Consider the following 72,089-nt stretch of genomic DNA (forward strand, 5'->3'; position numbering starts at 1 on the left):
TTGAAAAAAAATCATATGGTTTTGTTCATAGTTCTGTTAATGTGAAGCATCATGTTTATTGACTTGTGTATGTTGAACCATCCTTGCATCTGTGGGATGAATCCTACTTGAGCGTGGTGAATAATCTTTTTTTGTTGTTGAATTTGGTATACTAGTATTTTGTTGAGAATTTTTGCTTCTGTGTTCATCAGATACATTAGCCCATAGTTTTCTTTTTTCATCGTGTCCTTGTCTGATTTTAGTATCGGGATAATGCTTGCCTCATAGAATAAGTTTGGAAGTATTCCCTCCTCTTCAATTTTTTTTGAGGGGTTTGAGTAGAATTGTTATTAGTTCTTCTTTAAATGTTTAGTAGAATTCAGCAGTGAAGCCATCAGGTTCTGAGCTGCTTTTTGATAGGACTTTTTATTGAAAATTCAACTTTATTACTTGTTATTGTTTTATTAAAGTTTTCCATTACTTCATGATTCAATCTTGGTAGGTTGTATGTGTCCAGGAATTTATCCATTTCTTTTAGGCGTTCCAATTTGTTGGTGTATAGTTGTTATAGTTGTTCATAATACTCTCTAATGAGTCACTGTATTTCTGTGGTCTCAGTTCTTATGTTTCCTTTTTCACTTGTGATGTTATTTATTTAGGTCTTCTCTTTTTTTTTTTTCCTTAGTCTAGCCAACTAGACTTCTTGTCAATTTTGTTTACTTTTTCAAAAACCAACTTTTCATTTCCTTGATCTTCTGTATTATTAGTCACAATTTCATTTATTTTTGTTCTGATCTGTATTGCCTTCTACTAATTTTGAGTTTGGCTCATTCTTGCTCTCCTACTTCCTTGAATTGCATCACTAGGTTGTTGATTTGAAGTCTCTACTTTTTTGATTTAAGCATTTATTGCTATAAACCATTCTTTTTCCTAGTGTATATTATTGTCTACTGTGTCAAAAATCAGTTGACTGTATGTGGATGGTTTTATATCTGGACTTTTTTGTTTTGTTCCTTTGGTCTATGTCGCTATTTTTCTGCCAATACCATGCTGATTTAGTTGTTATAGCCTTGTAGTATAGTTTGAAGTCTGGTAATATGATGCCTCTCAATTTGTTCCTTTTGCTTAAGATTGCTTCGGCTATTCAGGCTCTTTTCTGGTTCCACATGAAGTGTAGAACTATTTTTTCTAGATCTGTGAAATATAACCTTGGTATTTTGATGGGGATTGCACTGAATCCGTAAATCACTTTGGGTAGTGTGGACATTTTAACAATTTTGATTCTGTTGATCCATGAGCATGATATGTTTTTTTCATTAGTCTGTGTCATCTGTGATTTTTTTCCTCAGAGTTTCATAATTCTTCTTGTAGAGATCTTTCACCTCCTTGGTTAAGTATATTCCTAGGTATTTTATTTTCTTTGTAGCAATTGTGAATGGTATTGAGTCTTTGATTTAACTCTCAGCTTGACTATTACTGGTGTATAGGAATGCTAATAATTCATACACATTGATTTTGTAACCTGAGACTTTGCTGAATTTATTTATCAATTCCAGGTGTCTCTTTGTTGAATCTTTGGGGTTTTCTAGATATAAGATCACACCATCAGTGAAAAGTGATAGGTGATCTCCTCTTTCCTGATTTGAATACCCTTAATTTCTTTCACTTGCCTGATTGCTCTAGCTAGGACTTTCAGCACTACATTGAATAGAAGTGGTGACAGTGGGCATTCTTGTCTTATTCTAGTTCTTAGTGGGAATGCTTTCAACTTTTCCCCATTCAGTATGATGCTGGCTGTGGGTTTGGCATATATGGCTTTTATAATTTTGAGATATGCTATGCTTAGTTTTTTGAGTTTTTATTATGAAAGGGTGCTGAATTTTGTCGAATGCTTTTTCTGCAACTATGGAAATGATCACGTGATCTTTGTTTTTGCTTCTGTTTACATGGTGAATCACATTTATTGATTTACATATGTTGAACCATCCTTGTATCCCTGGGATGAAGTACACTTAGTGATGGTGGATTATTTTATTTGATAATCTGTTGAATTTGGTTTGCTAGTATTTTATTGAGGATTTTTGCGTCTATATTCATAAGGGATATTGATCTGTAGTTTTGTTTTTTGTTGTGTCCTTTCCTGGCTTTGGTATCAAGCTAGGATACCAAACTACTGATTTTGTAGAATGTGTTGGGGAGGATTCCCTCTTTCTCTATGTTATGGAATAATTTCTGCAGAATGGGTACCACCTCTTCTTTGTAGGTCTGGTAAAATTCAGATGTGAATTCATTTGGTCTGGAGCTTTTCATTTTATTTTTTTGACATACAACAAATTTTGATATAGTTTTCTCATTTTCATTCAGTTCAAAATATTTCTAAATTTCCATTGTGATTTCTTCTTTGATTCATTGTTAATCAGAAAAGTGCTATTTAATTTCCAAATATTTGGGAATTTTCTAAATATTCTGAGATTGACTTCTAATTGAATTCTGTTAGGAATAGAACATACTCTGCATTAATTCAATCCCTTTAAATTTATTAAAAATGGTAATAATCTAGTGGATGTTCCATACTCACTTGTCAAGAAGGTACATTCTGCTATTCTTGGGTGGAGTGGTCTGTAAAAGTCATTTGGTTAAAGTTGACTGGTAGTCTTGCTCGAATCTTCTACATCATTACTGATTTTTCCCACCTGTTTTTTTCTTTTTTTGAGCCTTTTATTGGGTTGAGCTTTTAAAATCTATTTTATCTTGAATATTGACTTAGTAGTTACACTTTTTTTAAAATGGTTGCTCTAGGCTATACAATATACATCTTTGACTCAACACAAATCTTCAAATACAACAGTATACCTCCATTTCTCCTGCTTTTGTGCTACTGTTATCATACATTTTCCTTCTACATGTTGTAAACTCTATAATATGTTATTATTTTTTGGCTTTCAATGATTAATTTTCCTTAAAAGAAATTAAACAATGAGGGAAAAATCTAGTGTTCTGAATTCCTTTCCATAGATCAAATGGCCATCTGGTATAATTTTCCTTCCACCTGAAAAATTTAACTTAATTCCAGTGAAATATCAAAACTATACTACTATATGGCTCTATTCCCTCCCCATCCTATTACTGTTATACATAATATGCTTATATGTTATAAACCCAACAATAAATCATAATTATTATATTATATAATTTTATGTCTTTTAAAGGCGATAAGAAAAGGAGAGTAAGTATATATTTATAGAGCTTGTCATATCAAACTTCTTATTTACCATTCTGATTCTCTTCATTTCTTCCCGTGGATTTGGGATACCATTTGGTGTCTCTTCCTTACTGCAATATAGCTTTGTTCCCATCTACTTCCCTCATACTGTTATTGTTACATATATAACATTTCTATATTACTGACCCCAAAATACAATTTTATGCATATTGTTTTACACAATTAATTTTTAAATCAGTTAAGAGGAAAAAGAAAGACATAATTATACTCTCTTTTATACTTACCTACATAATTACCTTCATGTAATTTCTTTCTTTTTTCCTGTGGATTCAAATTACTGTTTGGTGTCATTTGCTTTCAGTCTGAGGAACTTTCTTTAGTATTTCTTGAAAGGCATGTTTGTAAGTAATGAATTTTTTTTTTGGATTCAAAATTTTAATAATAAATTGGGACAGCAGAAGCTTTACAAAGGCAATGATATATCAATAAATAATAGTTAAATTCAGTTCCTAATGAATTCTCATATCTTGTTTATCTGAAATGTCTATTTTGCCTTCAGATTTGGAAGATAGTTTTGCTTGAAATAAGATTCTTGATTAATTGTATTTTTTTCTTTCAGAACATTATATTATCCACTTCCCTTTAGCTTCCTTGTTTCTGCTGAGAAGCCACCTGTTAATTTTATTGGGTGTTCCATTGTATGTTATGATGATTTCAAGATTTTCTCTTTCTTTGTCCTTCAACATTTTGACTATGACATGTCTGCTTATGGATCTCTTTGTATTTATCCTATTTGGAGTTTTGGAGCTTCTTGTAAATACAGATTAATATTTTTCATCAAATTTGGGAAGTTTTTAGTCATTATTTCTTTGAATACTTTTGTATAGCCTCACATATATGGTGCACTTAATGGTGTCCCACATTATACATATACATGTATTTATTTACCAAGATATCATTCTCATACCATATAATTCACATACATAAAGTGTATAACTCAATGATTTCTAGTACATTCAGTTACATACCCATGACCCCAATTTTAGAACATTTTTGTCACCACAAAAGAAATACCTTGTCCATTATCAATCCTTCTGTACTTCCTCTGAACACGCTCAGCTCTAGGCAACCACTACTAACCTAATTTCATTCTGTATAGACACACCTATTTTTGACATTTCATATGAATAGACTTATATGGTCTTTTGCAACTGGCTTTTTTCACTTAACCTAAAGTTTTCAATGTTCATGCATATTGTAGCATAAATTAATACCTCATTTTTATGGTTGAATAACATTCAGTTGTATGGATATATCACATTAATTTATACATTCATCAGTTGAAAGATTTTGGGTTGTTTCCACTTTGGGGCTACCATGAATAATGCTGCTATGAACATCCTTGTACAAATTTTCATGTGAATACCTGTTTTCAATTATTTGGGGCATATACATAGGAATGGAATCTCTAGGTCATATGATAACACCATTTTTAACTTATTGAGAAAGTTCCATATTGTTTTCCAAAGTGGCTATACCATTTTACATTGCCATTAACAGTGTATGAATGTTCCAAATTCTTCCTGGCCTCACCAGCACTTGTTATTATTTGTCTTTGCTATTATAACTATCTAAGAGTGTATAACATGTTATCTCATGTGGCTTGGACTTACATTTCCCTAACAAATGATGATGTCAAGCATCTCTTCATGTGCTTTTTTGTCATTTGCATATCTTCTTTGAAGAAATGCTATTCAGATCTTTTGCCCACTTTTAAATTGGATTATATGTCTGTAACTATTAAGTTGTAAAAGTTCATTATTCTAGATAAAAATGCATTATCAGATATATGATATACAACATTTCTTCCCATTCTGTGGATTGTCTTTTCATATTGGTGACATCTATTGAAGCAAAAATTTTTAAATTTTGGTGAAGTTAAATTAATCTATATTATGATGTCTGTGAAAATAGCAGAGTAAGGACTCTGAAATTCTGCTTCAACATAAAAACAATAACAAGTCTGGCAAAACTATCAGAATCAACTTTTCTAGAAATTAATCAAAGGCTTGCAGCATCTTAGGAAGTGCTTATTTAAGAAAAATGGTTGAATCTCAAGACAGCAGCTTTGTGGTATTTTAAGTCACTTTAGCCCCATTCCCTATTCCTCACCTCAGCTGTAGCCCTGAAAATAAAAACCCCCATTCCCAGTACCAGAGAGAGCAGAGCAGACCTCATTCACCAAAAAAAGAAAGAAACAAACAAACAAAAAGAAAAGAGAGAGAAAAGAGAAAAGAAGACTGTTATCATTTGTTTAAACCTGTCTGGTTCCTCCCTGAAAAGATGGCTCAGAATATTTGTCTTCATTTTCCCTAACTTGGAGTTAGATCAGAGCTAAAGTTGCTACGTAGGGGCAATGTTTAAAACATTAATAGGCAAATGTTTTATTTGCTGCTACCTCAGGTGATACATAACATTTGGGACAAGCAACAGACTAAATAAAAAGCTTGAGAAGTAAGGCTGGGAAATGAGATATTCATTAAGGGCTTTGTAAAGTTTGAACATATTTCTTGGAATATAGGCCACATTCATGCACAGGGCTCTAAAGGCTCTAAGCTCTCACATATGGCTGACCTGGAGGCTCTGCCAAAGCAGGAAGTGAAGGCTAAGGCAGAGTTGTAAACTACTCGGCTGAATGTTGAAAGTGCACCACAAAAACACACAAGTCTCTTAGCAAACACTGGGAGATTTCTTCATTCCAAGTGTTTAAGACTATCTGTGTCTGTTTATGAGCTGGCCATTAAACTTACAGAATAGAGACTTTAGTGGCCACAAATGACAAAGTGTACAGACATTATAAATTTAGTTCAGAAACATCACTAGACATAAAAAAAAAAATTTAATTTTTTTAAAAATTCAAAAAAAACTTCTAACACCAACAAAATGAGATATGCAAAGAAAAAGGAAAGTATGAACCATACATAGAAAAAAAGCAATCAGTAGAAACTATCCCTAAGGAAGCCTAGGCATTGGGCTTTCTAAATAAAGATTTTAATTCCACTATTTTAAGTATGTTTATAGAGCTAAAGGAAGCAATGTTTAAAGAACTATGTCTTAACCAAATAGAGAATATCAGTAAGGAAATAGAAATTATAAAAAGAAACAAATTAAAATTCTAGAGTTGAAAAGTACAATAACTGAAATAAAAAATTCACTAGAGGGGCTCAGCAACAGATTTATAAGGCAAAATAAAGAATCTGTGAACTTTAAGATAGGTGAATTGACATTATGCAATTTGAGGAAGAGAAAGCAAGTCCAAAAATGAAAAGAAATGAACACAGCCTCAAAAAAATGTGTGGGACACCATCAAGAATACCAGCATATACATAATGTGAGCCTCAGAAGGAGAGGAAAAAAGAGAGAAAGCATCAGAAAGAATATTTGAAGAAATAATAACTGAAACCTTTTCACATTTGATGCAAAACACTAAACTACCATTCTATAAAGCTCTAAAACATTCAAGTAGGATAAACTCAAAGATATGCATACTTAGACACATCATAAACTGATGAAGGACATGGACAAAAAGAGAATCTTGAAAGCAACAAAAGAGAAGCAAGTCATCACATACAAGGGGTCCTCAATAGGATTAACAGATAATTTCTCATCAGAAACCATGGAGGCCAGAAGACAGGGGGCTGATATATTCCAAATGCTGAATGGGAAACAAACAAAAAACACCTGTCAACCAAAAATTCTATATCCAGCAAAACTATTTCTCTAAAAAAGAAAGAAAAATTAAGACGTTCAGAGGTAAACAAAAACTGAATTTTTTGCTAACTGTTCTATCAAAAAAATGCTAAATGGAGTCCTTCAGGCTGAAATGAAAGAACACTAGACAGTAACTCAAGTCCACATGAAGGAATAAAAAACACTAGTAAGGTAAATATAAACACCAACACAAGTAAATATAAAAGACAATATAAATATATTTTTTAATTCTTTTTTTAACCTCCTATCTGATTTAAAAGACAACTGCATAAAGCAATAAAATATAAATCGATGTTTATGAGCATACAATTTATAAGAATGTAATTTGTGACAATAACAGCATGGGGGGGATGAAGCTATGCAGAACAAACTTTTCATTATTGAAAATAAATCAAGATTAATATGAACTAGATGAAACAGATCAGCTCTACAATCTCTTCTAATAAAAATTCTATGTCTCTTTGAAAAAGTTTGTCTATTGCTTTTTTCATTTTTGTTGGTGGTGTCAGTTATCTAAGAAGTCTTTGCCTAAACAAAGGTCACAGTATTTACTTCTATATTTTCCAAGAGTTTTATAGGTTTTGCTTGCATTTAGGTCTACGACTTACTTAAAGTTTTGTGTCTATAGTGTATGGAAAACTTTTCTTCACTCTTTTTTTCCTGTTTGTTTCAGATTGCATAACATCTATCTTCAGGTTTGCTGATTCTTTCTTCTAAAAGATCAATTATGTCTATTGAGCCTCCCTAGTACTAATAAACTTTTAACTTTGGTTATTGTATTTTTCAACTCCAGAATTTTCAGTTTGGTATTTTTTTTATAATTTCTGTCTCTTTATGTTCTATTTTCATCATATTTTCCTTAATTCTTTAAATCTGGTTTCCTTTAGTTCTTTGAATATATTTATAGTGGCTGTTCAGCATTTATCCTTCACTTGGTACCTCTCAAAGGAAGTTTCTATTAACTACTTTTCCTCCTATCTATGGGTCACACTTTTCTTTTTCTTTGCATGTCTCAAATTTTATGCTTAAACTGGATATTTTAGGTAATAAAAGATCTCTGCATATTTATCCTTCCCCACCTCAGATTTGTTTTTATTTAGTTACTTGGCCAAACCAATTCATGAAGTCTATTTCCTCCACAGTGTGCAGCCTCTGGTGCTACTGTTCAACTTTTTTCCTCTGCATTTTTACCTTTATGCCTGATTTTCTAGGGGTTACTCCTGAGTCAACACCATTTAGTGGTCAGCCACTGATTGGTCAAAGGCTATGATTAAGCTCCCTGAATCAGTGAGATTTATACCTTTTACCATTGGACTGTGTGTGGCTTGAAGGCTGCTTTTACTATTTAGAGATTTTACAAGTTTGTCTTACCTTCCGCCAGGGACTTGTAGCTCCAAAGTTCCCTCTCTGGTCACTCCTCTGAGATTGCAGTCTTGAGCATGCACACATTCTTCCTGATCACAAGGGATGTCTGTAGTTTCATCTAGGCTCTTGTCTTTTCCCCTGATCCTGTCTTTAAGCTTCTGGTTGGTTATCTATTGGAATGACCTGGCAACAGTTAGACTCCACTAATCTCTAGTTGATTGCTCTATTGTTTTCAACAATACTTGTGTATAAATTGTTCCAGACTGTTCCAAATAAAGTCAGGCCCTGTAATAATTTTAGTGTCAGCTTGATTGGATTAAGGAATATCTAGAGCTACTAAAGCATTATTTCTGGGTATGTCTGCGAGGGTGTTTCCAGAAGATGTTGGCATGTGAATTGGTGGACTAAGTGGGGAAGAGCGGCCCTCAACGCAATTGAGGCACAATCCTGGATAGAACAAAAAGGAGGGGAAAAGACAAATTCTGCCACCCTCCTTCTCTCCTCCTTTCCCTCCTAAAGCTAAGACTCTCTTCTCCCGCTCCAGGCTTTTGGGCCTTTGGACTCTGACACTTGTACTAGTGGCCCCCTAAGCTCTCAGGCCTTCTACCTAAAACTGAGTTACACCATCAGCATCTCTAGTTATAAGGCTTTTAGAGTTGGACTGAGCTATGTTACCAGCACCCCTGGACCTGTAGTTTGCAGATAGCCTCTCATGGGACTTCTCAGCCTCCATATAATGACACAAGCCACTTCTCTTAATACACCACCCCACATCTATCTATATCTCTATATCTATCCCTAATACATCCCCTCACATATATCTATATGTTTATCTATTGTATTTGTCCTTTCTCTCTGGAAAATCCTAATCCAAGCCCCTTGTAATGGACAGTGTGTTGTCAAGTTTTTGAAGCCTACTCCCACATTCTCTTGAAGAGAACCTCTATGCCTTTTGTTATGGGACAGGGGAGATTGATGGGAAATCAGCTTTTCACTGAATGCCCTACCCGCATTCTCCCTGCTAAGCAGCTCTGTTGGGAGAGGAGTGCAGGCAGGGGAACAAGGCTGTAAAAATGCAACCTGCCAAATGGGTATATCTTCCACCCAGAAATACTGTGTATCTCCCAGTTAGGCTTTATGGTTTTTCTTTTGGCAGCTTCATACAACTCTTAAGATTATTATTTTGTGCCTCTTATTATAAATTGGTCTTCTTTCATTATTTCTGAGTAAGGTTATTATTTTGTGCCTTTTTTATAAATGGGTCTTCTTTGATTATTTCCCAGTTGATTACTGGTAATTGTTCAGGAAGTTGACTAATTTTCAGTGTATTCCTTTAAATTTACAAGATATTGAAAGCAAGTCATCTGCAAATAGTATTATGGTCTCTTCCCCAAATTCTACTTTCCTGTTCTTTTACATTAGCAATAACTTAATAATTGATGACATCAGGCAACATTGTTTCACTCCTTAATTGAAAGAAGCATTTCAAGTGTTGCAACATGAACATAACCTTCACTTTAAGCACTTTACTTCTTTTAATACGTTAAAAATTTCTTTACAAGGACTAAATGTTTAAGTACATTCTTGGCATCTCCTAAAATGACTTTTTTAAATGGATGTATATTATATTAATATTTTTCCTACACTACTTACTCAAAAGTTTACACTGTTGTAATAATTATATTCTCTTGGCCAGGTGCAGTGGCTTATGCCTGTAATGCCAGCACTTTGGGAATCTGAGGTAGGAGGATGGCTTGAGTCCAGGAGTCTGAGACCAGTTTGGACAACACAGTGAGACCCCTGTCTCCACAAAATATAAAGTTGCCAGGCATGGGTGTGCATGCCTGAAGTCCCAACTACATGGGAGGCTGAGGAAGATTGCTTGAGCCCTGGAATTCAAGGTTGAAGTGAGCTATAATTGTGCCACTGCATTCAGAACAAGACCATGAGACTTTGTCTCTTAAAATATATACATATATATATGCATATATATATATATTCTTTTTAAAGAAAGATTCTTAAATTTGGGGGCATCGATTAACAGAAGCCCTGTTAGAGAATTAGTCACAAAGTGACTCAAAGACTTCATGAAACACCTCTAAGACACTGATTATTTCTCAATTGTCCAGTTATTAAAGGAAGCATACATAAATCAATGAACATCAAAATCAATCATTTTGACTCTGTTATAGGGAAAAATTTTCTACCAATGCCACACCCTTAACCAGCAACAAAAGAAGGCCTGAAAAATTCCCCCAGTAAGTTTTGCTGGATGAGATCCCCAATGGAGTCAAGGTACTTTGCTGAGAACAAGGATCCTAACAAGTTATTAAGGCAAGGAACAGAGCCAATGCCCCAAAAGGGTATATCCCAAGTTAGATAAGCAGATGCCAACAGTGAAAAGGACTCTTACTATTTTTTAAAAAATCAGGGTTAGCAGTATGGATTTAATACATAATATTCTGTTGTCACCACACCTCCATTCTCCCCCATCCGAAGAACATCTATTACTTTTCTTAACAGATATTTCAAGTCATTGAAGGAATTAGTACCTAAGTCTATTCCCCATTTAACCTGGACATAAATTCTAACAGCATTTCTGCTCTATCTCATTTTTAATCTCTTCATAAATTGCATTTCTCAGCACGCGAATGACCAACTTTACCCACTTACCATTTTCATTAATCTCTTCATTTTGACACACACACACAGGCACTTAAACTGGCAACTTTGTATATATATCTTAGTTATACTTTGTAACAGTTTTATAGATATTATATATCACAAAATGTATGAAACTTGTGTTTTTAAATGAAAAACTCTAAGAGCAGACCCTCGAGGGAACTCAAGCAATGGCTGGCAAACTATGACCAGTGGGGCAAATTTGGCCCACTGCCTGTTTGTAGATTTTATTAAAACACAGCCACACCAATTCATTTACATATTGTCTTCAGCTGTTTCTGCATTGAGAGTAGTTATGACAGAAACCATATGGCCTATAGGCCTGTTATTTACCATCTGCCCCTTTATTGAAAAAATTTACTGACCCCTCAATGAAAACATAACATTTTTCATAAGAAACTATATTTCAATCTGTGTTACTGAATACTTAAGATAAACTCTTTTAAAAGTGAACTTTTTTTTTTTTTTTTTAAGTAAAAGCCAAATAGTAAGAGACCCATTTCAATGGAGAAGGGTAAATGAGGGGCAGGGAATCCTGACTCTGAGGTGTGATTGCATAAATAAAACTAATTCTTCAATTGTAATAAGACCCTCAAACTACTGAGTGTCATATTTTGGAGAGCCATTTTTAGTTCAGTTTCAACCACACAAAAAAAGAAAGGACAGAGAGTTTTGTTTTATTTTCTGCAATGGCAATAAAGAAGCAGGTTTGCTTTCTTCAGAATAACCTAACAACATCAGAAAAGGTTCCAACTAGAATATCTGGGGCATGACGCTTATTTTAAATGGCTTTTAAAACTTCAAGGCAAGAAATATGTATCTCAACATTAGATTTATTTTACTGACAGCTATTCTGAAATGTATTTTTACACTGCTGCAAATATTGGCAGGATGGTTCCTTCCTTCTCCTCTATTCACAGCAGGAGATGCTTCATAACAGACTAACTGTAAGAACAGTTGTATTGCTCTTAGGGCACTGAAGCAGCGGTCCCCAACTTTCTTGGCAACAGGGGCTGCTTCTGTGGAAGACCATTTTTTCACAGAACTGGGTGGGGCAGGGGGCTGCCGGGGGGTAAGGGGGCCCCTGGGAGTGGGGGGAGCAGAGCTCTGGCATGATGCCAGCTGTAAATACACATGAAGCTTTGCTCACTGGCCCACTGCTCACCTTCTGCTGTGCAGCCCGGTTCCTAAGTGGTTTCATAGAAGACAATTTTTCAACAAATGTGGGGCGGGGAAGCTCAGGTGGTAATCTGTTCCTAATCGGGTAAGGCCACAGGTACTGGGCCATGGCCCAGGGACTGGGGACCACAGCTGAAGAGCACAAGCCTCTCTATGGCTTACCTGGCCAGTATACCCATAGTAAAATTATGGTAAATGTTACCTTTCTCAAAATTTTATCTTTGATTTTTGGGGGAAAAATTCCCACATTTCACTTTGTATACCTCACTAGCATTAAAATAACACACACGTTAAAATCTAAATATTTCCCATTAAAATCAAGTTCCCGTTAGATTTTACCACAGTAGAGAAATTCTTGTGTAAACACAAACTTAAGATAAATTTAATTGAAGATACGTTCATTACAGAAATTAACAATGCTTACCAGTCTTTAAACACCATATACATTATTAATATATATTGTATACCTCCAATTAACTCCATTCTTAGGCTCAATTTAAGAAACACAATTGTAACAGGTTTTATACAAAAAATACTTCACTAAGAAAGTAGACAAACTGCACAAAAACAGTACAAGTATAATGTGCATAGCAAGATAGCTTGAAGCATCTATGTATGGCTTTCTTTAAAATAAAACTATTAGGGGAATGGACCCATTTGGGACCCACTGTTACAGTTGACATATGTAAACTGTTTCACATCTTTTTTTAGGCACTTGCTAACAATAGTGTTCAATCCCTGAAAAATGAATTTACCTCAAAAAAAAAAAATCTACATCTGAAATAAAAACCAAGAAAATAACATGGGTAAAGTCTTACATATTCCTTTTAAATTAAACAATCAGTTTTATTAGTGCATGCACAGAACTAAAAACTGAAAGAAAATAAATTTTTTGTCAAAAAACTTTCTGTGCAAAATTTACATAAAGGTACAAAAATATGTACAGATTTGTTATATACATACAGAAAATAAGCCCTGAAGTTTTCATCCAATCAATGAAAATGTCATTAATACTTAATAGTAACAATGTAAGAAAATCATATCGTTTGCAATTTTGTAATACAAGAACTCCATTATCCAACAATCCAACAAATTTGATCCAAACTTACAAGGTGAAAAGTTTAAATCTATGATTCTGCTGTCATGAAAACATCCACTTTGAAACTCTTTTGGGCATGTTCCTTAGGAATCTGTACTAAAGTCTTATGCACTGCCACTGGGTCCCCACTGTTAATGCTTCCCTATTTTCAAATGCCAGTAAGCAGTATACATCTCCTTTGGGTTGTCAGTTATACTGAAATTTGCAAATAAAAATGATTTGTACTAATTTGGACATGTTCAAATAATAATAGTGAACACAGAGAAAAATGTGGTTTGCTTCAAAATATTGTTTCAGTAGAAAAATTTTTGATTTTCAAGAAAAGCCATTCCCTTGGAAGTGCTTCTATGTTCCATTCTTTTTAAAGGGATGGCAACCAAGAAAAAAAACGGCTATTTGGTTTATGACAGACAATTTAAATCAGATAAACATAGTTCTGTGCAAGGGGATCACTGGAGAATATATAATTAAATTCAGAAATATGTTCAAGTTCTTCAACTGAACTTTAAATGAGATAAAGTTTAAATTCTTCTCTTGAGGTTGTCATCTACTACAATGCTTGACATAGCCACTTAGAAAGAAAAAAATCACCTTGGGAGGGAATTCCAATCTCTGACATGTGACAGAGCTTGACAGGTAAAACAATTTACTTGCCAAAAACTCTTCAAGCATTATATGAGGTGTAACAGTAGTGAGTTATATGTACTTTCAAAGGAGCGTAATACCCTCCAAAAGAACTGAATTTAGCAGATGCACAGTAACTTCTTTATCCAAGCTCTCTCAATTTATCTTCACAAATGATGAGAAACTCCTTCAGTTCCATTGTGAAAGAGCTCTCCATCTTCAGAGGAGCTATACTCATCAGATTCCTAAGGCTGGTGGAAGACGGGGGGGGGGGCGGGAGGGTGTCAGCCATTACCCTCGCCTCAGAGTCACTATAAAGAACTAAAGTGGGAAAATTGTTTTATCAAAATTTTCTTTAGCCCTAACTTCCCAAGAGCACATTTTAAAAAAATTAAATCCAGGTAATCTGTGTTGTGATTAGTTCCTTTCCAAACTTACGTGTGCAGTGACAGCACTTTCAAATAGCAAACATAAAACTTTTGCTCTTCCACAGAAATATAACCAACTTTCAAAATATTTAATTCCAAGTACTATATTGAAGTAGAAAATGTCTGCATTATGGTAATTAAACCCATTGTTTTCTTCTAAGGTAATTTTACTTTTCTTTTCCTTGGTAATTACAGTGAATTATTCTAACGTATTCCAATCCCGAGTAGCTTCCATTAAATGTCTCTGCCCATGACCAGCCCAAATATCTTGATTGTCAAATATTCTACCACAAAACCAACAGTTAAATCTAGCCTTCAAAATATTTTCAGAGGTAGTCTTCACAATCTGATAATTGTTTTTGCTTGTTTTCTTGAGTGTTAATTTTAGCACAAATCTTTCTTTCACAGAACTAACAGGTTTAAATGTTTTGTGCCTCTTGGGAAAATCATCACAAGTTGCTTTAGAAGGGTTATAGCAAACTGGATTCAGTAAAGCATTGATAGTTCTTTTTGACAATGAAACCTTAAGTATGCGTCCATTAAATTTAGCAATAGTTTTCATTACATTTACTACTTCTGGTGCATCTGCATCAGGATGATTCAAAACTACAACTGGTTGGTTTCTCCTAGGACATTTCACAAGCTGTTTGGAACTGAAAGGGAAAAGTCGCAAAGTTCTGACTGAATCTTTTGAAAGTCTAGGTCTGCTAAATCCAAATGTTTCATGGCCATCTTCAGGTTTAGCCTTTTCTTTACACTTTCTATGCAATCTGGCTTTTTTCCTTGGAGGTTCTTGGTAACTATTCCTACACTTACGTTTACAGTTTCTATTTCTAGATACAAAGGCAGTTTCAGAATCTTTACTTCTTATATGAGTTTTTATTTTTGAAAAATTTTTTTTGGAAGTCTTTTTTCTATTAAAGTTTCTCTCAATTGTACAATTTGTTTTACACCTTAAAACTCTGGCCTCTGAACAGTCACGGACACATACTTGTTCCCCAGACGATTCTGGGCACGTTGCAGTAGAAGTTACCACAATTTCATTTGCTGGCATCCAGTCATCTTGTAAGAAGGGTAAGGCATCTCTAGAAGATTCAGGCTCTTTCTGCTCTCCTCCTCTAGTCTGACTAGGTGGGACATTGTCTTTCTGCAATGAGGATGCAGAGTTGCTTACTGACAGATTATTAGCAGCAGTCACATTTAAAACGGGGTTAAAAATTTTCAGCAATATTCTTTGTGGTGTTCCTTCAGGTTTCTTTGGCTGTATATTTTGATAATAAGTACTATTTTGGACTAATTTAGGCTTAAGAAGCTCAGTTTTATTTGGCATCACACACTTTAAAAAAACAGCTTGTTTGCCATCAGGCAAGAGTGTATAAAGAGGTGGTTTTGGAAAAATCTCATTCTGCTGTCTTACTGAATCCAAGATATTCAACTTAGTGCCCTGATGCTCAGATAGCATATTAGGAGTAGGAACAGCTTTCACGGCAGAACCTGCTGACGTTTTAATAATGTAAGGGCCTTTTAATGGCACAGTGTTTTCTGAGTTACTTTTCATACTCAAACAACTGCCAATGCTGGAACAAAGTGCAGGTGTAAGACAATTATTGTTTGGCTCTACCTTTAAAAAGGGCATTTTGCAAGGCTCCTTAGTCACAGTTCCACAAGCTTGAGCACTCTCAGTTTTGACAGTGGAAACACCTTCAGGTTTCCTATTATTAAATGTTAAAATCATCCCAGGTTTCTTGTTTAAAAGAAGAGGAGCAGGTACAGCTTGTGCATTAACCAATGGAAGTGGTCTTCCTGAAACGATGTGGAACCCAGGCTTGTTAGAAACATGCATTGGTACAAACAATGCTTTTGGTGTCTGAACAAATACAGCTTTTTTTTGTTCTGGATTTAGAAGGGGGCTCTGCATATATAAAGGGCCTAGATTTTGTGTAGTGGCTCGTAGTTTGTCTTTTACAAGCTGCTGTGTTATTATGGCATCTGACTGAGTCTTAAGTAATGTGCCAAAACCTGAAATTCTAGGGGTCTTCTCTGAATCTTTCACATCTTGTGACACCGCTAGCACTTGTTTTTCTTTTCCATTATATTTTAAATTCAGATCGTATGTAGGCACATGAATACCTACACTGCCAGATGGAACCTGGAAGATGCCTTGCACTTTGAAGTCTTTTGAAGATTCAACTATTTTGCCTTCTCCCTCATGTTTTTGAAATGACTGGTGACAATTAAGTGGCAGACCTTTATTTGGACTATTACTAGAGTCTTGTTTTACATCAGAGTTTGTTTTCAATACCTCTTGAAGCAATTGTTTTACTTCGGGTGGCAAAAATTCTGATGCCTGTTGGCTATGGAGAGAGAAAACAGATGTGATTCTAGGCATCAAAGGTGAATCAACATTAGAAATGTCATCCCATTTAGATTTTTCAGTCACACTTTCTAAATTTTGATTTTCATTACTGAACAAGTTTTGTTCAACCATGTTTTGCTCTTTTCCTAAAACACACTGTTCTTCGGTTTCAACTTTTGTTTTTAAAGTTTCATCTTTATCATTTAAAAGGCTAATAGACGATAACAGGCTATCTGGTTTTGAGCTCTCCTTCCTCACTAGTGATAAAACTGATTCACTAATTGGTTGCTGAACAACTGTTTTGCTTGATGGAGATTCTCTTTGAGGGCTGTCACACATTGCTGTTCCTGAAAACCTACGACGTTTATTAGAATTATTCACTTTTGAGTAATTATGAAAAGGTAATGATCCTTGGCTGGAGGATTCAACAGGTAACTCAGAATTGACATAATTAATGCAATAGTTATGCATATCTCCACTGTTGTATGCATTTGGTTTGGTAGTATGGTTGACTTTATCTGGGCTTTTAATGGTGGTATTTAATACCTCAGGGTGACTCTGAGTGTTATGATTTCCCCATAAGTCAACGTTACCTCTTGTTTCAACTTTTGTGGTCAAATTCACTGATGTAATCAATTCTGATGCTGGCAAAGAAGAGACATTTTTTTCATATTCCAATGTCTGAAGCATATTATTCCTTTGAGATATCAAAGCCATTTCTTTTTCTGAAGTTACTTTCTCTGGAAGTACAGGAGATGAACATGAAAATGGAGTAGTTGTTTTCATGTAAACTGTGTCACTTAACTCAGTTGTTACTCCAGTTAAAAATCCAGTGGTGTCCAAAGTCTGGGGCTGCAAATTGGCAGTACTCTCCTTTGCAGCATCTGACTGTGAGCCTGGTGAATATAAGTTTTGTTTATTGGTAGGCAACAGTTTTATTACAATGTGCTGTTTTCCATCCACCACCTTAAAGCCCATAAACTTAGCGCTGTAGTTGGCAGGAATTGTTATTTTATTATTTTTCACCATTAACACTGTAGGTCCTTGTACAGTAGTCTTCAAGAAACCTGAAGTAGCATTTGATCCCTCATCAGCTCTATTACATTGCCCAGTGGGCAGAGGAGTTGGCTTCTCTGACTCTGACGCAGAGGGTTTATCACTATCCTCACAGTGTAGTCTTTCATCCTTTTCTTCACTCGAATGCTTTTGAACAGGATGGCTCCGGTCTTCAGATCGAGTCTGTGTTTTGTTCATTTTTTTAAGCCCTTGAGTGCTTTTTTCTATACTTCTGTCACTTCCATTGTTAATTTTCTTACGTTTCCAGAATATCTTCCTTGAAGCACCTATTTTATATCTTTTCAGTATTAGTTTAAGTCCTGCTGAAGTCTTTGTCATCCTTTTTTCATATTTGTCTTTCTCCAGTTTTTCTTTCGCATATAAATGTTCTTTGTGCAAAGTTATAACATGTCTTACGAGGTGTTCTCTCTTGGTGGCACCATAGCTACAATATTGACAAGTGAAGAGAAAAGTACCAGAATGAACATGAAGGTGCTTCTGAAGCTCTCCTTTGGTATAACATACATGATGGCATTTACCACACTGATAATGAATTTCATTATGTCTATGAATGTGCTGAACAAACGTGCCAACATCCTGGGTGGAGAATTTACACTTTTCACATTGAAAATTACCATTAACACAATGTGTGGATGCGAAATGTTTCGTCAAGTCCAATAAAGTATATACATTCTCATTGTTACAAATGTCACATTTTACTAAAGTGCTTCTATGGGTTCGTCTGTGTTGTTTAAATACCTGGAAGTCATTTGCTGAAAAACTGCACATTTCACAAGGATATGAAGGTAATTCACCATGGTGCCACATTTGAAAGTGTTTATGCAAATCATTTGGGCTATATCGAGTGTTGTCTCGGCATTTTAAACAGCTGAAATTGAGTATTTTTGCAGACATTTTTATACCCTCTTCTTCAGCTCTCTCAGATTTATGAAGCAACATACATTCCTCTACACAGCTTACAGTCTTTATACTGATTGATTTTCTTGCTGTCTGTGATTTACCCTTAAATAATTTTCTGTATTTGTCAACTTCACGTTTCGATAGGACTGTATTTGGAATATTTATCTTCGGCAAAACAATTTTCACATTTTTTAAATCATAATGAAAACTACTTTCTGAAATGTTTCGTTTAGGTATTGATCTGACCGGATCAATTATCTCATTTTTCACATCATATTCTTTTTTTATAGTAGTTTGGTTTTCATCACAAAATAACTGTTTCTGTTCAGATGGCATGATTTAACCAAAAGTTGCAATTTCTTTTTTCTGAAAACTCTTGAAGTTATCTGTAATTTAAACAGGAAATGATACTGTGCCGAGACATCTTCAAAATACAGGATTTTTCCCACATTAACTCACCTAAAATTAAACGAAGAATTGAAATTTTTATCACAAAAGAGCAAATTTCATATTTTTAAGTTCATTTTGGCACAAAGCATCTTAATCAAACATATAAATTAAAAATACAAAACACCTGTTAAGTATTTTAAGAACAGCTTACCAAAAGTAATGGTTTGAAGTAAAAATAACACTAATCTGGAAGTCAGGAAATGCAAGCTCTAGTTCCAGCTCTGTTATGTGACACTGGGAAAGCTTCAACTTCTCTGCACCTCAGTTTCCTCATCTAAAGAAAACCACAGCTGGATAAGTACTTTCAAGCTCTAAGATTTTTATATTAAGTTGATACTACAGGTTTTAAATAGGATTTAAAAAATCTTAACAAGAGAGTTCTAAAAATTAACGTTACAATTACACACATGTGGTTTATCCATGTACCATTAACAAACTTTCTCACTTGCTTAGCTGATCCTATAGCTGTTACCTTGTGAGAATCCCAACAGACATCTGTCCAGATTTGCTAGTTCCTCAGGGATAATCTATGTTTAAAATAAAAGCTTCCTTCATCTAACAAAAATAACAACAAAATAAAGACATTATCTGCTCTCTCAAGTTATCATTACTAACTAGTTAAAAAAGAACAAAAAGGAAGAAATTAAAAGGAATAGCACATTTCCCTGGCATAGTCCCAACGTCCATCTACTTATTGTACTACCTTTCTGATTCTCTACCATTTTGGCTCTTTAGGGTTTTTTTCCCCCTAGAACTCAGAGAGATAACAGCAAGAAAAGTCCTTGGCAGATTAGAATCCACCCATCACTATCCACCTCCATTAAATTCAAGCACTAATTATGTTACTTTAGAGAAGTCTCAATCTCTGTCTTAGTTACTTCATCTGTAAAATGGCGGGAAAAATTAGGACTTCCCCTACATTCATAGGATTGTTGTGAATATTAAAAGAGAAAACATACATAAAGGTATCTTGTAAAGTGCTATATAAATTGTAGCTACCATTATTACTGTATGTGATTAGAAAAATTATATTTTTTTACTTTCATGCTTATATAAAATTAGATAAGCTAAAGAAAGCAAAGTGTAAACAACATTAAGCTCCATCCATATGTCCATCCAAAAGTCTCAGCTTTAAATTTCAATTAATTTAAATATTGAGGAACTTCACTGTTTTAGAAATCCTTTACCAAGGAAATATAATTAAAAGTTAAATTACATATATTAAAAGGTCCTTTTAACATTTCTCAAACAATACTTTTGGCTGGATCTAAAAAAACACATTCATATACGTACTAAACTGATACATAATCAGAAGGGTACCAACTTATTGAATATTTTTACATACCATGCCTAGTATGGTAAAATGTTAAAATTTTTACTTTAAATTTTTTACTATATTACTAAACATAAAAACTTTTTCACTCACAAAAATCAACTCACAATGGATAATAGACTTAAACCTAAGGCATGAAACCGTTAAGAATTCTAGAAGAAAATGTTGAAAAAACTCTTAAAGACATTGGTCTAGAGAAAGAATTTATGAAAAAGACCCCCAAAGTAATCACAGCATCAACAAAAATAAATAAATAGGACCTGATTAAATTAAAAAGCTTCTGCACAGCCAAGGAAACAATCATTAGAGCAAATAGACAACCTACAGAATGGGAGAAAATATTTGCATGGTATATATCTGATAAAGGACTGATAAATGGAATCTATAGAACTCAAACAAATCAACAAGAAAAAAAATCAAACAACCCCATTAAAAAGTGGGCAAAAGACATGAACAGAAACTTCAAAAGAAGATATACTAATAGCCAATAAACATACAAAAAAATGCTCAACATCTCTAATCATCAGGGAAATGCAAATCAAAACCACAATGAGATATCACTTAACTCCAGGGAGAATGGCTTTTATCAAAAAGTCCCAAAACAACAAATGTTGGCATGGATGGAGAGAGATAGGAACACTCATACACTGCTGGTGGGACTGCAAACTAGTACAACCTCTATGGAAAGTAGTATGGAGATACCTCAAAGAACTAAAAGTACAACTACCATTTGATCCAGCAATCTCACTACCGGGTATGTACCCAAAGGAAAAAAAGACATTCTATAAAAAAGACACCTGCACCCAAATGTTTAAAGCAGCACAATTTGCAACTGCAAAGATGTGGAAAGAACCCAAGTGTCCATCAATATGTGAGTGCATTAATAAATGTGGTGTATGTATACCATGGAGTACCACTCAGCCATAAAATAAAATGGTGAACTAATACCTCTCATATTAACCTGGATAGAACTGGAGACCATTCTTTTAAGTGAAGTATCACACGAATGGAAAAACAAACACCACATGTACTCACCATTAAATTGGAACTAATCAATCAACACTTATGTGCACATATGGAAATAACATTCATCAGAAATCAAGCAGGTGTGAGGGAGAAGGAGGGGATGGGTAAATTCACACCTAACAGGTACAATGCACACTATCTGGGGGATAAGCATACTTGGACTCAAACAGTACAAAAGCAATTTATGTAACCAAAACATTTGTACTCCCATAATAGTCTGAAATTTAAAAAGTAAAAAAGTAAAAAAAATAAAAAATGGCTAGAAAAAAGCTCAATGATACCTAGTGGATATGCCACACCAATTGAGAATATTCAAGACAAAGTGATTTCTCAACTGTGCCAAGTATCATAACCACCTATGGAACTTTCACCATACCAGAATCTGAGGATGGGGTTCAAACGTGAAACTTTTGAAGCACAGCTAGTAATAGTTCCTCCTCTCCATTTGTCAGAATACCATATTGTGGTCATTCTGGATTATCCACACCCAAGCTTTCCTATTACTACATATAACCAAGAGAAGACTATCATGGGTTTCATTACAAAAGACAAACTGCTTGTTACAGTAATATCACATGACCAAAATTATACTTGTGCAATGCTAAAAAAATTACAGACTTTGATATTCCTAAATACCATCAATTCCACTTCAAAATATCTACACAATTTAAAATTTTTCTTATAAAAACATATTCCAAAGTCTGATAACTAGTGTAAAGGTAAGATGTTAAATAATTCAATCAACTAACACTTATTAATATCTATTATGTATGTGAGGCATTTTGATGGGAGCTGTATAGAGATTCAAAAACATGGTCCCTCCTCTACCACAGCTTACAAACTAAAGGAGGAGGTAGGACATATACATTAATACACTGCTTATTCAGAGTTGACTATCCAGCAACCTCACCCTTCCAGTACACAGCCAAGGAATAGAAATAATTACGTAGGATGCATGGCAGTCAAAACAGATGCCACAAAGTTCACCCATTAAAGTGCATGCCCTTTCCTCATAGGCATGCCCAGTACATTCTCATGCAAAGTTTACTCTTATTCCAAACAATTTAAATGAATTTGCTTTGGTTTCAGAGTCCTTAGCAAATGAAGATTAATAGACCCTTGAGCAAGGGATGCTACAGTTTGAATGTTTGTCCCCTCTGAAAGTCATGTTGAAACTTAATCCCCAATGTGACAGTATTAAGAGGTGGGAGTCTTTAAGAGGTGATTGGGTCATGAGGGCCCCACCCTCATGAACAGATGAATCCATTCATGGATTAACAGGTTAATAGACTAATGGTTAAAGGAGTAATGGGTTATTGCTAGAGTGGGTTAAGTTATCACTAGTGGCTCTGTTGTAAAAGGCAGTTTGGCATACCCTAGCCCCTCTGTCATGTACTGCCTTGGGACTTTAGAGTCACCACCAGGAAGAAGGCCCTCACCAGATGCAGCCCCTCAACCATGGACTTCCTAGCCTCCTCCAGAACTGTAAGAAATATTCTTTTCTTTATAAATTACTCAGACTCAGGTATTCTGTTGCAGCAACAGAAAGTCAACTAAGACAGGGGAGAGCAAAAATATCTTTAAAAGGAGGGGAGGGGATTCCATTTATACGAGCTATCTAGAATAGTGAAAGCCATAGAGAGAGAAAGTAGATTAGGTGTTGCCAAGGGCTAAGAGGAGGAGGGGAATGAAATGACTGCTTCATGGGTATGGGGGGTGGATCAAAATGTTTTAGAACTAGATAGAGGTGATGGGTATACAACACGGCGAATATACTAAATGCCACTAAAGTATACACTTTAAAATGACTGATTTTATATTATGTGAATTCCACCTCAATAAAAAGGGGGACACAAAACCCCAAAAGCATTGCTGGTCAAAATAATCTAGTTTAGGAACAAAATATTAATAGTCATCTGTGCATGGACAGTCTTCAAGCGCATTTCTACAATGTTACAGAACAACTGATAATCATAATGGCACCAAATCATGTCAACAAAGTTAAATCATACTGAGAATACCCTACTTAAGAAGGCATGAAATTATGTAATGTATTTAGCATATTGAGAAATTATATCAAAAATAAATGATGTGGAAAGTTCACTTAAATGGAGTTCTCATTTCTCTGATAACACCAAATGAGTATTTTTAAATTAAGATTACACAGCATAAATGTCCACATACGTAATCATAAGCCCTGATTTTGTGAGACAGTGTCAACTTTAAACATTCTCTTGACCTTCCATATAAACCACCCAAATGTTCTAAAAAGTCTCACATTTCAAGAGTCTAAACTACATTTCCCGTGTTGCTTTTCATATCAGAAGCAGCAAAAACTCCCTTGCCAGACTGTGTATCCCTATTGTTTTGGAAAATATGGCTGGCTTAGATAACTGTGAATTTAAATAAAGCAGAGGTCACTCTATGTGAGATACTACTGAAAGCTTTCTTTGACCACCTATGTGTGATAAAAACTATGAAAAAAGCCGTAAGGAATGATACTGAGGCATTCAGAGGACAATGAGTACATTAGCATGACCACAAGGAAGAGTCCACATAAGAGGGTAATGTACTTTCAAAAACATCTTTGGTCCTGTATTAATAAGTACTTAAAATGTAACACTGTAGTAAATTTTATAATTAAAAATAATGAAGAAAAAGAAGAGTGAAGAAAAAGTTATTTATACCTGGTTGGCTCTAGAATGTACTATTTTTTTATTGTGCTTTCCCAATTTTTTTCACTTATTTTTAGATTCATGTAACCACGTTCAAAAAAATATAATTTTAGAATAAAAAGGGGAAAGTCCCCTTGATATCCTCTCTTTCAACCCCTTTCTTCTCCCACAAAGTACTGTTAACATTTTTATGTGTAACATCTCTCTATACATTTACAAACATACACCTACACACACACTGGATGAGTTAGGACTCTTAGTTGCAGGTGTGCAAAAATCCAACTCAAACTGATTTAAACAAAATACAGAATTTACTACATTGGGAAAGCCGGACAGCATGCTAGCCTTAGGTGAGGCTTCATCTAGAACACAAACAATGTATTAATAGTTAGTCTCTGGTATCTCTCCTCTTGGCCTCATCGCTGGGCTCCAGGTGATGCCAAGATGACTGCTGGAAGTTCTAAGCTTACATCTTTCCAGGTGCAAGCCTAATAAAGCAGTATATCACTCCCTCAACAGTGGAACACAAGTCTTGGCCCAAATTTTCTGAAGTGTCAATCCCTGTACCCATCACCGAGGCCAGTGAGATACCCTTCTCTGAATGACCAGGCCTGATTTACAGGCCCTTCGATGGATCCAGAGGTACGTCAACACCATCAAAAAACATGAATGGAGGAGGAAGACAGAGAATGACTCCCCAAAAGAAGATCAGAGCACTATTACCAGATGGGGGAATGCACAAATAAACACAAAAGCCATACATATATACGGAGTTTTCCCTGTTTATTCTTATACAAATAAAATACTGTACACATCAACTTTTTTAACTTGACTTTTCTCACTTTCATACCATGGACCTCTTTCCACACCAGTGCAAATAGAACTAGCTCACTCATTTCAATGGCTGCAGAATATTTCATCGTATGAATGTATTATGGCTTATTTAGCCATGTAGTAACTGGTAGAACTTTAAATCTTTTCCAATTGTTTGCTATTACAAAGACTGATACGGTCAATATCCTTGCAAATAAAACTGTGCACATAAGCATTTCTGAAGGGCAACTAGATGTAGATTTGTTTTCCTATCCAATGTGGACTTCTGAAGTCCTGAAGATTCATTAGAGTTCTGAAAAAATAACAAATCCACATTGAAAATATAATTCAAGAGCTTCTGGAAGCCTGGTTTGTTTCCCCATCTGTTGTGTAGCCCTTACCTATTTTTCACATCTCTGACACAAAGATAATATGTTTTATAATTACAAATGACATTATAGCTGGATGCGGGTTTATTCGTTCCTTGTATATTAAAAATTATTCTAGATTTAAATATACTTTGAATCACAAACTATACTGAGAATTCAGAGCAAGATGAATTACAGAACTATGTAAGCAAATATTCTATCAACTATTCTGCTTCATTATCTTAATTACATTTCAAAACAAGGATAGTTGTTCTCACCAAAGAAGTCACTATCTGATCTGATAAGCTCATTTAAGGAGAGTTAACTAAGCCATTGACTCATGTCTACCTTTTTAATGAGGCCATCTTTGAAACAGTGAGCCCAAAATGGGATGTTTGTCATAAAACTTTGGTATTACAGAGAAAAGGCAGTATGATGAATGAAGGTCTTGTGAAGGGTTTTCCGTACCGTGAAAGAAGAGCTGAAAAATCAACTGGAGTTGTTAGGAAGCCAGGATAGAAGACTGAGAAGGATCTCCAACTGTCATCCCTAAACCAAGATGGAGCTTAATGAGGATTCCAGAATGACTAGCAGAGCAGAGAGCACTTTTCTTTTTAGTAGAATGGACGAGACCCTAATTACCAGTAAGGAAAGCTTCTACAATGCAGGAATCAAATAATAATTACCTACTTTATTGAGACTGTTTTGTGTAAGAATTGCATAAGTTGATTAAAAAGAAAATACATTACTAAATCATCTGCCCAGGTTCCCTTCAGTGACTAGGGCAAGAATAGGGGGACAGAGTATCTGAAGAGGTAAGAAACTTAACTGTCCAATCTCTGAAATTACTCTCTATGTAACTCAGGAGTCAAAATGGTTGAGAAATAAAACACAATAGACAGCTTTTGGCTTCCTTCCCTAACAATGGCTCATTTGGAGCTGAAAATATAATTATAAAAGCATCATTAAATAGTTTTTTGTTTCTGAGTATCAAAAGGCTTTAGATGCCTAGCAGACAGTAATTCTTTTAGTCTTAGCATTGCTTGTGTCCTGTTTCACACGTGATACCTCTTCTGCACTACTCTTGGGTTTTCATGTCAGTTCTCACTAATTTCAACTTCAAATACAAGAGCTTCCAAAGCTTCATTGGGAACATTTCTGCTGGACAAAGAAATAAAAATTGCAAAACAATGCAGATAAAAGAGACTATGTTATTAAGAAATCCACTTAGCTTTTACTTAAGTTTGATAAGTACTGAACAATTAATGCTGAATGTCAATATTTTTCATACTTAATGTATGGCATATACAATACAGCATTAGGATAGCTGTGTATTTTAGGTAGTTTTAGGTTTGTTATTTGTCCTCAAATTTTAAGTTTCTCTTGAAAGCCTATTTTGTCTTCAACTATGTTCAACTTGTAGCATAAAGAAGCAATCTGTGATGCTTAATTTTAGGTGTCAACTTGACTGGATTAAGGAATACCTAGAAAACCAGTAAAACATTACTTCTGGGTATGTCTATGATGGTATTTCCAGAGGAGATTGGGATGTCAGTAGACTGAGGAAGATCCACTGTAAATGAAGGTGGTAGGTGGGCACCATCCAATCAGCTGGGGACCTCCAAATAGAACAAAAAAGGAGAGAAAAGGATTTCCTCTCTCTCTTTCTTGAAGCTGAGACACTCTCCTCTTTCTGTTCTTGGACATCAGAATTTCAGGGTCTCTGGCCTTGGAACTCTAGTACTTACAACCAGCGGCCTTCTGGGTTCTCACGCCTTCAGCCATGGACTTAGAATTATGCTATCAGCTTCCTTGGTTCTGAGGCCTTTGGACTTGGACTGAGCCATGCTACTGCCATTCGAGGGTCTCCAGCTTGCAGACAGCCTGTCTTGGGAGTTCTCAGCCTCCATAATCTGTGAGCCAATTCCCCTAATAAATCCTCTCCCATCTATCTATCCAGTCATGTGCTGTATAATCTTTCAGTTAACAACAAACTGCATAAGCAACAGTGGTCCCATAAAATTTTAATACTGTAATTTTACTCTACCTTTTCTATGTTTAGTTATCTTTAGATACACAAATACTTACCATTATGTTACAACTGCCTACAGTATTCAGTACAGTAATGTGTTGTGCAGATTTGTAGCCTAGGAGCAACAGGCTATACTATACAGCATAGATACATATAAGGCTATACCACCTAGGTTTGTGTGAGTATACTCTACGATGTTTACACAATGATAAAACTGCCCAGCCACACATTTCTCAGAATGTGCCCCCATTATTAAGCAACACATGACTGTGTGTGTGTGTGTGTGTATTCCTTTGGTTCTGTCTCTCTGGGAGAACCTTGACCAATATACGATCAAAGATAATACCTGATAGCAACTTATACTAAGGTTACCACCTATGGACAAAAAATGTATTGCATGTTGTGAAACAACTCAGAAAACATAAAAAAAGGAAAGAAAAATTTTATTACAATTCCTATCCTCCAACATATTAGCTAATGCTCTTTTTACTGTAGTCTAATCTCTACCCCACCAACAAGGATTACTAATTTTAAATATGCTATTTAAACAACTGTGTTCTACATATGCATTATTACCTCATAAGACCTGACCAACATCTCATCAAATCTTGAACTAATACAATTTTGTAGAAGTATTAAAATAATCTGGAGAGTTTCCTGCATTAAGATGGCAATTTAAGACACCCAATTTCCTACCTCGCCCAATAGCCCACTGAAACAACCAGAAAATACCATAAAGAAAATCCTACAAAATGGCTAGGAACTAGAAAAACATTCCATACACATATGGCAAAGTGTTTGGTAGGAACTGGTCTGGTGAGAGAAGAGTGAAAACAACTGCTAATCCACTGCCAACCACCATTTTTAAAGAGGAAGTCTACTGGGGACATTCGTCCAACCAATATTTAATGAGTATCTATTATGCTTCAAGTAAGGAAGTGAGAGACATAATTCTGGCTACTCCCTCTCCCCTACACATACCTTGGGAGAGAAAGTGAGGCTTCAGTGGAAGATCAGGTGAAACCCTTTGGGTGACAGAAGACTCAGGCTGAGGTATGAGGAGGAAGGAAATGAATCCAGAGCTTCGAGCTTGGTCCAGAGACCAGACAGAGTAGGGGATTGCTAGCACCACCTGTCAGGAGAGATGTAAAGAGGAAATTATTTCCAAACAAAGATGAATCTTCCTACACCCATGCTATTTTCCTCCAAATAAGAGTTCTGTCCTTTCTCCACATAAGTAAATTATCTCTACACCGTCAGAAAAACAATTAGGTTAACTCTCAACTTTCCCATCTCCTAACCAAAAAAACGAGAAAATCTTGATTTATTCTCTAAGAATGCACCTCAACTACCAATGCCAACAAAAAAGGTAAGTAGGCAGAAACATCACTGGATGCAGTAGCTCAAAAAAGGGAAAATAATCTGAACCCTCACAGAAACCTTTCCCCAACTCTCATTAGGTAAAAAACAGTACCTAGAGTGAAAGTTATTGCAATAAAAAATAGAAAAAAATTTTTTAAAAAATCGAGTAATAATTAGCAATCTCAGTAAGACCGGAGAGATTATATTGGAAAAAAAAAAAACAAAACTAAAAGCATACTGTCATGAAAGAGAGAACAAAGTAGATGGCAGAGAAATGATTTTGAAAATGAGAGAAAATTATACCCAGTTTTTTTTTTCTAAAAAGATTTGAATTTTCAAAATCAAACGCTCCTCAAATGCTAGGCAAGATTACTAGTTGGAGGAAAATATAAAAGTCAGTATCTACAAATTATCCTCATAAAAATGTTTAGTTTAAAAGATAAAAATGAATTGCTCCCCAAAAAGGTGGTAAGAGTAAACTAGAAAGGTATTGATTTTTTACCAGCAATACCACCTTTAATTAGACACCAATATTAATCAACACTTTATTCACATCTCTAAATGCTAAAAGACAATAGAATAACATTTACAGAGTTCTGAGGGAAAAGGATTAGCCCAAGAGTTAATTCTATATCCAGGAAAACTCCCATATGTGAGTGAAAAGCACAATTTTAGATATGCAAAGATTCAGAAAACATACTACATGTGTACCCTTTTAGGAAAAAAGTTTTGAATAAATACTTCAGCAAAATCAAACTTATATCAGAAAGAAAACTAAAAAAATGAAATATAGAAGAAATATCTGTAGACAATAAAATTACAACAGAAATGATTATAAATATTGTTGTTAATATGGTCAAGAAAGCAACAAAGACTGGACAAGGGAACATTTGTAACATCAAATATATAAGAAGCCCTTACAGAAAAATTGGGAAACAGGAAAGGTAACAGCAGCAACAAAATTTTGGATGCTAAAAACCAGATAAAGAGGTAGTAAATAACCTTGCAGACCCAAGAAAACTTAATCCCAGGCAGACAGTGGGGAAAGCAAAGAACTAACCCATTTTATACTCTAAATCTTCGAAAGGTCTAGGAACTGGTAGTACTAAGTGACTCTAAAATGGGAGGAAGCAGGGAGTAGGAAGCTAGAACAAATAGAAATTTGGAGAAAGCTGCTTGAGTTTTAGTTAGACACTAAGATTCTCTTCCTCACTCTATCATGTTATAGATAACTGCTATTATCCCACTACAACAGAAGTCTAGAGGTTTATTCTCTACAGAGGGTAAAACCAAATCTCTGAAATAGGGGAGAGCAGGAATAGGCAAGACAGTGGGCAGCATACCTAAATCAAGAGGATTAAGTGACCATATACATATGAAACACAAATCCTTACCCCACTCCCCCTCTTTCCCTCTTCTAGGTTGGCTCCCGGGCTAACATTGTGCTACTTAAAATATCGTCTGCTGATGGTCCACAAACCATCTGTCACCAGTCTATGACAAGATAGGTACAGAAAGTGAAAGTAAGCATTTAGAAATTATGACAGCAATTTTCAGAGTTAAGTTTATATCTGTTGAATCAAATAATAAAAATATAGATTTGTGTCTTATATGTCTTCATTTTTTTAAATCTCATTATTCCACTAATTTACTTTTATTATAGTTTAAAACTACCATTCTGCAATAGATTGGGGTAAAAGAAAAAAACATCCTGGTGCTTCACCAGTCTGAGAAGCACTGGGCCGATAGATCCTGTTGCCTTACCAGGCCCAAAGAGCTACCCAAAGTGGGAGTCCAAGCCTTGTGTTATAAGCCCCTCCACGGGTTGACAGAGCTTCCCAACCAGCTTCTTGGTCACGAGCAGACAGTCAAGGATTAGCAGACATCTGAGGAAATCCTCTAATGTTAGCTCAAGATACAGATTTGTTTCTAACAAGTTAGAAATAGAGACTATGCATTAAGGAAAAAAAAATTCTTTAAAACTCACTGACTTCTCAGGGATATAAGAACAGGATGACACAAAAAAGGAACATTAAGAGAACAAAAAAGAACTCTTAGAAATAAGAAAATATAAAGAGGCAAAAAAGGGCAATGGAGGGGTTGAAAGGTAAAGATGAGATAATCTCTCAGAGAACAGAACAAAAACACAGATAAAAGGAGAAACAGCATGAGAAAGTTAGAGGAGCAATCCAGGAGGTCTAACATTTGACTAATAGTAATGCAGAAAGCAAGCACAAACAAAAAGAAGGAAGAAATCATCATTAAAATAATTTTTTAAAGAATTGAGCTGTAGGAAATCAGTTTCCAGGATGAAAATGTTCACTAAGTACATAGCATAATGAACCAAGGCAGATCATTGTAAAAATTCAACAGTGGAGGCAAAAAGAATATCCCACAAGTTTCTAGAGAAAAACAAAAAAGGTCACATAACAAAGGATTTGAAATTAGACAGTTTTAGGCTTCCTTACTACAATGGAAGGATAAAGACAAAGGGGCAATACCTTCAAATTCTGAGGTAAAACTTCCAACTAGGAATTCTACACTCTGCCAAGCTAACAATCAAGTATAAGGGTAAAAAGAAGACACGTAAAATCTTAAAATTTACTTGCCAGACATCCTTCCCCAAGAAGTTATTACAAGATATACTCCACCAGAATGAGGGAATAAACCAAGAAAGAAAAAGACATGAAATACAGGCAACAGGAGATCAAATGGAGGAGAAAGAAGTAAATAATATCCCCAAGACGACAGTAAAGGGAAATCCCAGGATAACGGCTGGACTCCCAATCATATTGCTCCAGTCAATCCAAAGATAAAACATCGTGTATATCAAAAGATAAGACATATTGAGGACTTCCGTCACCAAAAACCTCACTGACACTGTACCATCTTTTCAACCTTAGTACAGAATCCCCAGGTGAACATGGCCCAGAATCTTACCTGTATTTGACCTGTACTGACATAAATTGATGATGTTTCTGCTTTCCCCTCCATGTCCTCATATCCAGATCAGCTGAGGTCACAGTGAGCTTAGAAATCAAAACTACAGAGCAGCCTACTCACTCTGACAGACATTCAATATCTAGTCTACATAGCAGGGCTGCCAGATTCTCTGATTATGGTGAGTCCTAAGGTTCCTAGGATTCACTCACAACTTTACATGCTGACTTCCCCAAAAGGGGCTCTGGTAAACTACAAGAGAAGCTAAAGGTAGACTATGATCCAGGTACTTTGTTCACCTTAACTTCTCCTGAAAGCCTTCACCTAACAGTGGCATTGTTATCTTTTCACTGCATAGCTAGAGTTAGGGTTGCTACCAAATTTTCAAAACCAAACAATTTGGTATTTATAGAGTCATAAAAATACCAAAAGTTAAAATGGTAGTTTCACTTGGTTGGGAGCAGAGGAGGATATGACCAGAGAGAACACACTGGGGTACAGAAAAGGAGCTTCTGTTTCTTAAATAGTTCATATGCAGGTATTTACTATATTATCTTTAAACCATATATAATGTATATTTTGTATATAAATATATTTCACAATAATAAAAATAAAAACACACTACAAAATGGGCAAAGGACACAAAGAGGAAAGTCACGGGAATATCAGTGAAAATATGCCCAACCTCACTAGAATTCAAAACAAATTAAAATAATAACACTTCCGTGTTCAACCAGATTGCAAAAGATGTTACATATTTCTAATACTTAGTGTTGGTCAGTGAGGAAAAAGAGGCACTATGATATACTAATGATGGAAATATAAGCTGGCACGACCTTCATAAAAAACAGTTTGCAATAGATACATAAAAATCCTAGGGGAAAAGTACATAACTTCTGATTTACTTCAAGAAATGTATCCTAAAGGTAATAATCAGAGATGTCATGTCCATGGTACCATTGTTTATAAAATCACAAAATTAAAAATAAATGTCCATCAATAAATAATGATTAAATAAACTATGGCATTTCTATTTAAAAGAATACTATTCAAATTTTAAAACAATATTTTAAACCCACATTTATTAACAGAAAGATATCCAAGATACATTAAGTGAAAAAAAAAAACCCAGAAAACAAAGAGGAGACATATTAGGATTTAATCTGTCCAAACAGCAATAGATAAGAGAGTAGATGGATAAACAAATGGTAATGGACCCACACAAATTCTGAGTAAAAAGTCAAGAAGAATACACATAATAAAAATGTTTATAGTGGTTACTGGTTATTCCTAGGTCAGCGTTTCTTAAAACACTGTCCTTGGATCCCTGCGGCCTCCACACTGGCATACTTCCTTATGATAGCACAGGCCAACAGTTACATTTGGATGTTATGAGAATGGCAATCTCTTTGCTTCTACGTAACTTTTATGAAACTTCATCAAAAAATGGCATGAAGCCATGAAAATTTTGAAATTCTCAAACAAAGCAAGTGACTTCTGTTGTAAATCAACCAAGTTTTTCCTGAACAAACTCAAAATGATATACTTGATGTCAGAAAAAATGGATGAATATTGACACTAAAGATGAAGGAGAGATCAAAACAAAATAGGTATCATTCAATGCTGTGTTCCCCATATCAACTCACAGGCACCCAATCACACCACTACAAAGAAGACAGTAATACTAGCCTCAAAGTTAACAGTAAACATAACATTCAGAGAATAAAGAATTGAATGTCACTCATGGTATATAAATTCACATTATAAGAGAAGTGTTTTTAGTTTTTTTGTTTAACAATTTATTTATGAGGAATGAGGCTACCTAAAATGTAAGTAATGGGAGCTGGTACCACCGGAATAGCAGTTACGGGTATGAAGTGTGGTTATATAAATAAAAAGTTGCTTACATTTTACACAGAAAACAAATGGTATTCAACTAATAACATGCTTCCTGATCTTGATACATTTTTAAAAGGAAAAGAAATACTAAAAATTGTAACATCAATCTAATTGAAATATATAGAAGAAATATATTTTCTTCTATATGCTATACAAAAAACATGAATAGAAAGTACAATGTTCAACTATTTTTGCATTATTCAAGAGTATTATTCTCAAAGTGCTGGATTCAATCTAATAAAATTTTATTTAGAATTTTTTTATGTTATCATTAACAGTTTTGGTGTTGGTATTACAGAGAATTTATAAAATGAACTGGAGTACTTTCCACCATTTCATCTGCCCTGGAACAGTTCACTAACCATAAGTATTAACTTCTCATTAACATTACACAGACCACACCAATAACACCATATGGGCCTAGTTAACTCTTTAGGCTTTAGACCTTACAATCTCTGTTAAGTCCTGCCATGGTTTCTGGGCTGTTCAGGTTTTCTACTGCTTCAGTCACTTTGGTAATTTATATTTTCCTTGAAAATAATCAATTTAACATACTCCCCAAAACTTCACTTTTAAGAATCTATCCTACCTCCTCCCAAAAAAAGCACAACATATAAAAACATATATTCTTATCACTTAATGCCCAAGAATAGGAAAATGATGAAGTAAATTATGGAACATCCACATGAAAACATTATACAGAAAGAGGCTATGGATATTGAGTTGACTTGGAAAGATATTTACTGTGAATAATTTTTTTTAATTTTTAAAAAAAGGAAGTTGCAGATTAAGGCATGTAATACATTTTTAAATTAGGAAGAAAGATCCTGACTTTATGTCATTTTTATGTTAGGAGGAAAGATCCTATCAGCATACATTTATATAAGCACAGAACAAATCTACAAAAAGATAACTCCCCAAACTATTGATAACAGGTTAATTTTTTCAAAGGACTGATAGCATGATATAGCAAAAAAAAAACCAAACAAAAAAACCCAAATCAATAGGAAGAGCATCTAAGTACCTTGACTGAAACCAAGAGGGCAATGTCACTACCACAAGCCTTTACTGAGGCCTGTCTGTATGTTCCCATTCTTGAATCCTAGGAAATCCCGTATCCTTACAATAATTCCCCTTTTCAATTTAACCCAGCTCACGTTGGTTTCTACTACTTGTAACCAAAGGTTTTCTTAAGACAGAAAGCTGGCAGATCAATGTTGACTGTGTTTACTTCACAGAAAGGTAGGTTTTGTGATGATCCTTTGAAAAGGAGTAGGACTTAAACACGTAAGAAATGAGCAAAAGCAATCCAGACCAGAAAAATAGAGTAAAGAAACGCTGGAAGAAAAGTATTTTTCTCCCAAGGTATCACACAGGGTCTAGATCAAAGACAGAATGCATAATAGGGAGCTTAAGTGAGAACAGACTATAGAGGACAAACCTGAACTAGCAATGAAAAGTAAACAGGACCCACTGTTAATTTATGAACACAGAGAAGCCATAAAAGCAGTATTTTCAAAATATTATATTATCTAGAACTGTAGTTCCCAACCCCCGGGCCGCACAGCAGGAGGTGAGCAGTCGGTGAGCTAGCAAAGCTTCATCTGTTATTTACAGCAGCTCCTCAAGGCTTGAAACCGGTCCCTGGTGCCAAAAAGGTTGGGGACCGCTGATCTAGAAGCTAAGATTAAATTGGCAAAAGAGTAAACACAGAAGTGAGAAAATAAGAGGACTAGAGTGAGAATCCAAATAAAAAGTGAGGAACCAGGGAACTGGCAATGTTAATATAGGTTAGGAATCACACATTGGGTACAGAGAGATTTTATTATAAAAGGATAACACAAAGTAAAATGCCAAGGATAGGAAGATACAAATAGAGTGAATCAAAAGGTACCATTCCTGGAAAGTTATGTTAACTTTTTACAACCAATTATAAAGCAAAGACATTCTATAGAGTCTCGAAAGGAAGAATCTATGTGCTACTCAGTACATTCTAGCTACTTAAACATTAAAGAACTAAAAAACTGTGATTTTAGCTTACCTATACAAGGTGTCCCAAAAGTAGACAATGGGAAATTTTTCCTTTGAAGGAAAATTTTGTAATGAATATTTTGTAAATAAAGGTATATTTAGCTATGAGTTCCCATTTTCCCTATGTATGGTAACTTTTGGGACACCTTGTATTTGTGACTTAGCATATAGCTTTCTAACTTGTCACATTACACAGAAAACTACTGCACTGCTTAAGTTATTCAATCCTTTCTTTTGCAAAAATAAATATTGCAAAACAAATATACAACTGGAGATAAAATCAAAGCAGCATGCAACAGGAAAAACTTACTAAAAAATACAAAGTTCTGCCTAAAAGGAATCTAAAAAAAAGAAGAGGGGAAAAAAAAGCTAAGACTTTCAAAACAGAACTTATTTAGTGCCCTTAAAATAACTATTATCTTTTCATGACTTGAAACAAACATTTTGGGCTTACTTTTCTTGTATAATAGCTGTTTTAAGTTTTGTAGCTGAGGGACTAATAACGCCCATCATATTTTAAGCAAGTGAAAGAAAAAGTTTTGTACAATTTACATACGTAGCCAAAGTCAGCTCCCTTCAAATCATTGTGCCCCAATGAGCAACTTAAACACAGAAAAAGAAATGTAGGGTTAAGTATGTAAATGTAATTAAGTACAGATTTAGAAATGTTCAAAATGCTAGTGTACATACGAGTCACATACCATTCAGGTAGGCTGGTAGCATTGGAATACAATTATGAAGAAGTTTCAAATTAAAAATTAAACTACCCATACACCTTTATTTACCTTTGTTCACATAGTTTCCTTTCACCAGGCATGTCATCCTCTTTCCTCTAACTAAATTCAGTACTAGTCAAACTTCCTTTCAAATTCTACCTCCTACAGGAACTGCATCACACGTTAATCTCTCCCTTCTCCGAATATCCACTTAAAAGGTAGACAGTGCTCACCATTTATTACAACTTTTACATTGTTGAGTCATTTCAGTTTTTAAGTTTTACCTCCCCAGATATTTAAAAGCTTCTTAAAGGCAAGTTCTATTTAATATTTCTCCTTTATCCCTCACAAAAACCAGGAAGATTAGGTACACAGGTATTTAACACATTAATTCATTCATTCTCTTATTTTCAATTCAAATATCTGACTTCCTGTGATTTCAGATTTAATCACTTTACAGCAAACTTCATAAAGCACATAAACTTTTTGCTGCAATAATCTGGAGTTTGGTTTAAAATACATACCACGCAGAGTCAGATATCACATTCTTAATATTTAAGATTTGGGAGAAAAATCTGAACTAACTGTCCAAAGTGACATAAAGACTACTGAATTTAATATGGGAAGGAGAAAGGTTATTTTCATTTCTTGTTCCTTTCTTCTTCTGTTTGTCATTTTGCTGTGGCAGTGGTTTAGAACTGACAGATTTCACTTAAGATTTTGTAATACATGAGGAGAGAGAAGAGAATCAAAAGATGTAGTACTATTTGATTGGAAGAACATATATCATGTAATCTATTCACCCTTAGCTTCCCAAAATAATATGAACTGTTTACTTTTTCTCTGGGTCTATAAAGCACCTGTCTCCATGGTAAGAAATTCTACTCCCCAGATTTTCCCATCTTAGTATATGCCACCAAGATCCATTCAGAAATCAATCCAGAAATCAAGAATCGTCTTTGATTCTCTAACACTTAACTCTGCACATTAATCCATAAGCAAGTCTGCTCAATTCTATCTCCAAAATAAATCTCGTATTCTCCTTCCTCTCTTCCTTATCCACTGTCATCACTTTAGTCCGGGCCACCATCACCTCTAACTTGCATTAAAATAACAGTCCTCCTAACTGGCATCCACACTTCCTGCTTGCCCACCACACTCCTCTGAATCCATTCTCCACACAGAAGCAAAAGTGATTTTCTTAAAATAAAATAGATCACAATACACTCCTGCTTAGAACTCCTTAGTGGCTTAGTGGCTTTCCAAGTGTGTTAGTCTGTTCAGGCTGCTATAACAGAATACCATAAAGTAGTTGACTTATTTCTCACAATTCTGGGAATTCCCAGATCAAGGCACCAGCAGATCCTGTATCTGGTGAAGGCCTACTTCCTGGTTCAGAGATGGCCATCTTCTCACTGCCTCCTCACTTGCTAAAAGGGGTAAGAAAGCTCTCTGGGGTCTCTTTTACAAGGGTACTAATCTCATTTGTAAAGGCTCTGCCCTCGTGACTTAATCACCTCCCAAAGGCCTCACTTCCAACTACCATCACACTGGGGATTAGGTTTCAACGTATGAATTTGGGGGTGGAGAAGGGGACATAAATATTCAATCTATAGCATCAAGGCACTTAAAATAAAATTTAATCTCTTTAGCAAAGCCCAAAAGGAACAGTGATATCTGGTGTTGGGTCTCTCCAACTTCATCTCCTAACACTCTCCCCATCTGTGAATATACTCCAGCAAGCCACCATAGACCCTCAGCTCCTCCTTTTCCTATCTTTCCTATCTCGGGCCTTTGCATCTGCTACTCCCTGCTTGAAATGTTCTTCCTCTCATTCTTCAAATGGCTAGATCCTTCTCATCTTTCAGTGCTTAGCTTGAATATCACCACCTCAGAAAGGTCTTCCTCAACCTATAAACCATCCTCTCTTCAAAGAGAAAAAAACTTATTCTCTACTTTATCCCCTTGTATTTCTTTTTTTAACACTTTTATCTCTGGCAATATTTTATTTGCCAATTTATTTTTCTATCCATATCTATCACTGGAATATAAGCTATATAAGCTTAAGAACCACATCAGTCATGTTCTTTGCTATATCACCAGCATCAGGGATAGTGCTAGGCTCCTAGCTAGCACCAAATTTTGCTATAAGCACTGGCAATACAACAGTTAACAAAACGGATAAAAAAAAAATCCCTCCTCTCAGGGAACTAACATTTTACTGATTAGGTAATAAAGTAAGTAAATTACATAGTATATTCAAAGGTGACAAGTGCTGCAGAGAAAAATAAAGCAGGGACAGATAGGAGCAGAGAGTTGCAATACTGAATATGAAGTCAGGGAGACCTCCTTCCAAAGGTCTTATTAGAGCCAAGATCTTAAGGAGCTGAGGAAGTCAGCACACTACGAAATGACATAGTAAGTGCCAAGACCCTGAATGTGCAGCATGTCTAACATATGTGGGGAACAGCAAGAACAAGAGTATGAGTGAGACAGAAAGCATGAGAGGAAAAGCAGTAGGAGATGATGTCAGAGAAGTAAAAAGGGAACAGAAACAGGGCCTGATGGACACCATAAAGACTAGTTTTACTCTGGATGAGACAAGAAGCTATTGGAGCATTGTGGGCAGAAGAGTAACATGAACTGTATTACTTTTTGAAGCGATCACTTTGGCTGCTATGTTAAGAACAGAGTATTTGGGAGGGATGTGAGAGTGGAAGCAAAGGACCGGTTCAAAAGTTATTTCATTACAATTATCCAGGTAACAAATGACAATGGCTTGGTGGAGACAATAGGCACGATGAGACTCTGAATGTATTTTGAAGATAAAGCCTAGAAGATTTGCTGACATGCTTTCTCTGAGAGAAAGAGATGTGTCAAAGATAACTCTAAAAGTTCTGACAGCAACAGGAAGAAGTGAGTTGCTGTTTACCGAGATAGAAAAGTCTGCGTGAAAGTAGTAGGGAAGTATATCAAAAGTTCAATTTTAGCCATATAAAATTTGAGATACCTATTTGACATCCAAGTAGAAATGTGGAATGTGTATGTAGCTGAATACAGAATACAAAGGTCTAGGTGGAAGATAAAATTTGGAGAGTCACCAGTGTGTATATACATATTTATGCATTTGAAAAGGGATGAAATCACCAAGAGAGAAAAAAATCCAAGAGAGAAGTCCAAGGTCTGACTCCCACATAGTCTGAGCCTTGAGATACTACAACATTTAAAAGAAAGAGCTGAGAAAGAAACAGCAAGTAAGACTGGAAAGAAAGGACCACTAAGACTGAAGGTAAATTAGGAATGTAGTATCCTAAAGCAAAATAAAGAAAATGTTTCCAGAATAATAGATTGATCAACTCTGTCAAGTAAGAAGAGGACTGAGAAACGACCACAGGACTTACCGTGAAGATCACCGTAACACAGATTAGGACAGTTTCAGTGGAGTTATAGAGGACAAACACTAACTAGCATGGATTTAAGAGAAAATGGGAAGAAAAAAAGTAGAAATGTAGTACAGACAACTCTTCCAAGGAGTTTTACCATAAAGGACCAAGAGGTAGAAGAATTGAAGTGGATTTTTTTGTTGTTGTTTTATTTTTTGTTTTCTGTTTTTTAAAGATGGGAGAAATTACAATATGATTGCATGCTTATGAAAATTATCTAGGAAAAATGAAAAAATTGATGAAGGAGGAAAAGAAAGAAATGCAGTCGCAATACCTTTCAGGTTAGAAGGGATAGATCTAATCAACAAGTTGAAAAGTTGAACTTAAAAGGAGCAAAGATAATTCATCTATAGTAACCAGAGAGGAAGATAAACAAAGATGCTAGCAGGTGGGCAGATGTGAAGGTGAGTGCTTATGGAATGAAAAGACAGCCTGTGGGCCAAATCCGGCTTACTGTCAGTTTTTGTAAATTAAGTTTCATTAGAACACAGCTACTTATTTACATATTGCCTATGGCTTCTTTCCTGTTACAATGGCAGCTCATAGCTGCCACAGAAACCATATGGCACACAAAGCCTAAAATATTTACTATATAGCCATTTACAGAAAAGGTTTGCCCTAGTATAATGGAATACTCCAACTGTTACCCTCTCTGAGGGTCAGATATGCGGCTATTAGGAAAGAATGTGGTAGGCACAGACCTAGGAAACAACAGCATTTAATGAGACAATGACACAACGCTGACCTCTACATCATTCCTACTATCTGGAGCCAAAAATGAATATCTCCTGAGTAATAAAGCATTATTTTAATTTTGTTCCTTATCTTTTTTTTTTTTTTTGAGACAGGGTCTCGCACTGTCACCTGGGCTAGACTGCAGTGGCATCATCATAGCTCACTGCAACCTCAAACTTCTGGGTTCAAGTGATCCTCCTGCCTCAGCCTCCCAAGTAGCTGAGACTACGGGCACGCCCTATCATGCCCAGATAATTTTTCTATTTTTTGTAAAGATGGGGTTGCTCATGCTCAGGTTGATCTCAAACTCTGAGCCTCAAGCGATCTTCCCCAAGTGCTAGGATTACAGGTGGGAGCCACTGTACCTAGCACCTTATCTCTTTTTGAATGTTTTTATATCTATTGCTACATTAGTTTTGAATTGACTGTGTCTCTAGGGAACCGAGTATGGTTTTGCCTGTTACTAAGGGATCTCTCAAAAAGGGAAAGGTAAGAAGAAGTAAAGTAATTACATACATAAAACATAGAACAGCATTCCAAGTTAGTCACTATTTTTTTAAATCTTCAAGACAGATGGATATAACAAGATTTTTTTCACAATGAATAATTTTACACAATTTAATTACACTTAATTTATATTTTAGCATTACAAAAATGGCATCATATTTTTAAAAAAATAAACATTTTATTCAAAGACATCTCCATCTTAGTAGAAAGAATCAAAATTTCTGCTTGGCTTTCCACGTCTCATACATGGATTTACCTGAAATAGCCAAACTGATTTCCCACTCCCTCTTGCATTTCCAAAAAACACATATTGCTACAGTCAAACCAATCTCCACCCCAACCTGGAGCAGCCCATAATCATTTCCAACTCCACCCTTACTTCAATTATTCTTTGTGCCTATCAAAACCTCACGCAAGTCAAAACCCATTTGAAGTTGTATGTCCTTCAAGAAACCTTCCTAAATGGACCAACCCTCATTAATTTCTTCCCTATCAGTACTAACTTAAAATACAATTGTGCATTTATTTATCTTTTTGTGTTGTATTTCCTGCACATTAATCTGGATTCCTTAGCTAAACTATGAGTACTATGAAGGCAAATAACTCCTCTTATTCTTACATATTACTAAAATGCTAAGCACAGCACTAATTATTTTCAATACCCGCTTGTTGACCTGTGCAACCTAAATACACAAAAATGTGCTACATCAGATAAAGTCCACCATCTCAGTCTAGTACACGTAATCCCTGACTATCCAGGTAGTTGCACATACTTGTATGTAATAAATGTTCATAATAAATGTTTGTAGGTTAACTGAAAGAAGGACTAAATGCGTGTATGAATGATGAATAAAAGACATCTTTTATGAGGTGAAGGAAAGTTGCAAATTGTAGAACAATATGAATGATCAACTTAAAGCTTTGACCTTAAATTCATAAGGGTCATATATTTATCAAAACACTTTCTGCTGCAATCCAATTCGAACCAATCTATACAGAGAATTTTGGCCCAAGGGACTGAGGAGGACACCAAGGTAGCTCACTCAGAATCAAACACAAACCATAGGTACCACTTTACCATGTTCCCTGAGACTGAAACCAGAAATACTACCACCCATCTCTCATTTCCGTATGGCTTTACTTGCTCCTACTACAGATGGGTTTCTCACACATGTGGGGAAGAATGTCACTAGCACCCTTCCAGATTAACAACTTCAGAGAAAATTAGCAACTTTCTCCTAGCGTTCACACATCAATTCCAAAGGATTCTGACTGGCTCCGCTTGAGTAAAAGGCAATCACTGTGGTGACAGGGATAACCTGGCTTGGGTTATAAGACTGTAACAGCTTACCAACCACTCAAAAGAAGGGAGGGTTGGTTGCTCAAATGAAGATACACTGCGTTGACAAAAAAAATACATGATATGTCTTCTACCAGCCACAACCTTCGACAACACAATTTTAATTAAGAATTGATGATTTTACTACATTCTGAAATTAAATGACTTTGTATAAAGCCAATATTTGTTTTCAGCCATTACCACTTCATGAAATGAGACTGCAGTGAAGCCCACTTAATTCTCCTAAGCTTCAAGTCACGCACCCTCATTACAATATTCTGACATTTGTTTCATGCAGCCATACCAATCACAACTTTAGATTTTTTGTCAGACTTTGGACACAATTTTTCAAGATGGAACAATCCAAATCATTTTGGTCAGCCATCACATGGCAATCTCTTGTTGATTATATCTAAAGCTTTCATTCCTCACTGTATTACTTTTTCTGAGTAGTTCAGATCAAACATAGTGCAGGTTGAGTATCCCTTATCTGAAATGCTTGGGACTAAAAGTGTTTCAGATTTTAGATTTTTTTGGATTTTGGAGTATTTGTATTATACTGACTGGCTGAACATCCCAAATCTGAAAACACCAAATCCAAAATGCTCCAATGATCATTTCCTTTGAGCTTCATGTCTGCATTCAAAAAGTTTCAGATTTTGGAGTATTTTGAATTTCAGGTTTTCAGATTTGGGCGCTCAAGCTGTATAGAAAACTGTTAGCCCTCAGCACTACCTTATTCAGGAATAACACATACCCATGTGATTCTCATGGTAAGAGATCAAACAAATCTTATGTGGGAGAAATTACTCAACACAAATGATAATCTGGTATCTCAACTCAGCTTTGTTGCTCTCTACTCATGTAGTTATCACACATTAATTTCTAACAAAATTTAAAATTCATGCCACTGTGAAAAATGGCCCTGAAAAAAAAGCCATGCGCTGGTGAAGTTCAGGGAAGAACATGATAATGATTCTAAAGTAATAATATAAGGTAGTATAGTCTACTTCAGCTATTTTAGCAGTTACATAATCTTATTGCTAATTTAGGGTTATAGTTATGTGTGTACTTACTGCATCTGGTAAGGGAAATTATATGATAGTATGGTATCTAAGAATTTGGGGATTTCAAAGATCCCAGGACCTAGCCAACACAAATAGCAAGAGATCTCTGTGTTGCAAGGGTAGATAAACCATGTTTTATACAAGAGTACAATATTTTCCACTGCATTCCCAAAACTTTCCTCATAATACCACAGATTTGATGGCAGATGTTTTTTCCTTCTTTTTGTGCACACCAGGATATTCAGATGATTACCTCCAGGAAACAAATCATAACTCTATAGTGACTCCCAAATCTCTTTTCTGACTCATAATGTAGATGCTATTAATCATAATATAAATATATATTAGACAATTTTTCTCTTTTTTTAATTTGGAAACAATTTTTCTTTAGATGCATTACTTTGCACTTGCTAGACCAAAACAGACACTCTTTTGGCCATTTATATAGCTTTGAAACACCTTTCTACCATATTTACCTCCATTTTTTGTTACTCAGAAGCCCTTAATGCTCCCTCTATATTCAGAAAGATGATACAGTTAAAATCATCTTTGGGTCTCTAATAAAATGTTAAATAATCAACTATGAAACCAAAAATTACTTTTTTGCTTACATTAAAATGAAAACCTATGCGTAAGTATTTTACTTTATTTTACATTGGCCAAAAATAAAACTATAGCTTGTAACTTATGAAAACTCATGTATATGTAACTATAGGTTGAGTATCCCTTATTCAAAATGCTTGGGACCAGAAGTGTTTCAGATTTCAAATTTTTTTGGATTTTGGAATATTTGTATTATACGGGTTGAGCATCCCAAATCCAAAAATCCAAAATCCAAAATCCAAAATGCTCCAGTGAGCATTTCCTTTGAGCATCACGTCAGCACTAAAAAAAGTTTCACACTTCGGATTTCAGATTAGAGACACTCCACCTGTATTTTACTTTATTTAGTCCAATATTAAAACGTATTAACTGACTACTTAATAAACTGTATACTCCAGTACATCAATCTTTACCATACCTCTTTCTTCAAGGAACAAAAGGCACACAATTTAATGCTTGGACAATGTCACAATCAGGAACAGTGATCAAAAGAAGAGATGATATCTGGAAATAAAGACCAACAGTTTAAAACTTTAACTGCAAAAACTGTTAGTAAAATATTCTTGAACTCTTGATTAAATTATACTTCATATTCAACTTAGATGTATAAAGTAATTGGGAAAAAAAACCTCTCTGCACTTAAGCATGTAACATATCATTGATACACAATGATGTCATAAATGTAACAAAAGTCACAACTCAAAGCTGAGAAAAGCAATCTAATTTGATATGTTCATTTAATACAAGATAGAGAAAATTAGTCTTGCCCAAAGTCACAGAACTAGAACTAGTATCTGGATCTGATTCCAACCCAGTTATCATATCACCACAACGCTAACCCTTAATGCTCAGTTGTGGTATCTAACATCCCATGAAAATTGCTCACCATGAGATGCCAATACCCCATACAGAACTGAAATACCCACAGCCCACACACCTGAGATCAGATAATAAAAATTTCAAGACTTTCTTAAAGCCCTTGTCTTCTGCTTAGAGAGCTTTGCCAAAAAACTTTTAGTAGAGTACCCAAAGCAATCTGGGCAAGAGTCAAGTCTTGTATCATTAAAAAACAACAAAAAAGTTGTATTAAATGCATAATGCTTCAATGAGAACAATTTCAAAAACTACAAACAGAAAACAATTAAAAAACACTAAAAAGACATTTTAAGGTATATTTTGACGTCAAACTATAGATTTTTGCTGAAGTACATCTCCTTTGTAATGTTTCAAGATATAAAACTTCTGGGATCATAACATACTATTACCAGAGAGAATATAATCTGAAGTGTGACGATGGTAAAAATTGCAAACATTTGTAAGTTTATACATTATCAATGCACATAGTAGATTCTCGTTATGGTTGCTGTCCTTTTATCCTTCCATAAAACCATATATAAAACGTTTTAATTGGTAATTATACTTATTTTCGCTGCAACAATAAAGAAACATTTGGATGTGCAAAATAAGTTTCTATGTCTAGGGATGATCTTATTTATGATTTTTATAGCAAAAATCAACATCGTCTACTATGCTTACTTTCCTAATGAAATGCTAATACCCTGAAAATGTTAATTCAGTGTGGTATCTCTCTTTATAAATTTCAGAAAAATACAGTTTTGCTGAAAGATAATGAACCCATTCCTATAAATTTGCAGTTATATTCTGAAAATGTTAGGAAATTTCACTGAATCAATTTAAATGGTTCTATCTATCCAATCTGAGAATACTAACCTTAGAGTACATTCAAATCAAACCTCTTGCTGCAGAAAAAGCAATTCAACAATATCAGTAACTAGGTCTAACATACAGACTCTCAAATTAATGAAATTTCTACCAAGAGGTAGTTGGGTGTCTTCATGTTTCACCACTGTGACAACCGTACAAAGTTCAACATTCTTAGGAATTCCTTAAATATAGACTGACTTTATTTTTCTAGGGTTTCTTAGACTTTTGATAACATATTCAACAATGTTTTCACTAAAATAGCTCACAAACACTAAATGTCCCCAAATTTAAACATAAAAAGAAAACTGAGCCTTAACTTTTGTATTTTGAACTTTAAAGCTACATCTGTTTCATTGGTCTACTTAACAGTTAAAACATTTTACCTTATATACATTCACCTTTTATTTTTTAAATTACCACAGCCATCTATGAAGAGATTGTCTACTTGACAATGAGGACAACATGTTAAGCATAGACTCAAAATGGACCCTACATGTGAGAAAGCCAGTTACAAAGAAATCCATCTGCCACTGGGTGTGGTTGGGGTCTGCAGGGAAGAGCACCTTTGGCCAACTCTGGAAGAGAACGCGCGCACCAGGGAGCTGGGCATCTCTGCAAAAAATGGACCCCAATAACCATAGATTGCGCCCGCAGGAGGGACGCCGTCGAGTTGGGCCTGCGAACCTACAGCGCGAGGGGTGCAGTCTGAGGGGTGCCCATGCTGTGTCCACCAGCCGCGGAGCCCGCCGAGTGAGTGCTTCGAGCGCCGCGCGCCCCGCTTCTCCCCAAACACCGCGCCCGATCCGCCCCTTCCTCCGCGGTTAGGCTGCCCCGCGGGGAGCGCGGAGGCACACTGTCCAGCGCCTAGACATGGGGAAGAGCAGAGTTCAAGAAACCCAGACGTAAGGCAAGCTCGGGCTAAGAAGCGATGTGTCAGCTCTGGCAGACTGCAAAAGCGCTGGGTAAGAAAAGACCGACTTCTCTAGAAAAACTTTGCGGCAAGTTAGGCGGAAGCGCTGAATGGCCGGGACTATTTAACAGGCGCTTCCTATCATGAGAGGCGGGTCCCTGGGCATGTTTGGGGGACCCTGACGCCCCACTAGCTCGCCCTTTGCCCGCTGGCTGGCCCTCTAAAAGTTCAAGCATCATAACCGGTTTGGGCGGTCCGGCTCACAGGGAATACCTGTCGTGGTCCCCACTGCTTGCGAGTCCCTGATGGCGGCCATTACACTTCCATCCGGGTATTGCTGAAAAGCTGATGGCAGCGCTACCGGGAGCGCACGCTGCGGCGGAGGGATCCGCGCTGCACCTGAAGCAAGCGGAAGAGAACGGAGGCCGGCAGGGTCCGTGCTCAGCCTGGCGAGACTAGGCCATTGAGTTTGGCTCGCCGCTGACCTCTCCAGTTAGCGCGTGTCCCCGACACCCCCCATTCCAGTGATTCACTACTATCCCTTTGCTCACCAGCAGCTGCAGAGATCCTACTGCCAATGGAATGACAGACAAACGTCCACTCTGTGCTCTTCAGAGTAGACAGCAGAAGCAGGAACAGTGTGCACCTGGCAAACTCTTGCAAACTAGGAATGGTCTCAACCCTGAGATTTTAATCAGTTCCGGTTTAGCAAATGGCGGCTCCCCACCCCTTCCTTCTAACAGGAAGGTTTTAGCAACCATTGCAGCCCATGTCAACGGAAGAAGCTGCCGCCAGCAGCTCTGGAAGACATGTTGAACCTCGAACATGTACATATTTAATAATTGATCTATAAACTGTCTTTACAATGAGGTAGGCCCTTATCCGCATTAAAGGAATACTTCCCCGACATGGCAAAACAGGGCTGGACAAAGAGAGCAGTTAATATGGTTGGCTTTACCCCAAAGGCCAGTATGACTCCCCTTCTCTCATTTAGAGCATTTCTAAAATCCAGCCTATTAATTCAACTCACTTTCTACATAAATCACCTTGCTTTAAAAATGGGGGTGGGAGGCGGGAATATGGCGGTAGCTGTTCAAAGCAAGCAATAGCAGCAACAACAAAAAACCCTGAGACAAAGGAATATATGAAAATATTGAGAGCGTGACTATCGTTGAATTTTTGTCTTTTATTTTTTATGTTCCATATTTTTTAAAAAACATGCATGGCATTTATGTTTTTTACAAACGTTAAAATGTATATGCTAAGTATTTTTCATTGTCTTAGAGTAGGGTTTTGAAAATGACTTGTAGCCATATACAAGATTTTCTCCATCCTTTAATAAAAACCACACCGGGGAATCCTCCTTTTGTCTTCTGGAAGCTTGCTTTATTACTGTGTCTACTGGGCTGCACAATTCCACCCAGAAAAGGCGAATATGGGGAAATCCACATTAGTTGTATTCATATGCCTATATAAAACACAATGAGAAATCTTCCATAAATACCCAAAGGGATGCCATTATGGAATGAGGAACATGTTTACAAAATGGATTTTACCCTTCGTTGTACATCCTCTCTCTCTCTCTCCACGTCATTTCTGTGCCAGCCAGACAAGCACACACATGACAGAGGAAAGAGAGATAAAAGGATTTTTTTTTATAGCAAAAAAAAGATGGTAGTTGGGAATATGGGCAGAGTTGTTCTGATGTAGTTTTTGATCTTCAGATTAAGAAATTGCACCTCCCTCTCCACGTTATTCACATTATAACTTTATTTTTACTTTTGCATATACATTCACCTACAAAACTTTGCAAACCTGCATTATGTTATAAAAGAATTAGAGAAAGGTTATGTAAAGTACTATTCAGATCTACCTTATCTCTTCCCCCTTCTCTTCTGCCATCAATATCACACAACCCATTCTCTTGTTCTCCTTTCGGATTTTGAGCATTGATGTTAGCAAAGAAAAAACGAGTGAAACAGGAAAGAAAGAAAGATGATCAAAAGAGAGAAAAAGAAAAAATACAAAAGAGAGAAAGGTGAATCATAACTTAGGAAAGGATTCTGTAATACTTTGTACTTGAGAAGGATAATTAGTGGGGATAGGGCATCTAGATTAATAGTTTAAATAGTTGATCCTTCTGAAGATCTGACTGCTATTTACCAGCTGAGAGCATTTAACCTCTGAACTTCTTAGAGTTATGCAACACATACATAACACTTGGTTGATAGTTTGAAGAGAGCGATCAACTCCATTGCACCCACAATGTAATGCAAATTGTAAACATGATGATGGTGGTGATAGTCATGAAGTTTCCACTTTCCACCTTGATTACAAATATCGTAAAGTAGATCACTATAAGACAGTGAAATTTTCTCCTAATAATAATATATAAATGGGAATTACATTTCACGCTAGGGATTCTCACTTCTGAATCATAGATAATACCACATCATAATAAAAGTTCCAACAAGCTTATATATGCTCTTACAAAAAAATGTAAACATGTTCTTAATTCATAGATAGCTTGGTACATCACAAGCACTACAATCATAATTACAAGAATTAAATGATGTTAAGTTAGAGAGTAAGAGTCTTTTTGAAATGGCTCTCTTCTTTCTGTTGATCTCTGAATTCCAGTCCAGATTCTCTGCCCTCAACAATATAATCAAGTGCAACAAGAATTGGAAAAAAAGAGGTACTAAGAGCCTAGGTGACGTAGCATAAAGTGGTCATGCTCCTTAGTTATGGATATTATTGGTTGATTACTCCTGGCAATCTATCAAACAAGTGTTAGTTGAGCTTTAAGTATTAGTATTATCCTTCCCTATGTTCTTTTAAATGTTTGTTGTTTAACATTTATTCAGTAGACATTTTCTTGAACACATATCATGTGCCAGAAACTGTGCTAGTAATAAATAAAACATGACCCCTCATGGAGTCATCAGTTAAATGGGAGATTCTTGAATATCTAAAAGATTTTATGATCCAACAAAGCAATTCCAGAGGTAGGATTTCAGACACTATAACAGATGATGAGAAAGATTTTTTAAAGATGGGTATCCCTGACAGTTTCTTCTCAATTCACACTTTCAAGATGACCAAGACTTTGGATATGTTGCTATTTTTATGAAGTTTATATAAAAGAGATATGCCTCTTTCTTAGTGCTTCTTATGGATACTATATTCAACTGTGAAGAACATTAAAATAAACTGTATTGGTCTTATCTAAATATTTTAGGGAACTTCTCCCCACCCCTAATCACATCAAATTCTTCCTAAGAATCTCCGTATCCTGAGGGCAACAGGATAGATGGTACAGTTAATTCAAGTCCTTAGAAAAAGAAAAAAGAATAAGTTGAATATTTATTAATTACATTTCTTTTAAGAACAAACATGGTTCACATATATGTTACATATACTCCTTTATATTCTCTTTTATATGTATGGTACATTTCATTACTTAAAGTTTTCAAAGAATAGAAAAGTATAGCTTTTTCTTTCTTTTCTCTCCTTTTTTTTTTTTTCTTTTTTGGTTGGTGGAGATTAAATACTACCTAAATTAATGTGGTTTGTGTCTAAGATTTTTTAAAAAGATAAATCTGACTTCTGTGAGACCAGTGCCATATGGACCATATTAATATCAATAAATTATACATGAGAACTTGCAAGAATAGATTATTATGGCTTATTACATTACTCTAAAATTTCTAAGTTATATCCACCTGCAAATTTCTCTCTCACATTCAAAGAAACAAAATGAAACCCAGATTGTGTTCTTCTTTTAAACAAGCATATGCCTTAATAATGCTATATATAACATCACAGAAGTCATCAAGTTATGTTAATGTTGGTGTTCTTATTTTGTTGTGTTTTGTTAACATTTGTTGGAAAAGTGTGGGGGAGGGCAGGTCCCTGCAGTATGTCCTAGAATGTGTGATGGAATGAATGAGAAATAATCATGAAATGAAAAAGAACCAATAAAACATAGGTTCATTTAGTTTTGCATGCTTTGTTCCTGTTGACATTACAAAACTTTAAGGTGGTGAGGCAACCCTGGAGAGTTAGCATAGAATAGGACTTAAGAGTGTAATACAGCAATGGGAAGAGCATAACTTGCTCAAGAGGCAAGAATTAAATGCAAAGAAGGAGGAAATGCTCTGTAATAAAACTTTGTAGATATATTTGGCAAGGTATTAATTCGAGGCTGAAAACACAGAGGATAGCATGTGAATAAACATAAAAGTACACAAAAACACAGCTAGGCTTGATATGAGAAAAATTTCAGAACATCTCAGCCAGATGGAGGAGGTAAATGATGTATACAAATTATAAAAGTGGCCCAGAGTTCAGTAAACATCTTGGAATGCCTACCACGTGCAATGGATCTGCCCTTGCACAAGGCTGAGTATCAGTGTTGAGTAAAGGGACTATACAACTCAGTTTGTCCAGGAAAGTCCTGATAGTTACCTATTTTCCCTAGTTCTCTCTCCTTTACAGTAAAAGTATCACAGTTTGGGATACCGTATTGTCATATTGTATTGTCAATAACTGTATTGTCACTATAACAATGAAGGAAAACTGCTACAACTCTTATCTACCAAGAGCAAATAATCCCAGAAATGTTAATCTGCCTTGCTCATTGCTCAGAGAAACTAAATAACTATTTAATGGGAAGAAGAAAAGGCAGGACAAGAACTACTAAGAACTTAAAGCTAATCAACAAATAAGAAATACAATAGTTGCTCATGATGAGGTGATGGGACAGGTGGATTGGCAACAGTGATTAGTAGTAGCTTTGTGATGTCTGGTCTCTCAGTCACAGGTTCTTTCATTTTTCTCTCCTTAAACTCAAACACTAAGGGACACACACTAACTAGGACCTGGTTTTCAGCCTAACCCAAATGCACATTATCTGAAAGAGGAACACAAGTTCCCAAGATACATGAGAAGAAAAACAAAATATAAAGCAAGAACAAGAAATCATTGTAAAAATGTATTATAGAAATATCTGTAGCAGTTGAAATAAATAACATAATTGATGGTTAAATAACATGATAGCTACAGCTAAAGAATAACTTAGTGAGGTATAGGAACAGATTGAGGAACTTTCTCAGAAGCATTCAGGAAAGCATAAAAAGATATTAAAGAAAATAAATTTTAAGAACCAAAGACATTGAAGACAGAAGTAGAAGTGTCAATATCTGAAAATAGGAAGCCCCACATGACAGAAGAGGAAAAAATGTTTGGAAAAAATTTTTCCTTAAACGGTTCTTGGGGTGCCAAATAAGACATACAATGGGGGGAAAGAAAACCCTCCAGATACATTATAGTGAAATTTAAGAATATCAATGACAAAGTAGATATTCTAAAAGTTTCCAGATATAAAGAGAAGATCACTTATAAAGAACAAGAATCAGGTCAGGTTGAGATCATACAGCTAGCACAGTACCAGCCATTATATTCTCCTTCAACAGTATTCCAAGCAGGAAGAAGTGAGCAAAAGTCTTTCTTCTTGCATTTTCATCTTCTGTTGGAGAGAAAAATCTTTTCTAATACGAACAAATGTGAACTCGAAAGAGCCAGTCCTTCAAGATGAATTCTGAGTGGCTAACTGGGCCTCAATTTAAAATAGAGCCAAGTAGTCATTTGCTGACCACAAGTCACACACATACTCTGAGTTTCCCCTGAAAACCTACACCTTTTTAACTTTGGGATTTTCAAAGCTCACCTGAACTGACCAGGCAGGGCTCAGGTGTGTCAACCAGTGCTCAGCTGTATCAGCCAATCAGAACTCAGATGCTTTGACCAATTGGAACTAAGCAGGTTTTAATTCTGCATTTGCATGAACCAGCTTAAGAACTTTTGCTGTAAAACCTGAACCCTCTGTTTCTTCTCTGGAATGCACTTTCGGTTTACATCAGGTCTATCCCCGCCCTTTGCAAACTGTTCACTGGAATAAAGTCTCTTTCCTCCAAATTCTTTTTCAGAGAGACTTTGTTCACACTAATAAATTCCTTGTATTTCACTTGTCAGGACTGAGTCACACACCGCAACAATTGATGGCAAAAAAAAAACAAGATTGTTGTCATTTACTCAAACCAATCGTGATATACCTTGGGACTGGGCAAATTGACACTTTGGCAAAAATAGTAGATCAACTAGCATGGGGGAAGGATGAATAACTTTTAGTTGGCAATTAAAGATGTTCAACATCTGCCAATATCACAAAAAAAGGGTGGGGGGAGAAAAACAGTCATTATGGAAAAACAAAAGTGCCTATAGTCTTACCAATTCACAGGCATTACAGAGGTCAGAGGAATGTATTAAACAACATACTGGGCAAAATCAGCTATGAACTTTGGGAAACTGAACAGGACCAATGACCTGTTTTCTCAACCAAACAAAAAAATTTCAAGGAAAAAAGAGATGGAAGCGAAAACCTAGATTAAAAGAAACTTAAATTACATATTAATTAATCACTATGTGTGGAAGTTACTTGGATCCTGATTCAAGCACACAGACAAAAACACATTTATGACATGCATAATACAATCGGAAATTTGAAGACTGAGGATATTTGATGATATTAATAAGTCTTGTTAATTTTCTAAGTGTAATATGTTTGTCATTTAGAAATACATGCCAAAATATTTACAGATGAAATGATAGTGTGTTTGATATTCACTTCAAAATTAAGGAGGAGATGTGTAGGTGAGAGTTCAGATGAAATAAGATTGGCATTGAGTTAATAACTGTTGATCCTGGAAGATGGATACAGAAGGAGCCATTAATAACTTGTCTACTTTTGTACACGTATTGCATTTTAACATTTTAAAATGCAATAGTAAAATAATTTCAAAAGTTGGCATGAAAGGGAAAGGAAGGAAGCTGAAGGAAACCCCATAGTCAAGCCATTTGGTATTTTATTGATTTCCTAAGAGGAGGGGTGATCTGGAGGGATGACTGGACCACACTGGAAAAGAGAGACATTAGCTCCAGAATCAGTTTTGCATTTATTGAAAAAATCAACTGAGAGCGAAAAATATGTCCACAGGGAATAGGTCTTCACTTTACCTGATCCTGTCACCAAGATGACCCATGTTGCCCAAAGACAAGAAACCAGGGATGTGGAAAAAGAATCAAAAGAATCAGCCCTCAGGACAAAAAGGCAGAGATTCAACAGATTTCATTTAGAGAATGAAAAATGCCAATATGTAGACTGAAATTACCCCCACTGCCTTTTTCCCCGTTTCTCCTACGTCCTCAGGCAGCTGAGTTACTGAAAAATAAAACTATCAACATCCAGCTCCTTGCTCAAAGTTTAACAGAAGGATTCGAACGGTTGATAGATAAACAGGAAGGGAGTTAAGGAGACTCCACCCAGCTATACAATTATTGACGCAGAAATATTAATTTTAAAATTAATGGAAATAACTAATAAAACCCCTGGAGTAAACATAAAAATTCTGTCCCCTCCAAAAAAAAAAAAAAAGACATGAAAAGAAAGGCATTTACGAGGGGATTCTGGGAAGATAGCAGAGTAGGAAGTCCCAGGAGTCTTGCTTCCCCACCTAGAAAACAATTGCCCTGGCAGAATCTGTCTGACGTAACTATTTTGGAATTCTGCAGTCTATTGAAGACTTGCAACGTCCAGCTGTAAGTCTTGGAGGGTAAACTGCAGTTCATTTCTGTCCATTTCAGCTCTTAGCTCAGCAGTAGTTACCCATCCTCCACTCTGTATCCTCTAAGCAGGCAGCTGTGCACTTGTTGCTGGAGCAGTTTGCATGCAGCTTGAGGGAGCCAAAGTGGGAAATAAGGACCAAATACTCATCCTCCAAATATTGTGGAATCAGTGTTCTGATTGCTGATTGCTCCTTCTGATCAGATAGGTGCAGACACAGAGACAGACAGCCATTGTTGCACAATCCGCCCCCCCAGGTGGCAAGTCCCTCCCCGGCAGGCTGAAGCAACTGCCAGGGGATGATTTAAAGGGCCAGTGCCTTTTTTGTCCCCTTCATTTTTCTCTTTTTCCCCTTTTGGGAGCCAGACATTAAATACTAGGACATTCAAAAGCATCTCCATATGCAGGGGAAATTAGAAAGTCATTGCACATGCACAGGCAAAGACCACGGGGTCAGAAAAGATCTGAGGAGACCTGAGTTTACACCCCAGGCTGATCCTTGGCTGAGGACAGCCTACAACAATCAAAAACAAAACAAAAACAGCAAACCCTGGGGAAGGGAGAATATTTGATTTCCAGAGTTATGACATTATTACATTCAAATGTCCAATTTTCAACCAAAAATATCACAAGGCATACAAAGAAATAGGAAAGTATGACACATTCAAAGAGAAAAAATAAACCAACAGAAACTGTCACTGAGAAAGACCAGACCTATTAGACAAAGACTTTAAAACAACATCTTAAAGATGCTCAAAGAACTAAAAGAAGATGCGGAGAAAGTGAAGAAATGATGTATGAACAAAATGGAAATATCAATAGAGAAAACTTAAAAAGAAACTAAAAAGAAATTCTGGAGCTCAAAAGTATAACAACTGAAATAAATTTACTAGAGAGATTCAAAGGCAGATTTAAACATGCAGAAGAAAGAATCAGTGAACTTGGAGCTAGGACAATTGAAATTATCAAGGCTAAGGAAAAGGAAAAAAAAATTGAAAAAAGCAAACAAAACCTAAAGGACCTGGGACATCATCAGGCAGACCAACATAGGCATTCTGGAAGTTTCAGAAGGAGAAGAGAAAGAGAAAGGGACCCAGAGAATATTTATACCACTAGCCCTGTCCTGCAATAAATGCTGGAGAGTCCTGCAGTTTGAAATAACAGGACACTACACATTAACTCAAAGCCATATGAAAAAAATAAAGGTCTCAGTAAAGATAAACACAAGGGCAATTATAAAAACTAAGGCTGAATGCAGTGCTATGTCTCACACCTGTAATCTCGGCAATTTGGGAGACTTAGGTGGGAGGATCACTTGGGCCCAGGAGTTCCAGACCAGTCTGAGCAACACAGTGAGATCCCCATCTCTACAAAAAATAGAAAAATCAGTCAGGAGTGGTGGTGTGTGCCTATAGTCCAGCTGCTCAGAAGGCTGAGACAGGAGGATAGTTTGAGCCCAGGAGTTTGAGGTTGCAGTGAGCTGTGATGTTGCCACTGCATTCTAGCCCAGGCAGTGGAACAAGAACCTGTCTGAAAAAAAAGAAAGAAAAAAAAAAGAGAGAGAAATATGGTAGCAACAATTCATAACTCCACTTTTTGTTTTCTATGTAATTTAAGAGACTAATACATTAGAAAAAATAATTATTACTCTAAATGCTAGTATTATTGTAACTTTGGCTTGTAACTTTAAATTTTATTTTCTACATCATTTTAAGAGACTAATGCATTTACAAAACCAATTACTAGTTTATGTTTTTGGATGCACAATATATAAAGATGTAATTTCGTGACATCAGTAATTAGAAGAGGTGAGCGTGGAGCTGCAACGGAGCAGATTTTTTGCGTTATTGAAGTTAAGCTGGTATAGATTCAAATTAGAATGCTATAACTTTAAAATGTTAAATGTAATCCCCATGGTAACCACAAAAAATAATTATAGAATATACACAAAAAGAAATGAGAAGGAAACTAAAGCATTTCACCGCAAAAAATCAACTAAAGACAAAAGAAGACTTTATTGCAGGAAATGAGGGACAAAAAAAGGGATAAGGCATATAAAAACATAGCAAAATGACATAAAAAAGTTCCTCCTTATCAGCAATTACTTTAAATGTAAGTAAATTAAACTTTCTAATCAAAAGACAGGGACTGACAGAATAGCTAAAAATACATGATCCAACTATTATATACGCTGTCCACAAGAGACTCACTTTAGATCCAAAGACACAAATAGGTTGAAAGTGAAAGGATGGAAAAAGATAGTCCATGCAAATAGTAAAAATAGAATTACCATTTGATCCAGCAATTCCACTTCTGGCTGTATAACCAAGAGAATTGAAAGCAGGATCTTGAAGAGATATGTGTACATCATGTTCATAGCAGCATTATTCATAACAACTAATAGAAAACCTAAAAAATTAAAATCAAATGTCCAATTCATAGGAGCTCCAGAAAATGAGAGAAGAGAAATGACAGAAATCTATTACATAAATACAATAAAATGCCCTAGAACTGAAGGACAGTATGAATTTCACATTGAATGCTACTGAAATGACCACACCAAGACACATAATTGTAAACTTTAAAACATCAGGATATAAACAGGCTAAAATCTTACAGAGAAAAAAAGCAGGTCATATGCAAAAAATTGTGAATAAACTTAGAATCAGATTTCTCAACAATTATACAAATGGCTAGACAGCAATGGAGTAATACCCTAAAACTCTAAGGAAAATGTAACTATTAATTAAACATAAGAGTAGAATCATGATATTTTCAGAAAGGGAAATTCTGTAAAATTTATCTGCCTTGCACTCTTTCCCAAAGAGGTAATACTTCACTAAAAGAAAGGAGTAAACCACGAAAGTCTAGGTAAGACTTAGAAATCAGAAAACGGGAGATGTAAATCAGGAAGAAACTATAAGAAAATCCCAGGATATTAGTAAAAGAAAGTCCCAGAAACAAAACAAAATTATCCACTGGCTTCATAGGGAGCTGTGAATAGCCTCAATTTACTCTGGAACAGAAGGCCTATAATTTTTGGAGGGGGGGGGGGCGGTGTCACTATTTAATTATGACATATATTCCACATCCCTGATTCTCTCCAGTCAGAAATTCTTTGAAAGGATGCCATCGGCCTTGGCAAATCAGAGAATGGAATCATCTGACTCTCCCATCCTGCGAATGGCCCCGCAGATACCGCAGGTTTTAAACTGGCCGTTAAATCTGCCTGCAACCTTGTCAACCACAGCCATGCTCACCTGGACGGACGCGTGGTCCTTCGCACCGATGATGCGGTTGCTGGCGGAGCATTTCCACGACGTACAGGTCCACGAACTCGCCGGCGTCGTTCTGCATGTCAAGGCCGCGCCTGCTGCCACCATGACGTGAGCAAGCAGAGAAAGCCAAAGGCCTGTAATTTATAATATAAAATCTTGTTCTACCTTGTGGGGCTGCGGTAGCTGAGAAAGATAACTTCAAAATAACTGGATGGGGAAGAGTGAGCAGAGGGTAAGAGTGAGAGCAAGACAGAGAGAGGGAGAGAAATAATGAAAGATAAACTTCCCACTCAAATTGAACCTGTGAATTAAATTCCAAGCCCCATAAAGGACTCTAATGCTAGGAAAGTAGCCAATAAAATCAAACTTCAGAACATAAATTCACACCAGAAGAAACTAAACTGCCTCACAAAGGTAAAAAAAATGAAGGGATGATGTTATTAAAAAGAACAGGCAATGAATTAAGAAGCAGGCAGAAATGAAACACAGATGGATATTAGAAAAGAATTAATTAGAATTACAATGAGAAATCTTGGAAATAAAAAATATATAGTCATTGAAATATTGTAAGTTAAAAGACTGAATAAAGCCCACAATGGCTATAATAAAGAGAATAAATGTGAAGATAGCACTGAGCAATTTCACTGAAATGGAATAGAGATAAATACATTAAAACCAGGAAAGAATTTTTAATAGATATGGAGAAAAGATTGTTTCCAACATACATCTGTTATAGGAGTACGTGAAAGTGTGTTAATGGTGGAAAAGCAGTTATTTAAAGAGGTAAAGGCTGAGAATTTTTCTGAATTCTGAATTTTTCTGAAGAAATACAAGAGGCTTCCATTTGAAAATGTACTACAGCACTGGGTAGGATACATAAAAACATACCTGGACACACCATAGTGAAAATACAAAATAACACAAGTAAAGTGAAATATTTTTTAAGCCTCCAGCAAGAAAAGACATTAAATACAAATGAATGACAGACTTAAAACAGACTTTTTTCAACACTATCATAGATGCTATAAGACAATGTCCTAATTTTTATAAGTGGTGAGAGAAAATACTTGTACCTAGGATTTCATACCTAGCTAAACTATTATGATAAGAGCAAAATAAAAATATTTGCCATCATATGAAGATTAAGCAAATTTATCCCCCATATATCCTCCCTAGAAGGACTATTAAATAATGAAGTTTAGCCAGAAGGTAAGTGAACTTAGAGGAAAAGTATGAAATTTAACAAAAATGGTGAGTTATGAAACATACAAAATATGTCAGTAAATTAATGAACTCTTCAAGAAAACATTTTCTTATCTTAAAAAAGTTGAAGCTGAAATTATGCAATAATTACAAGGTTTGGAGTGGGGCTTGGTGTTCAATGGATAAAGGCCATTTTGTTCAGAAGAAAGACAGAAATATTGAATAATTACAAATATTTTTAGAAAATTTTGTATATATTATGCATATCAAATATTAAGGGTTACTGTTAAAAGACTAGACATATATTCTATAGTTTCCAAGCCAGGAAAGGAATCAAAAGGCAATACATTTTTTAAATCCAATATAAGGAAGAAAAAAATAAAGACACGATGACAAAAGGTGTTAAACAAAAAATGTAAATACTATGGTAAATATAAGTCCAAATATATCAATAATCATTTTAACAGATGAATCTTACATACTGAAAGACAGATAGTTTCTCAGAATATACCTCAAAAATAAATTTCATCTCCGTGCTGCTTACAAGAGAAAACCTAAAATGAAATTATATATAAAGTTTGAAAGTAAAGGTTAGAAAAATACACTAAGGAAATACTAAACTAAAGAAATATAGGTATTAAGGAAGATAGGTGAAAAATACCAAGTCCAAACTATCATTTAAAGACAAAAACTTTACTAAGGATTGAAAAGCTACTACTTAGTAATAACAAAAGGAACAATGAACAAGATATCACAATCCTCAACTTATACATAAGATTAGAATTTATAAAACAACATTCAACAATTAAAAGGAAAAAAATAGGCTGGGTGTAGTGGTATGTACCGTAGTCCCAGCTACTTAGGAGGCTGAGGCAGGAGGATCCCCTGAGCCCAGGAATTTGAGGCTGCAGTGAGCTATGATCATGCCACTGCACTCCAGCCCGGGTGACAGAGCAAGACCCTGTCTCAAAAAAAGAAAAACAAAAAAGAAAATAATTGAGAAATCTAAAATCATAGAGGGATGTTTTAATATACCTTATCAGAAGCTGATAGAGCAAGCAGATAAAAAAATTTGTGAAGATATAGAAAATTTGAACAACAAATCACCAAGCTGGATCTAACTTATATATTCCTGCACTTAAACTGAGAATAGATGAATGGAATATTTACAAAACTTGAACACAACTTAAAACGTAAGGAAAGTTTCAACACATTTCCTAGAATCAATACCATGCAAACTAATAATTCCAAAACTAGAACAAGATAATAATGTAGACAGGGTTGTACCTTATTTCACATATTATAGAAATAGGAGTTAACATGGTCATTTTTAAAATTTTTGAAGATTAGTGAAATTTTTAAAATAGAAAAGCTAAATAGTAAACACATTTCAAGCATAATAACCTAAAAGCATATATTATAAAATAGTGTGCAAAACACAATAGTTAAAAATTTTTTTTAAATATAAATGTTAAACATGCCTATCATTCAAATACAAATTATTTAAAGAGGTAACTAAAACCAAGGTATTGAAAAATAGCTAGGCTACCCCAAAATGGATAAAATTTCATTTAAAATATAAGATAGAAAGTAAAATAATATTTGATGATTTTTAGAAAGTGCAATATTAGAAACAAAGTGTGTCAATGGTGATATCACTGAGTTGCAAGAATATTTTTTGTACTTTTTTCAGCTGTTTCTTCTTCTGTACATTTTATGTTACATTTTCCCCAGAATAAGTCCTTTTTTTTTTTTTGAGACAGTCTTGCTCTGTCTCCCAGGCTGGAGTGCAATGGCATAATCATAGCTCACTGGAGCCTTGAACTACTAGCCTCAAGGGAAGTTGCCTCCGTCTCCCAAAGGGCTGGGATTACAGGCATGAGCCAATGTACCTGGCCTACTATTTACCAGATGTCAAATTTATTGGCAATAAAATCTTATTATTTTCCTATCGGTAGGTTCTGTTTTGATACCCGTTTATATTGCTGATACTATTTGTGATTTCTCTCTTGCTCTCTTCTTTTTTTTTTTTTTTTTTTGGTCATTCTCCCAGAAATTTTTCCCCTTCTTTTCTTAAACGTCATTCCAAGGAACCAAACTTTTTGGATTAGTTGATCTTTTCTATTTAATATGTTTTCTATTTTATTCATTTCTGCTATTTATATTATTTCCTTGCCTTACCTTCTTTGCTTTAATTTGTTATTCTGTTTCTAACTTCTTGAGATGAATCCTTTACTGATTTAAGCCTTTCTCCTTTCCTATGCATGCATTTAAAGTTATAAATTTCCCCCTAAATAGTGCTTTAGTTGCATCCCACAATTTTTGATTTGCAATATTTTCATTAACATTCAGTTCAAAATATTTTCCAATTTCCATTGTGATTTCTTCTTTAATCCATGGGGTCTTTTGATGTGTATGGTTTAACTTATAAATACATGGTGGTTTTTTCTTTCTTTCTTTCCTTTTTTCTTTTACTGCTTTTAGTTTTTTTGCTTATGTTGTTTTTACTGCTACTTTTGTTATTGATTTCAAGCTCAATTCCATTGTGATCAGGGAACATGGTTTCCACAATTTCAATTTTTTGAAATTTGTTGAGATTTGCTTTCTAGCCCTGAATATGGTCACTATTTATAAATATTACGTGTGCTCTTGAAAAGAATGTGTATTCCATGGTAATGGGTTTAGGGTTCTATGTATGTTACTTAGGTGCTTTATACTCATTGCTTTTTCTCCTATATCTTTATTGTTTTTCAAAGTTTTTTTTTTTTTTGGTCTGTTAATTCTTCCACTTATTGAGATAGATATCTTTAAAACTGCCAGTATGATTGTAGATGTTTCTATTTTTCCTTGTATTTCTGTTCTTTTGCTTTATATATTTTGAGACAATATTATTATGCACATACAATTTAAAAACTGTTATATCTTCCTGGTAAATTAAATCTGTTTTATCTTTATGCAGTGGGATTCTTTATTTCCAGTGATACGTATTTCCTTGACATTTGCTTTATCTGATGATGATGTATGTATACCAATTCTCTTTAAGTTGGTGTTTACATGATATAACCTTTTATTTTCATGCTATTTGTCTTCCTAGTAGGAAAATTATTACCTCCTAACTGGACATTATAGTAATTTATATTTAATATAATTATGGATATATGTGAACTTATATCTACCATCTTACTATTTGTTTTTTTTCCCTACATTTTCCATTCTCCTTTTCTTCCTTTCTTTTCTTCCCTTAGATAGATTGGGTATTTTATTATTCATTTCTGTCCCTTTTATCAGTTTGGTAGTAAGGTATTCTTTAATTGACTTTAAGTGCTTTATCTATAGCTTTTATTACTCATCTTTCGCTTATTGTCTAATATGTATCAGCACTTTATTCTTTTCTTGGTCAATGAAAAGAAAACATTTTAACCGAGTTTAATCCTGTCTTTCCTGACTTATGAGCTATTGCTCATGTATTTTAATTCTCTCTACATCTTAAGCCCCAAAAGACATTGTTATTACTGTTTTATACAGACATAAATGATTTAGATTTAATTTTACATGATTTCATAATGTCCTACAACTCCAAACTTCCATCTAGGATCCTTTTTCTCCTACCCGAAAAGACTACCCTTTATTTTATCTTTTAGTGTGGGTTTTCTGGTGATGGAAGTTTTTCAGCTTTTGTTTGCCTGATGTATTTATTTCACTTTCATTACTGAAAGATGTTTTTGTTTGGTATAGAATTCTAGGTTGGCAGTTATTCTATTGCATCATACTGAAGGTAGCTTTATGCTGCCTCTGGCTTGCATATTTTTATTGAGAAGTCATAGCCCTCTATCCAATTTTTGTTCTATGGAATATATGTATTTTTATTTTTGTAAGAAGAGACTTTTGCTTTTAAATTTTTCCCTGTGTCTTTGATTTTAACAGTTTGGATCTTATGTGCTTAGGATCATTTCTTATATTTATCATGCTTATGGTTTTTAAAAGGAAAAACCCTCAGTTTTGGAAATATTTCACATATTAGCTATTTATAGCTGCATAAAAATATTACCCCAAAGATAAAACCAATAAACATTTATTATCAAGCCAGGCACAGTGGCACATGCTTGTAATCCCAGCTACTCGGGAGGTTGAGGTGGGAGGATCACTTTAGCCTAGGTGTTCAAGGCCAGCCTGGGCAACATCAGGAGATTCCATCTCTAAAACAAAAACAAAACAAAAACCACATTTATTATCTCATACTGTTTGTGTGGGTTAGGAACCCAGGAGTAGCTTAGCCAGGTGTTTCTGACACAGAATCTCACATGATATAGCAGTCATGATGCTTGCCAGGGCTGCAGTCATTTGAAGGCTTGACTAGGGTTAAAGATCCGCTTCTGTGGTGCCTTATACGCATGGAAAATTAGTGCTGACTAATAGCAGATAGTCTCAGTGCAATGTCACATGGACCCTTCCACTGGGCTGGTTGAGTGAACTGACATGGCCACTGGCTTCCACCAAAGCTAGTGATCCAGGAGAACACAAGATGGAAGCCACGTTGTCTTTTATGACATAGGCTCAAAAGTCATACTCCCTCATTTCCACAATATCCTGTTGGTTGCAGAGACCAACTGTATTCAGCATGGGAGGGGACTACTCAAGTGTTTAATACCAAGAAACAAAAATCACTGAAGGTTACCTTGATGGATAGCTACTGTTACCAAACCCACAAAGGGGTTCCAGCCTAGATCTGGTTGTTTGTCCCACAGAAAGCCGATTACTGAGACAATGAGGAGTGCCAAGGAAGAAAGGGAAATTTTTATGGATGCCATTATCTGGGAGATAGGAGAACTGCTTCCAATCCATCTCCTTGACCAGCTGAGGGTAGGGGTTTTAATAAGGGGCTCAGGAAGGTGGCTACGTGTATTGGGGCAGGTTGTGTTAAAAGCAATGTGTGAAGGAGGTCTCATTCAGAAGTCACAGTTTGGTGATGGATGGTGAGTCTTGATGTTGTTATCCTATGAAGAATCCACTGTTTCTGGGAGACAACTCAAAAGGTAAAAGGGTTAGCTAAACAGAAGGATGTAATGTTCTGATCGTTGAGCCCTACTGGCCTGGGAAACCAAAGCATAAGAAAGCTACAGGGAGAGGGGGGAGGTCATTTCGTGTTTGTTCATGGAGCCAATTACACTACCATATTCCACCCTACTGTCCCCCAATTATTCATGCAGGTTCACAATGAAAGAACTTGACACATTTTAAGTCCATTCGCCCTCCCAATTTGTCCTACTGTTGTCATATATTTTATTCTATATGTTCTTATAAATATATATATATAACCCAAGGCCATTCTTATCATTATTTGATAAAGTCAATATTCACTTTAATACACCACATATTTACTCTTCCCAGCACACTTTATTTCTTTCTGTATCCTGTACTTTCAACTGGGACCATATTTTTTTCTCTTTGAACAACTCCTTTTAATATTTTTTTAGTAAAAATCTGCTAGGAATATATTCTTTCAACTTTTTTGTCTGAAAATGTCCTTACTTTTGCTTTAATTTTTAAATTTTGCTTTAATTTTGAAGAATGTTTTTGCTTCCATAGAACTCTAACTTTATGTATAGTTTCTTTCAACAACTTAAAGATGTTCTATTATCCTCTAACGTCCATTAATTCTATTAAAAAGTCATTTGTCATTCATATTGCTGCTCATTTGAAAGTAAAATGCCATTTTTCTGAGGTTGCTTTTATGATTTTTTTTGTCTTTGACCATGATGACCCCAGGTGGGATAGTCTTTGTATTTGTCCTATCTGCAGTTCTTACAGAGCTTCTCAAAATTGCGATTTGATATCTTTTGTCAGTGGAAAAATCTCAGCCAATATGTTCTCAAATATTGCTACTATTCTATTCTCTCTCCCCTTATGAGATTTACATACAAATTATAAGATATCACCCTGTTCTATATATTCTTATCTTTGCTATGTATTTTTCACTACTCTCTCTCTCTCTGTATTTTAATCTTGATAATTTCTACTCATATATCTTCCAGTTAACTTATCCTGTTTTGATATGTTAAATCTGCTATTAAACTCATAAATTTAATTCTTAATTTTAGTTATAGATTGTTTTCAGTTCTAGAATTTCTATTTAATTTTTTAAATAGATTTCAAATGTCAGCTGAAATTCTCCATCTTTTCCCAGGTTTTCCTAACTATGTTAATCATTGCTATCTTAAAGTCTCTATCTGCTAATGCCAATATCTGAATCACCTGTGGGAATAATTATACCATCTGTTTTAATCTGGTTCTTGGTGATTTGGTCCTCCTTATAGCATGCCTCATAATTTTTGCTGGATGCCAGACATTATGTATTAAAACTTTAAAAGGTTTAAATGATGTTATTTCCTTCCTAAGTCAGTTAAGTTTTCTTCTGACAGATGAGTATGCTGTAAGTACATCATCTTAATTCTATCTAGGCCTGGTTTTAGGCTTTGTTAAAGATGATTTACTTTTTTTTTTAATCCTTACTCCTAGGATATGGCTTTTCTGTGGTCTCTTCTAAAAATTGGTGGTAATTATATAGTTTCTCCACCTTTGCCAGTCTTTAACTCCAACCTCTGACTCCCTAGCAACCTGAAGCTACTGAAATCTCTGTTCACCTCTTTAGCCTCAAAAATGCTTCTTTACACTGGATTTCTTGAATTTTTATCCTGTGCATGTAAAGCTTAGCGATTGGCAAATGTCTTGAGGGAAAATGACATGCTGGTTTTTGGACTCACTTTCCTTCGGTTTTCACTGCTCTGAAATTTTGTCTATCAAGTCTCAGTTGTTTGTCTCCTCAGCCCAGTGGGACTGTCTATTCATAACAGTCATGAGTAGACTGTTATCTATTCATAACATAGATTCTGTTATGAATCTATGTTATCTAATCATCTATGTTAAAAATTTCCAAATTCCCTCAGGGAAAAAAATCCATGAGACTATCAAAATTGGCTAGAGAAATTGACAAAATACTGGGTAGAATTTCCAAAAAACAAAAATATAGTAATTGAACATTAAAACTCAAGGATTGGATTAAAATATATATTGGAAACTCATGAAGAAGTAATTGGTAGATAGATATGAAGATATTTCCTGAATGTAGCATTGGGAGTCAAGGAGATCAGAATAATGAAAAGAATGTAAGATATAAGAAAGAAAGAGTGGGAACTTCAATACGTGTCTAATCAGAGTTCCAGAAGAAAAAAATGGAAAAAAATGCTGGGGAGGCAATATTTGAAGAAATGCCCACTAAAAATGTCTGTAATTGATGAAAAGACACCATAATCAAGTGGGATTTATACCAAGTATAAGTGATTTAATATTTGAAAATAATTTGTTATATCCATCATATCAATGGGCTAAAAAGAAAAATTATATAACTGTATCAATACGTGCAGAAAAAGCATTTGACAAAATCCAATACCTATTCACAATTAAAACTCTCAGCAAACGAGGCTAGAGGGGAAATTTCTCAACTTGATAAGGGACATCTACACATATTACAGCTAACATTATACTTAATGGTGAGAAAGTGATGCTTTCCACTAAGGAATGAGGCAAGGATGTCCCCTTTCAATACTCCTATTCAACATTGTGCTGGAAATTCTAGCTAATGCAGTAAGACAAAAAAAAAAGGAAACAAAATGTATATAGATTGGGAAGGAAGTAACAAAACTTTCTTTGTTCACAGATAATATATTTGTCTACATATAAAATCTCAAATCTCAAATAATTGACCAAAAAACCCTGCTGAAACTAATAAGTGATTATAGGAAGGTTACAGGATACAATGTTAATACACAAAAGTCAACTGCTTTCCTATATACCAGCAATGAACAATTTAATTTTGAAATTAAAAGCACAATGCTATTCACATTAGCACCAAAAAATGAAGTTCTTAGGAACAAATCTAACAAAATATATACAATACCTATGTGAGGAAGATGACAAAATCCGATGAAAGAAATCAATGAAGAGCTAAGTAAATGGAGAGAGTGCCCATGTTTATGGATAGGAAGACTCGATCTCGTTAAGATGTTTGGTCTTCCCAACTTTATAGATTCAATGCAATCCTAATAAAAATCCCAGCAAGTTAATTTGTGGATATCAACAAACTCAAGTTGAAATGGATAGCCAAAAGACCTAAAATAGCCAACACAATACTGAGGAGGCAGAACAAACTAGGAGAATTGACACTACCTGACTTCAAGACTTAACATAAATGTAATTAAGACTGTGTAGTACTGGTAAAGGAATAGACTAATAGATCAATGGGACAGAATAGACAGCACAAAAATAGATCCACACAAATACATTCAATAGATCTTTGAAAAACGAGCAAAGGCAATTCAATGGCGAAAGGCCAGCATCTTCAACAAATGTTGCTGGAACAACCAGACATCCACATATATATATATAAAAAAACCCTTCACATGTTTCCCAACTCACATCTCAAAATAGATTATAGACCTAAATGTAAAATGCAAAAATACAACTTCTAGAAGATAGCACAGGAGAAAATCTAGGTTTGGTGATGGCTTTTTAGATACAACTCCAAATGCACAATTCATGAAATAAAAAAATGATAATTTAGACCTCATTAAAAGTTAAAACTTCTGTTCTGTGAAATATATTCTTAAGAACATTAAAAGGCAAGCCACAGACTGGTAAAAAATATTAATATTTGCAGAATACATATCTGACAAAGGACTTATATTCAAATATGCAAAAAAGTCTTAAAACTCAACAATAAGAAAACAAAGAGCTTAATTTAAAAAATGAGCTAAATATATGAACAAACACCTCACCAGAGAAGATATACAGATGGCAAATAAGAATATGAGAAGATTTCTCAACACCATATGTCATTAAGGAAATGCAAACTAAAACAATGAGATACCACTATGCACATAATATTAGAATGGCTCAAATCCCCAAACTGACCATCCCAAATACTGGGAAGGATGTGGAGCAATGCAAACTCTCATTTGTTGCTGGTGGAAATGCACAATGGCATAGTCACTTTAGAAAGACTATTTGGCAGTTTATTACAAAGCTAAATATGGTCTTACCATATGACCCAGGAATTGCACTTGTAGGTATTTACCCAAATGAGTCGAAAAATTATGTCCACATAAAATCTGCACACAAATGTTTATAACAGCTTTGTTCATAATTGCCAAAAACTGGAAGCAACAAAGATGTCCTTCAAAAGGTGAATAGACAAATTATAGTACATCCATCCATGCAGTGGAATATTATTTAGTGATAAAAAGAAATGAGCTCTGAAGCCACAAAGATCTGGAAGAACCTTAAGTGCATAAAGTGGCCTGTAGCAGATTGGAATTAATTTCTCTTCCATGTATCAGTCTAGGTGTAAGCAGTCTAGGACTGGTATGATGGCGTACAGTGTCAGGGACTCAAACTCCTTCCATCTCACTCCTCAGTCATTCATAATTTGCTACCCTTGGCTTATGGCCCAAGGTGACTCATCACTATATCTTGATTCTAATCAATAAGAAAGAGAGAGGGAGAAGAAAAGGGCACAACCTTTCCTTTTAAGGGCATGACTTGGGGTTTACACACATCTCTTTTGCTCCTGTCTCAGTGGCCAGTACTAGGTCACATGACCCAGTTGCAAGGGAAGCGGATTCTTTATTTATGGCAGCACTGTTTCCTGCTAAATTTAAGAGTTCTATTATTATAGAAGAAGGCAAGAGTGAATGTTAAAGATAACTACTGTTTATTTTTAATTGAATCTAAAAACATTAAAAGCTTTCAATTAAATTGTGGCAACGTTTTCTTATCACTTACTTTTATGGTGTGCTTATTGAAATGGGACTTTCTGGTTTACTTAGAAATGGACTCAATTATATATCACTTCTATACATATATAAAAAGGAATATGTAAGCAAAATCAATCATTTAAGGTCTTTCTAAAATTTTTTTTTGGTTTTTTTTGTTGTTTTTTTTTTGTTGTTGTTGTTTTTTAATTTTTATTTGAGCATGTTATGGGGGTACAGATAATTAGGTTATATATGATGCCCTTACCCTCCCTCCCCCCCAAGTCCAAGCTTCAAGTGTGTCCATTCCCCCGGAGGTGCGCATCGCACTCATTGTTTGTGCATATGCCCGTCCCCTCCTCCCCCCTCCCCCCTCCCCCTGCCCAACATCCAATACATGTTATTCTTATATGTGCACTTAAATGTTGATCAGCTAATACCAGTTTGGTGATTCAAAGTCTACCTATTCCCAATCACTTTAATTCAGTGGCATAAGGGTCTGAGTTTTTCTATCTAGTGCCATTCCCTGTACCATAAATAATGTTTGTGATGCAGCATTTTTTTAAAAAGTGCTTCACTATTACCTCTGGAATTTTCTGACACATTGCTGACAGTCAGCACGTTTTGATGCTGGCTATGACTAAGGGAAAATAGTAAATTACTATTGATTCTAGAGAGTTATGGATCTATATAAAATTATGGGTTCTATGAGTATAGAAGAAGGAGAGAGTGGGTATTGGGAGCCAACTAGAAATCTTAGCAACATGGTTATCATTTCCGTATCATATATACAAGGTAAAGGAGGCCCAGAGAAGTGGACTAATTTGCCCAATTACACATAATTACTGAGTCACAGAGCCAAAATCAAGTCTAAGTAGTCTAACTAGTCTAACTCTACAATCCTACCCTAAAACATAAATCTAGAATTGACAAGGCTTTCAGGAAATTGGTATACCCATCTACTGTTTATGGGAGTGTAAATCACTACATTTTAGAAGGAGCAATTTAGCAGTACCTGTCAAAAATTGAACTGAACAGTTCTTTAAACTGAACAGTTCTTCTAGAAATTTAGCCTAAAAATACCAGTACAAATGTGCAAAGATACACATGCGAGAGCTACATGAGTGAGTCACTTCTGTAGGCTTTAAATTGGAAACTAAGTATTGCAAATAAGGGTGGGGGTATGGTGGCAGGTACATCGAAATTTCAGAGCCAGCAGTGGCAGTATTGTCATTGGTGCTAGCAATAGTGTCTACAGCCAACAGTCACAGTAGTGATATTCCCACATATGTGAGTTCTGCGGTGTGATTTTGGCAATTTGTCTTGGTGGGCCAGTCTCCAAGATGGGTTCTCTGGCCATCCCAGAGATTCTGTGAGCCGCCAAGAATCTTTCAGCAAATTCCTCTGCTTAAACTGTTACATTGGTTTCTACTGATTGCAACTGAGCAGTGTAACCCATACACTGGCCTCCTTTCTTTTCCTCCAAACTGTAAAGTTGTTACTGCCTTAGGTCCTTTGCTTTTGGCATTCCCTCTGCCTTGATCACACAGGGCCAGTTTCTTAGTATTTAGGCCAAATGTCACTTTGTGAAAACAATCCAGATGATCCCCCATCTAAAGAAGTTCTACACCCACATCTTTCCCTCTTTATTAAATTGCCCTGTTTTATTGTCTTCATAGAACTTCTCACTAGGTGAATTCTTTTAGTTCATATTTATATGTTTTCTTTCTTCCCCTCTCCACAAATAGAAGCATGAAAAATTACCTTACCCAGAAAATTGACTGGCACATACTATGAGTACAATAATTTTTGTTAAATTAACAAATAAATAAAAGAATTTTATAGCTTTGTTTTGTAGTATCATTAAATTGGGAATATCTTTTGAATATTCATAATAGGAAATTAGTTAAGTAAGTAGGCAGAATCATACAATGTACCTATTAAAAAGATAAAGTACATTTTGTATATCTTGACATAGTATGAATTCCACAATGTCTTGCTAAATGAAATAGTGACAAAAGTAGTTTATAAGGTGATATTATTTCACATGTGTAATATGTGTAGAAAATCATGGGAAGATTTTTCCTGCCCTGACTGGAGTGCAATGGTCTGATCATAGCTCACTGCGACCTTGAACTCCTGGGCTCAAGGGATCTTCCCGCCTCAACCTCCAGAGAGTTAGGACTACAGGTGTGCACCACCACGTTGAGCTAATTTTTTTTTTTTTAAATAGAGACGGGTCTCATTATATTGCCCAGGCTAGTCTTGAACTCCTGGGCTCAAGTGATCCTCCTGCCTCAGCCTCCCAAAGTGCTAGGATTACAGGTGTGAGCCACCATGCCGGGCCAAAATATGGAAAGATATTAAGCAAACTGTTATGAGTACTTAAGTCAATACTATGATGAGAATAGTAAGGTGGAAGGAAGGGGAGAAACTCCTCACTTTTTGCTTGATAATTTTTTGTATTTTTTTGCAACAATCATGTATGCATTAGACTGTCTTAGGATTGCAAAGCAAAACAACAACAAACAAACAAACTAGGCTGAAAGATAAATTTATTGGAAAACTGTCAAGGTATGATAGCCTTTATAATGAAAGGAAGGGTTGAATACACAACTACTGAGAGGAAAAGAATGATACTAGGTCTCAGGAACTCCCAGAAACCGTGATATAAAAATCTCAGATCTCTTCCCATCAGTCTCCTGTCTTGACTTATATTTACATATAAGCTTTACTCTAGCTCACTACAAAAAAAAAAAGCTTTATCCAAATAGTAGAGAATGTCATTGTCGATAGTTTCTCAGCTTTTTATCTCAACTCTTCTACCCTCATACTCTACCAGCTGAGAAAGACTAACCTGTCTTTTCCAGGCCCAGCTTGAAAAATCCCAAACTTTCAGATTTGCACAGCTGTAAACATCTGCAGTAACTAGTGTTGGGATTGGTGGAGGCATAGTTCTCAGAAGAACATGAGAGAAGCCGAGCAGTAAAAACATGAGATTTATACTATAATATACTATCTTAAAAATTGAATACCAAGTAAGAAAAGTGATACATTGAAACAGTAGCTATACTTCAGGGTTCACTCAATTTATATATAAACTCAGTGACTAAAATGAGGAAAAATAATCGATATTTCCATCTAGGTTATGTACAATAATGTTTCCCCAAAGACACCCATGTCCTAATCCCTGAAATCCCTGAATGTGCTTCCATATATGGCAAAAGGAACATTGTAGATGTGATTAGGTTATTTCCCACTGTGAGACAGGGAAATTATACTGGATTATGTGGGTAGTCCCAGTTGAATCACAACAGTCCTTGTAACAGGCAGGCAGGGGTGTCAGAGTAGAAGAGAGATTTGAAGATGCTGTGAAGATGGCTTTGAAGATGGAGGAAGGGACCATGGGCCGAGGAATACAGGTGCCTCTGGAGGCTGAAAAAGGTAAGGAAACTGATTCT

The 72,089-nt window shown here is 35.4% G+C and overlaps 1 protein-coding gene across 4 annotated transcripts; it reads right to left on the bottom strand.

Moving 5' to 3' along the window:
- Nucleotides 1-12,342: 12,342 nt before the first annotated feature.
- On the bottom strand, nucleotides 12,343-47,335 carry ZNF518A (zinc finger protein 518A). 4 transcript variants are annotated; one of them, XM_012654467.1, is made up of 7 exons: nucleotides 47,057-47,335; nucleotides 44,441-44,526; nucleotides 43,429-43,498; nucleotides 28,362-28,512; nucleotides 19,968-20,016; nucleotides 19,285-19,407; nucleotides 12,343-17,446 (listed from the first exon to the last, which is right to left on the bottom strand). In XM_012654467.1, exon 7 carries the CDS (start codon nucleotides 17,421-17,423, stop codon nucleotides 14,550-14,552), a length of 2,874 nt encoding a protein of 957 aa, XP_012509921.1. In that variant the 5' UTR covers nucleotides 17,424-17,446; nucleotides 19,285-19,407; nucleotides 19,968-20,016; nucleotides 28,362-28,512; nucleotides 43,429-43,498; nucleotides 44,441-44,526; nucleotides 47,057-47,335; the 3' UTR covers nucleotides 12,343-14,549. The 4 variants fall into 4 exon arrangements, with proteins under 4 accessions (XP_012509921.1, XP_012509919.1, XP_012509917.1 ...); XM_012654465.1 differs by having other exon boundaries at nucleotides 12,343-19,142; nucleotides 19,949-20,016; XM_012654463.1 differs by lacking the exons at nucleotides 28,362-28,512; nucleotides 47,057-47,335 and adding an exon at nucleotides 46,931-46,993 and having other exon boundaries at nucleotides 12,343-19,142; nucleotides 19,949-20,016; nucleotides 43,429-43,525.
- Nucleotides 47,336-72,089: the final 24,754 nt, after the last annotated feature.

The sequence above is a fragment of the Propithecus coquereli genome, unplaced genomic scaffold (genome assembly GCF_000956105.1).
Source record: "Propithecus coquereli isolate 6110/MARCELLA unplaced genomic scaffold, Pcoq_1.0 Scaffold440, whole genome shotgun sequence".
Taxonomy (NCBI): Eukaryota; Metazoa; Chordata; class Mammalia; order Primates; family Indriidae; genus Propithecus; species Propithecus coquereli.

Bases quoted from the DNA above. Each gene is read 5' to 3' on its own strand.
- ZNF518A (XM_012654465.1), bottom strand. From the start codon at position 19,019: ATGCCATCTGAACAGAAACAGTTATTTTGTGATGAAAACCAAACTACT.